Here is a 65,004-nt window from a genome sequence, read left to right as displayed (position 1 = left end):
AAAACAGAGTAAAACCAATCAATACAAAACAGCAGGGCCATAAAAAGAAACTAAGACAGGAGGGCAGCTTCAGGCAGAATTAAAAGCAATGGATAAAGAGAGAGACTTTAATTTTACCTTGAAATTTCCAATGGTAGGGCAGGATTTAATGAGCCAAGCCATGATAACTGGAAAAATCCTGTCACTTTTGGGTTTGACTGTAAGACTGAGAGGAGTAATTGTGATGATGACCTGTACTAGTTAGGTTCTGATCTAAGTGTAGTCCAGTAAGCTTGGACTGTGTCAACCCCATACAGAGAGTTACGGTAGTTCAGCCACAAGCTAGTAAAAGCATAATTAACAGTTTGCTGGTCCTAATGAGATAAAATTCGTTTTAATTTGACAGTGATTCTGCACTGACAAATGTTGCCCCTCATTCTGCTGCTGACTTGTTTATTAAAACTGAGACACATTGTGCACATTTTCAGACAAAAGGCCAAGCACATTGCAAAGGCTATTAGCAGAGCCAGGTGTACCACTTGTAATTGCTTAGTTTTACTTTCCCATTTGTTGAAAGTAATTTCTTGCCATCCAGTATTTTGTTGTCCTCAAGACTTTTAGAAAGGCTTGCAATAGTACAATGCTGGTCAAGTGTGATTAATGGGTAAAACTGTGTGTCGTCAGCATAACAGTGACATGAGATATTGTGTTCTTTGAAAAATGTTGCCAAGTTGCAGCACGTACAAAGTAATTAAAGGGAGCTCTAAAACAGAGCCTTGAGGGATGCCACATTTAAGATAAGGAGCTGGTTATTGCCAGACCCTGTATGATTGAGCTGTTGCGCCAGACTTGAATTTGTCATTGATGTCGAAGGTATTCACCTGAGTGAAAACAACTTTTCCAAGATCTTAGAAATAAATAGTATTTAATGGTGGCATAATTACCTGCTTGAAGCTGAAGGAAATTGTTTATTTTGTTTGAAAATGATCAGTTATATTAAAAAATGTCCAGAATTATATGAGAGATAGATTTTAGTCAGCTGCAAGGACAACACTGGTTGAAATTTCTGGAGGCGGCTGACTAGATGATGTGTCTCTGAGGAATAGTGGTCTATTGGTGAGATAAAAGATGCAGCAATGTTGACTTATTTGATAAAGAAATTTAGAAACCTCTCACAAGTTTCTGTAGTAGGAGCTGAGTTAGCCACAGTTATAGCAGGATTCAAGAAAATTGGTGGCGTTAACAAGTAGGTCTGTGGGAATTTTTGATTGGTTCTGCATAGTGGTGTCTTAACAGAGCTTTGATATGGCCTTAAGCAATCTTGTATAAAATTCATATGAGATGCTGGGCTTTTCTTTTTTTCCCATTTGCGCTCAGTCATGCTACAAACTTGTCTAATGGCACGAGTGGAGCCCTATAGCCAGGGGGTATATGCAGTGTTAGCTTTGTGTCTTTTGAATTTTTGGGGAGCTATGCAGTCAGAGCAAGGAGAGTTAGAAAGTAACTAGCTCCTCACTCCTGATGCAGGAGAGAAAATATCTGAGATACAAGATAAGTGCATAGTCAAAAATGTGTGAGGATCATGACATAATCCTCACAGACAGTTGCGTCCCACCTGGCTCGACTCTGTGACTCTGTGACTCTGTATTGTACTACTCATAATCAGCAACGCGATTAATTGTAGACCACAGTGTGCCATTTAGCAACTGTCACACGCAAACTCTCATGAAGAAAAAGTTACTTTTTAATAAAATTTGAAAGGATAAGAGTGCTGACGTTGCCCACAAACCCCATGAAATGACCAAAAATATTCGTGTGTTTGTTTATTTCTCAACATCTCATGACCTTCTAACTCTCTCTGGCTTGCACCTGCAGCTCATCGGTTCCAACTGACAACATGACTCTTTAAACCTGTTTTAATTTATAAAAATATATCAAATGAAAATGTGAAGACAATGTAAAAAAAAAGGGTCAGTTGTAGAAAGCAGAAAATCCTCACCTGGATCTACAGCTCGCCTCACCTCTACAGCTTTACGTTGAGCTGTTCAGCCTGAAACGTCAGTCTTTTCGCTCACTCTCGTTGCTCACACGGCAATGTTTCAGGCAGCCCAGTCCCAAACAGCAGACAGACAAAGGTAAACAAAGTGGAGCATTCTGCCGTTAAACAGCTGGATATTTCCCTCTGGAGTTGCTGAAGAAACAAAGAGTGAATATTGGACTTACATTTGCGAGGTGGATACAAACACAACTTCAAATGAATGGTTTTGTTGCTCCATGCTGGCCGCATGGATAAATAGGTGACTAACCAGCTGGACAAGTCAACCTAAAGGCATTTGATGTGGCAATGTAGGCTTCACAATTTGTTCTTGATTCTGTGGCTCAAATATACAGTTAAATGTAGTCAAACCAGTAAGCACTGCAAATCTAGCAAAAAATCTAGAACATCAACATCCTCATTCTTGAGCCACCACCTGTTACAATATTTTCTACCGGGCATCACAAGTTGCTGCTACAAAACTGTGTAGCATTTAATTTCATGTGAGAAAAACAAAGTGAAGATGAAAGCTTTACCACAGTGTTACGTGTGTGCTCGTGCCCATGTTTCAAAGCCCTGCCAGATGACTCTTATTACCATCACTGTGTGGCACTCAGGGCTGAGCGCATCACTTCATTTGGAGCAGACACACAAACATTCATGCACATGCGCAAAGACAGCACACATTGTCTTCCACGTTGCATTGGCAGGCAGTAATACCAACATTAGCATATGAAAGACAGCAGCTGGAAGGTGTACCTGTCACTGTTGTTCTTACATGTTGTGTTATTCATTTTGATGGCAGTTTCTCTGTTCTCGCTATTCCTCGCCTCGCTAATGTTTGCTGCTGCTCTCTCTTCCATCTTGCTGTGTCTCCTTCAGTCTGTCTGTCATGCTCTTTTTTCCTCCATGTATGACTTAACACGTCCCTCAAGAGATGTAATTGGCACACAGTATTATATGCATTAAAAGCTCCGACAAATATGATGTCATGGAGTTTTTTCTCCTTCATAATATGTACATGATAAGATCAGATGCTGACTATTAGGAAATCCTGCAGGCAATTTCCTAAAAGTTTCAAAATCTAGAAAATCTGTGCATTCATTTATCAAACTGCTGAAGTAGTCCGTTTTTACTTGAGCAGTGCTTCTCAGAATAATGTGAGTTACAGTGTAAAAAAAAAGTTCCAGTAGATCACTTATCACAGGCTGTAAGTTGAGTTGAAAGACAGAGCTGCCCTCAGCAGAGAACACTTTATCTCAGATAGCAGCAGGGTGCAACCTACCAACTCAATTCTCTCTCCTCTTGTCTATTCCTCTCTCTCTCATTCAAAGATGTAAATGTTCAAACGGACTAATTCCTTCAAAGCTACGATGAGCATGAAAGACTAGTCTCCACCCTCATTCCTAATTGATGCACTTGCATCGCAGCATGAAGGCTAGATGAGTCTTGCTTGAGACTCTCATTAGCGGTAACTACACTACAGTTAGCTCCATTAAAATTACATTACAGACATTCTAGAGACACCTTATACAGATCCCCTTTCAGCCTAATTCATTCATTTTAAATGTCATTTAGAGTACATGTAAGTGCACTCGATGCGTTCATTTCACAAGAAGTGCAAGGATAGCCCTATTGTTATGTATATGGTCAGACGGGTTCTGCATTTCAGTAAAACATACAGTATTGGGCACTCCAAAACAAGAATGTTGTAATTCAAATGTAAAAGAAATAAATTCAGATGATAAATTGAGGGTGAAATAATTCTTTAGAAAGGGCTTCTAAATTAAAATCACTGTGTGATATTTACACTTAATTATCACCTCTAGCTCTTTTCACGCCTGCTCTTTTTCCAGTAGGCACTTCACCATCTTGTGACCGGTCACACAGAACTCTTTCAGAATGTGCCCTTCTCCTGGGAAAAAGCCGGTAGGATCTAGCATTGTAAGCATAGCCAACTGCTGAACCTCAGCCTCCACAGCAACATGACATAATGACTGACAACCTTTCTCAGATGTTCTGGCAGCACCAGGTGATCCTCCAGGGAGAGCTGCAGGGTGCTGCTTTAGAAAAGGACACCTGTGATGTTCTCTTTGCCCTGTTGCCTCTGTGCTCTTAAGGTAGACGAACTGCAAGGATGTGGTAAATAAAAGTGCTGTAACTGATCCTGTATGACATGCAACAAATTGTAAACACAACGTTGGTGTTTTATGGCAAAATTGGAAGCAAGCAGTTGTTTATTTACACATTCAGTGTATGTAGAGCAACTGGGTCTTGTTTTTGCTCACTTGATGAATAGTAGTGTATTGCTCACTCCCCTTTTTACTCTGTTTTTGATCTCTGCCAGTTCCTGTAAATTCAACCATCGGCCTCTTTAGCGGTGAAATCTCCATTTTGTTCACACCTCATCGAACATTTTACTGAAAAAAGCTGCATACTGCTGCTGAAAACTGCACCATGAAGGCAGTGGAAGTTCAAAAATACAGTAAAGGTGTAGGCCGCAAAACCAAATCAGTATGATTTGATCATTTTCTGTTGTATTAGCAGCACAAATGGCGATTCACCGATTACAATACATTCAGACCATTGCTACAATAAGTATATTGGTTAATCAGGCTTTTAATACATGCTGAGTTTCTGTGCTGTGGCCCGGAGGTTAGCCGAACTGATTCAGAAAACAAAAACCAAATCATACTTTCCAGAATTTGTATGTTGATGTGATGATAGTACTTCATCTTATTTTCTCCCAATTCTCCATTACTAGTGATGCCGAAGGAGTAAATAGCTGCAATCGACATGACAAATCCAGTTTTCAAATACAAACTCAGTGATTTAGTACACAAGAGGCTCAAGGATATTCTGGACAGCAGCTTCCTCACATCCAAGTGACTTTGATAAACACAGTAAATGGGCCACGCATCGCATCTCTAAGGAGGAAACGAGAAGCACGGCGTCACTACTTGATGTTGTGTTCTCCTCTGTTCTCAGAATGACACTTCGTTATGCCACCTTGTCAGGCTGCACACGATCGTAGACACAACAGGAGTGCCAGAGGGACACCTCTGCAGGAACACACTGTCCTCTGCAGAAATAAAACAACGCTGCTTTTTGGGTCCTTATAGAGAAGGCAGTTCCACCAGTTTTTAGTCTGAAGGCCAAATCTGGAGATAGCGTGATGTTTTTAAAACATTTCACAGCATTTAAGACAAAGTTTTGCTCAGTCATTGTTCGCTTTCTTCTACTATTCTTTCTCTTAGCTTTAACTGTGTATGTTATTTGACCAAATTAACCCTTTCTGCTCAAAAATGACAGTTTGCATTGGCCTTTTTGAGTTATGCCAACTTCTAATGAAATTATGTTCAAGCAACAAACTATTAAAAATAAGTTCAATTTGCTTTTCATTTATAATCAGTTAATTTTGAATTGCCACTTTTAATTGTCTAAATTTGTCCATGCTTTCTAAGATAGAGGAGGGAAATAGAAATCACAAAGTCAAGGTAAAGAAAAAATGAAGTTATGAAGCCATTTTCATTAAGTTACCTCAACTTGAATTGGGTTTTAATTCGACTAACAGACAAATGAGTTGAAATTGCACACAATATTGAGTTGATGCAACTAACAACATTACTAATTTAACCCAAACCATCAAAACACGGTTTGCTACTTAAAGGCATTATGGAGGATGGGGTTTTTTTGTTTAATTTGTCTGATTCACATAAAATGAATATACTGACCTTTAGTGGACTTGTATGTATGGTTTCTAAAAAAATAAAAAAGAATAACTGTGGACATGGCAGGACCTGAAAAACATCAGCCAATCAACGCGCTCGGACCGAGGCGCTTGGTTTGCTCCTTTTCCTGTCAATCAAAAATCTTCCGGCTCAGGCCTAGTTACATAGATTACGTACGCCTTGGACTTACGTGTTTTCTGTATGTGTTGCTTTGGTATAGCTTCGTAGTTAGCAGGCGACTTGTTTTGCTCATCTTTTTATTTACATCATGGCAGATAAAGATCCAGGGGGACCCGGCCGTAAAAGACAACTTCATGAGTGCTACGCAAGTTTCTGGAGAGGGGCGTTTCTTCGTCAATGTTAAGACGGGGGAGGTTAGAGGGGGGTGCGCATGCTACGTTCAAAGTCGTAGGAAATTAAATCTCCTCTAATGCCTTTAAGTAGCTTATAGAAATTTTATCTTTATCTGTGACTAAGTGGTGGGAATAGGTTCCTTAAATGACTTCTTAGAATTTTATGACTATCAGTCAATGTTTTTGGTCATTGAAGATAGGTGGAAACAGATTGCGGTCACGGCGGCTTATTTTGACACTGAGCAATTATAGAGCAGCATCTTCCTTATGTTTCTGACTTGGTGAAAGTAAGTGCAATGTTCACCTAAAAAATATCTAACTTTTTCGTTTCCAAACTGTTTCACTGTCTTTATTAGCTGCCTGCTGTCTGTGTCACTCTGTCATTTATAGCTGAGCTGGAAGATGGTTTGCTGTCTGCTGCATCAGAAAAGAATAGCATGAGAGGGCTGCTGGACAGACAGCTAGCAGAAACTCAATGTGAAGCTCTTTGAAGCCACAGAGAACTGCAGATTTGAAAGCTCAATCTAAGTTGTTGTTTTTCACATTTTCACATTGTTTTGGCGTTGTCATTTCATACACTGTTATTCCAAAAATACACATGGATCTCTCAGGACCCACAGTGATGATCCTTTAGCTTATCAGACATCTCTGTGTGGATGGGAGTCAGTTATCCTATACGTGGAGGATGGTATGCACATCAACTGGAAAGCTCTACAATAAGAGAGGGAGACTTGTTCCCATGGCTTTTTAATATATTCAGTGGTGACGGTGAAGATTACTGCACAGGTTTACGAGGTATTCTGGCCTGGGGAGTGCAAATAAGAGCACATTTTTTATGTCGCATTATGACACCCAAAGGCTTTTACAATTTTCCAAGGACTAATAAAGAAGAAGCGAGAAAATGCCTGGATATATCAGAGAAAAGAGTTTTCTTCACTGGTTGTATTCAGTCATAGAAAGCATCTTATCTTTATTTTTAAACCTATTTTCTTTGCTGTCAGTCTTTCTCCCCATCCACCTTCCTCGTATCTTGACCTGGAAGCTCCACTCATCTGAGCAGCTGGGCTATGAGGTCATGTTTATAAACTGCTGCGCACAATGAGATACAGGCATTATAATGCAACAGCCACTCATAATCCGAAAGCTTTTCAGGAAAAACAACGCTCCAAAAAAATCTGGGATTATGTTGTTCCATGCTACCGGTTCAGGGACAGGAATATCTCTCACTCCTTCTCTCAGTCTTTTTTAATCCTCTCTTATTCTCAGTTTTCCTGTCTCTCTCTCACACAGCCTTATTCTCTCCCTCTTTCCTCCTCTAAATCTCGTAAACAGCTTTAGTTCTTATCAGGATGGGATCAGACAGAAAGGGCTTCATTTGGAAGCCGGAGAGGAAACTTTTCTGCAGCTTCGTTTGACAGTTTTATGCTGTACTGTGATACAGTTCGGAGAGAGTTAGGAGAGCAGAGACTGACAGGGAGAGAGAAAGGCAGAGACAATATAGTTTCCGAGGGTTCAGAGCCTGCTCTTCAACTTGCGTTGAAAAGTATTAGCAGACACTGTGCCCTTAACCCATCCCTGCATCCAACATCCTGCTACACTGTGGCTCAGTGTACATAAGCTGGATTAGAAGGTCTGACACAAACACAGGCATGGATGTACGCTTTTAGCTTTACATATTTGAGCAGCACAGCTGGATATCTAGCCCAAGTGAAATAGGATAAAACTTTTACTGTCTCCTCAATCCCACATTTTTATGTTTGCGTGGCTCTCTCATCCCTGTAAAGTCTTACGGAAGGGTGGCGATTGTTTTAGAAAACCTTGTGAACATGGTCTGCTAAACTAAAGTCTATCTGGGCTGAATTCATACAGGTTTAAATTGCCTGATAGTCACACAGCATCCCATCCATACAGATGTGTGTCTATAGAGGCATCACTGTGCAGAGCACGGCCACTGAAACCAATTCAGTCTGTTTGTGTACGCTGCCGGTGGGACTACACTGCATTCATTCATCCGTCTCAACCCTCCCTCACCCTCGATCTCCCAGCTGCTCACCCCTCTCCTCTCACTCTTTTTCCTCCGACCTCCTCATTTTCACCCCGGATGGCAACACCTACTAATGATTAATGATAATCCATGCTTCCCATTGGCTGCAATTTGGGAGCATTTTATGTGAGAGGCAGCGGGAGGAATTTTCACTCACTCTCTGTTCCCAGTAGTGTCTTTAACTCAACTGACTTCAGCTTACTGAGGAAAAAGACACCAGAGGGAGCCAAGATAAAAGACACTTTGGAGAGGAGAGAACCAGTGAGCCCACATTCCCTGCTACTAATAGCACTATTTTGAAGAAAAATCAGCTCCGAGCATGAGTAGGAGGAGGCAGACGAGGTCGGTGGTTATAAATGTCATCTTGTGGAGAAATGTGATTCTTTTTATTTGAATTTGGCCTAGTTTAAAAATCCTAAACTTATCTTCTGAACAATAGGCAGCGGAGGTTCATGGAGTGTCGGTGCTGGTAAAATTAGTCCTCATAAAACACCTCACTTGTATAAAAAAAAAAGAATTATGCAATCATAAAGAAAAGAAAAGCATGCAGAGAAGTGTTCTGTGTGGTTTGAGGGCCATCTAGTGGTCAGATCTGGATGTTATATAAAGAAATCTCAGGAAGATGTGAGAGATGTGAGGGAAGGCGGTTTAATTTTCATGCATTAAGTTTAATTGTAGAAGCGTCACTCAGGCATCACACTGATAATATGGAACAGTTCATCTTCTGTAATCAGAAAATCAAGTCAGTTCTCAAACACAGGACATTTTTCCGGTTTTTACTGGTACAATAGTAATATACATTAATATACATTTCTTTAAAAAATTAATCCAATTTAAGAATACTTTTGTCAATTTTGTGTTAATTATCTCATATGTTTTCTTTGGAGCTTGTGGCTTCAATATAAACATGGCTCGTTTCAAATTGTGATTTATAGAGAGCATACACGATCTGTTCACAGTATGAAAAATAGCCTACATGCCGACTTTTTTCTCTGTCAGATGGTTCTCTTATAATTTGACTTGCAGCTGAACAAAACTATGAAAGCAGCATCAAACTGAGGCTTATGCTCCCTGTCCCTGTTCTTCAAGATTTCCCAGTTCGATGCATCTTGGCTGTACTATGTATGCAGCACCACTAAGTGTCACTGTGTCCTCACCTTTCATAGTGTTTGTGGCGTAGAGGTGAAGTGAGGACACCGAGTTCAACTCCACTCTTATGAGTAAACTTCCTCGCAGACATGATGGTGACTCAGTAGTTCACAGCAGCCTCCAGCTTGTTCCTTTATTTACTGTGTTCACTGATCCATACTGGCCAGCGTGGGAAAAAGATGAGAAATGCCAAATCTGGGTTATACAAAGACTTTATTGATATTTTTTGATGTTGTGTCCTGAGTGTGAAGGTGCTTTATGACCGCAATACTGGAAGCTTTGATAAAGTGATGAAAGGCTTTGGTCACTGTATGCACAACTTCTGAGTTATCCATCATCTGTAAAGAACAAATGTGGTCGGTCGTGCGGTTTGATGAGTCAAGATTTACCCTGTTCCAAAGTGATGGGTGCATCAGGGTAAGAAGAGAGGAGGATGAAGTGATGCACTCATCATGGCTAGTGCCTACCAGCCTGTGGGGGTTAGGATTATGATCTGGGGTTGGTCAGGTTCAGCAATGCTTTGTTCCCAAACAATAAGGTCAACTGACTACCTGATTTTACTGAATGGCCAAGTCTTTACATCACTGGAGTTTATCTTCCCTGATGGCATGGGCATGTCCCAAGCTGATGATGCCATTCTCCCCGAACCTCACATTGTGAATGAATGGTTCAGAGAGTATGAGACATCATTTTCACACATGGATTGGTCTCCACAGAGTCCAGACCTCAGCTCCACTTTGAAAACTTTGCACAGCAGTCCGACTCTCGCTTCATCAATACAAGATATTAGTGACAAATGTATGTATCTCTGGACAGAAATAAATGCTGTGACATTGCAGAAGCTTTTCGAAATGATGCCACAGTGAATGAGTGTCATATTCAGAGCTAAAGGCAGTTCAACAGAATATTAGAGTGTGTGACTTTCTTTTGGCTGGGCGGTGTATTTTGCTTTTATACAGCAGTTTTAGTCAACACAAAAATTAGAGTTAAAATTCCATCAGAAGCCCTCAAGTTGTTTCTCACTTTAAATGAGAAACAAGACAAAATGTTCACCATCCAGACACGAACAGCTTTTACGGAGCATGCTTATGTAGCTGAGGGTAACAGCTGATGCAATACTACATCATCACCTACATGTGTGCATATTACTCAGTGCAATCTGTGAAAAATAATGTGACATACTCAGATTATTTGGACAACAGAATGACATGTCGATTCATCGTGTTCACAACTTGTTCCTGCTGCCGGTTATTGCAGGTCTAAAAATAAAACTGCTGCCTTTAAATTTGGCAGTACACTATATAATGATGACATTTTAACTCTTTTATACAGCATCTGCACAAAACAAATAAGCCACAATGTGCCAAATATTCCACACATTGCTTATTTGTACATACAGCTCTGTAATTCATTTGTACAATGTAGAATTCTTTTTTGTTTTCTAAGATGTGACATCTGTACTAATGTACGTTTAATTTTTTTATTTGACATTACACGTTTAGATTTACCCAAACTTCAGAACAATTTTACTCCTTGAGGTATAAATAGGAAGATTGTTAATGGTATAGTTCTGGTTGGTGTTTTAGAGTGTGCAGCCAGATACTGTAATATCATTTTGTCTTTATTATAACTTTATAGTGGCGTGTGATGGTGGCACCACAATCCCAAAGGGTCACATGAATGGATAAGCAACTGTAAGGATAGTTCAAAAGACTTCAGTATCAGTTTCATGATGCCACTCCCAAGCTTTCAGGTTCCAGTCATAAAGTATATAAAAAGTGATACTGGACACGGCAAACAGAGCTAACTTCAGAGGTTGCTGTTTTACTGAATGGTTATTTTGACAGTAGTTGTACTTTGACTTCTCTTTCGTTCACAGTGTCCGTATTGTCAGTTGTCTCAAAAGTGGTCTGGCCGGCTCCAACATCAGGTTCTTCATGTATTTATTCTACAATTTTGTCATCTCAAGCTTCTATATTGTCTGTATGCTATATTTCTATGCTAAGGGTCCTTCCTTGGTTGATCTTCCTGAGATTTGTGATACTGGGCGATATAAAGGTCAATATATAATTGCGGGGCTTTTTGTAGCATTAGTTGACATTTTTGCTGTTTTCAGGGCTAAAATCAACATGGCCGCCTATAACCAAACACCACATGGCATTTTTAGAGAAAGATTATTCTAAAATATTATTAAGTAAAACTGGAATTGAAAGTTATTTGTCTAGCTATTGTAGTAAACCTGTTGACATGCCATAAATCCACACTTGACTCACACCCTACTTTACCATATATTAAATAACCTTAAAAAGCCTTGGAATCTTGCCAGTCTTTAGGAGGAAATGACATCATACGGCGCAGGGTCTTAACTTAAAAAACGAACACAATCAAAACAATTTTGAATGAGCTCATTTTATTATTGTTTAGCTAATTAGAAGGTGGTTGTTATTGAATTTGGACAGTTATTTAGTTGACATTTTAGTGATATCCAGTCATTTTTTTATTAATAAATGATTGTTTCCATAATAAATAATTACGGTATTTGTAAATACATGGTCATAATGAACATAAAACATATTGTTTTTTTTACTTTTAATAAAAATGTATGCAAGATATATCCCATGGACTTCAAAAATCCCTCAATTATATATTGAACCATAAAGTGAATAAATTGATTGCACTTGACTTGACCCCTGTTTTGAACTTCTATCAGTAGTGCTAAATACTAGAAATACCACTCCTTTCGGTCCAAGCAGCTGTTTAGTGATTACATCAGGGGTATCACCATATACTCAATTCATATTTCATTGCAGCTAGCAGATAGTGCAGAGAGAGAGGCTTTTAAAGCCTTGTTAATTTTAATGTTACCGTGTTGTGCATATTGGTGAAAATAAAACTTCAATTTTTCTTATGCTACTGCTACAATAAAAAAAAGATTCAGAAAGTAGCACACTGAAATTCATCCACACCTCCTTGTAAATCTGGTGCTGGAAGCCCGTTAATGCAGCGACCTTGGTCCTCAGTTGCTGAGCAAGCAGCAAGTTATCAAAGTTATCTCAAGGAAATGCATGTGCACCTTTCACTGCTGCAAACCATGACACTTTTTTTTGTGTGGAGCGGTTTATAGTCTGGCAGGACAGGTTATTTTAAGGTGGATGGTGTGACACAGTTAATGTGACCGCTTCCTCTCTGCATTAAACTCTCCAGCTCCTTTAGACTTTAGCACTAACGATGGGAATTATGGCTCTTTGAAAGGAGCTTATGGCTCTGTTCCTTTCCAAGAGCTATTCAGAATAACAGCTCATAGTTCTTTTGTGTGTGTATTTTCACAGCGGAACAAGCCCTGTAAATGTAAATATCTGTCACTGTCTGACTGACTGAGTGATGAAATTATGCCACTTGCTGGCAAGCTATTAGAGTTTTGCAAGCGGCTTTTACTCTGCTAAAATAAATGAGAGTAAACAAAGCAGCTCATCATTGCACATTTATTTTTTTAATGGCCGGGGGTTAGAGTTACTCCTGGAATACACTCTCTTCCCTCAAAACTGCATGAGACTCTGTGTGCACGACACTAATACACTGCTCCATTCACCACCACAAGCAGATAAACAACCTGTGGGAAATGCTGCAGTGAAATTTGGGCACAGTGAGGAAAAGAACAGCTCTCACTATGACTCAGTTCCTTTTGTTCGATGCAAGGAAAATGTCACGTCACCAGCTAAAACTGTGAAAATTAATTACCATTAGGTGAGGACATAAATGTCAGAGTTGAACTCTGAGCAAAATGTCTGAGCAAGTTTCTTCAATGTCTGTGAGCGTTCATTTAGACTCAAACCCAACACTGATTCCAGAACAAGATTTTAGGTTCACAGCTGTAGATGGGTGTTTTTGGAGTGTCGACCCAAAATGACAGATTATACAGTCACAGCAGGAGACTGACAGACTTGTAACTGTGGCTGCACATCAAAAGCTTCTTCCCCATTAAACACAGAGCATCAGACAGAAAGTGCCTCTTCCAAACAACTTACAGAAATAGCATCAGCACCTCTGTGTCACTGGGAGGCCCCAGCGTGCATCGTTTTATCTGAAACTACAGTATGCGGGTATTAACCATGGATTACTGTCAAAAACACAGAATGCAGAGAAGTTTAGCATGTAGCAAAAGCTTGTGGTTCTAGTCCTTTAACAACTCAGTCTGTGTTTTGGCAGTAATGGACCAGAAATATGTGGGGTGCACTAAAACTTTCTGATTTGACTTTAAGTAAACTATGTCTTGATATGATTATGAGTTCTTATTGGAGGCTACTTGTATCTGTTATCTAATGATATGCATCCTGATGGTAGGAAAATATTCTTTCAACCCCAGAGCTGCTACTGCTGCTGTGTTTTTACAGCGTACCGCACCCTGGAGTGAGTGAACTTACGACCTCATTCATGGAATGGCATGTTAAAAAGCTTAAATCCTGTTGTGTGATTTCCTGTTGAACTGTGGGAGAAAAGCACTTCGGTCAAAGTCCACATCCTTACACAACAAAGAGTAGCAAAAACAGCAATAACAATGTTCAATTAATAGTATTATTAACAGTAAGAATAACCTAATCTAATAGATACAAGGCTGCCAACTCTAATGCTTTGGCCGTGAGACACACGCAACTCAGTCCCTTCATACGCTCTCAGGCCACACTCCAAATATCACACCGGCAAAAAACAAAACAAAAATAAAAACAAACAAAAAAATGTTGCTGTTATGGGAAGGGCTGCACAGTGGTGTAGTGTAGTGGTTAGCACTTTCGCCTTGCTGCAAGAATATCCCCAGTTCAAATCCCGGCCTGGGCCTGGGATCTTTCTGCATGGAGTTTGCATGTTCTCCCTGTGCATGCATGGGTTTTCCCCGGGCACTCTGGCTTCCTCTGACAGTCCAAAAATACGCTGAGGTTAATTGGTTACTCTAAATTGCCCGTAGGTGTGAGTGTGATTGTTTTTCTGTATATGTAGCCCTGCGACAGACTGGCGACCTGTCCAGGGTGTCCCCTGCCTTTTCCCGAGTCAGCTGGGATAGGCTCCAGCACCCCCCCATGACCCTAGTGAGGATAAAGCGGTGTATAGAGAATGGATGGATGTTATGGGAATATGTAACCTTTGGGGAAATCCAGTTCGCGTTTTTACTCCAGAGAACGCCAGGTTTGTAAAAATCCGGTCCGCATTTTCCGTCCTACTCGCTCCCCAGTCATTGTGCAGCTGTCAGACTGGCTGTCTCTGAGTGACGTACCAAGGCCTGTTTGTAGCGCTGCCCGGGCAGTGTTGGATCACACCAGCCGTGAACTAACCGTGACGTCGCCCGTTGGTTTAAACGCCGAGAAAATGAAGCCCGGATTTTGCTACTTCCTGTTCGCCATTTTGGATTTTTTGGAGCCAGTGACGTAAAAAGCGTCATCAAACAGGCTGGACCAGAGAGCAACTAGGGGCAGGACCAGTCTATGGGCGGGCCAGACTGAAGCCAGACTGCTGAAAGCCCTAAAGGATCTGTCAATCATTCCAGACAAGACTGTCTATCAAGTATAGCCACGCCCCCTGGCTCCGCCAACTTTACCGATTTATTTAAAATTCGGTATTGATTTATTTTAAGAGCGGCCACCTGATCTCTCATTTTGACCATGAAAACTAACAGAAAAAAAATCCTGAGCTGTAAAAAATCAGTCTATCAAATTTTATTTTTTCCGGTGATGAATTGGGCTCTATGGAGCAAAAGCTTTTTGGAGCCAACCCTAGCGGACAGCGTGATATTGCAAGTTTTTGACACTTCCAGGTGGGCTTCATTTTTGGAGCCAGATGCTATGTCCATCTTTATATACAGTCTATGGACCACACACACACACACACACACACACACACACACACATACACACACACACACACACACACACACATGTTTGTTTTTCTATACCAGTGGGGACTTACCATTGACTCCCATTCATATCTAACTCCTAACCCATACCCTAACCCGAACCTTAACCATCACCAAATCAATGCCTAACCCTAAACAAACGTTTTTGCACTTACATTTTTTATTCACAACAATATGGCCAAGAAAACGGTGTTGCCACCACCCGTGGGGACCTCATTTTAGGTCCCCACCGTAAGACAAGTCCCCACCTTTATAGCAAATAGTCAGGTCAAAGTCCCCACCTGTATAGCAGAAACAAGTACACACACACACACACACACACACACACACACACACACACACACACACACACACACACACACACACATCTGGTTTGCCATTCCCGTGGGGACTTACCATTGACTCCTATTCATATCTAACCCCTAACCCTTACCCTAACCCGAACCTTAACCAACACCAAAACAATGCCTAACCCTAAAGAAACTTTTTTGCACTTTTACTTTTTTCAGTAACAATAACATAGCCAAGAAAACACTCTTTTCCCCCCGTGGGGACCTCATTTTTGGTCCTCACCGTGACACGAGTTCACACCGAGATAGCATGGAGTCAGGTCAAAGTCCCCACCAAGTCCCCACCGGTATAGATAAACACGTACACACACACACACACACACACACACACACACACACACACACACACACACACACACACTATGATCTGAAAAATTTTATCTTATTAATTTCCAAAGTTTTGGTTGGTAATTTATATTACTGATACTCCGATTTCCGACGCTCCTGAACGCAACTGCAACTGAATGCACCAATGATGTTAGTTTGATCTTTTGATTGTATTTTGTTTGGATTTGAAGAAGCTTTGAAGATGTTTCCTGATGCCAGAGGAGAAAACAAGCAGCTTTGTACCTTTGCGGTAAGAAGACTCTGGCCGTTTCTGTCCGTACTTGCGTTCTCATGTACTCGTGAAACGTCATCATCGAGACTGCATCGGACCAGACTAGTGTGCATAGATATGAATCGGTAGATAGGACCGTAGATATGAATCAGTAGATAGAACACCATCCTTTGAGCTGTGTGCTACGGCGAGGCTAAGCTCGGGTGGGCAAAGTTTCAGAGCATTCTGTGGATGAAGACGGCGTCAAAATGGAAAGAAGTATGCTGTCTCACTGTACTGCATACAATTGCACACTATTTCGTACGATTGAGACAAGGAAACTTGGACTGACTCTGTTTTCATTATTAAATCTTGTTGAGAGCTTCCAGTCTATGAGAGCTAACTAGTTAGCCACTAGCAAAACACTAATGCGAGCTAGCAGCTTGACAACCAAATGCCAGACAATTAATAGCAGCTTTAGCATAGCTGTACAAGCAGTAGTAGTAATACTAAAAGTACAAGCAGCAGTATTAGTATAAATAGCTGTTAGACTCGTAGATAGGGTTGCCACCTTTCAAAAATGAAAATAAAGGACGCCCACCACGGCTCCTCAGGGCCACAATTCAGTAAAGTTGGAAAGATATTCACAGATTCAGATTTCTGGCATCAGTAACTTATTAGATATAGGTTGTCAAAACATAAACGATGCCTCTTTCCCATCATTGAAAGGTAGACAATGTGCTACAAGCCCAGTTTTATCAAAAGTAGCTGTCTTTCAAGTTGCAGGAATAACCAGGGCCGGCCCTGAGCATAGGCGAACCAGGTGGTCGCCTAGGGCGCCATCTGCTGGAGGGGGCGCCCATAGACATTAATGTCTATGGGGACGCCAAGTTGCTGTTAAATAAATGCTCGCTATTTACGCTTATTTAATATGCCATGTGTTTTCTCATAATGATAAACAAATAATGTGAAATGTAAATATATGTGTATTTATATATATTCGCAAAACTCTGTGATAATGACCTCCTGGCGCCCCCTCATCACCTCTTCCTAACCTGACCAGCGGCTGCTGCTGTTGTTTACATTGAAAGGTGAGTGGGGCATCACAGGTAGCACATCTCAGACGTTTTATTGGAGACAAATGGTCGTCGTTGTGGTTCTATTGACATTGTCAAGAAATTTTTATTATGAAAAGGTATCCCAAGCCGTCAGGTGCTGCTTTCAGAAAGCGCAAAAAAGAAGAGGAGGAAAAACGGGCCCAAAGTAGAGGTATGCATTTAAGATATAGCGTGCTTTTTGACTTTTTATTCGGACACGGCATCTCGTTGGCTAACGCTAGCTAAGTAAATGCAGTAAATAACATGCAAAGCGAAGTTTAGTACACCACAATGCAAAATATACATGCAATGGCATGTTTATTGTAAAGGTACTGCAATGTACTGTTACAACTTAATGTATATTTTTTATTTGTATTTGTCCAGATGCACTGAGAAAATATTTGCAGCCACGACAGGCACCTGTAGATGCTGCCACAGAGAAAGCCTCAGTCTCTTCTGCACCTGAGGTTCTCAGTGATAGTGAAGACTATAGGTTTATTCAATAAAGGATTATGTCTGGAGTACTAATACTTCATATGATAATTATTGGATGTAATAATTATTATACAGACTAAATAATATTTTTATCAGTGTCAAGCTATAAATAAAGACCTCAAACTGATTGATTTTGTGTTGTACACAGCAGCTGCTTGTCAAGCAGCAAGCAGCAGTACAGCAGCAAGTGAGACACAGCTTCAAAATGTAGATCCAGGTGTTACAGTAGTAGTCATTTTTGTTAACAATGTGCAAATATTATGTAAACAGAAGCAAATCCATACTATAATATTTTTTGGCATATTTATATGAATAATCACTCAGAAGTTGTAACAAAAAAAAAAAAAAACAAAAACCCACAAAAGACACAATTCAGATGCCATTCTTAAAGGTGGATGTTTTTTGTGTTTTACACAGCAGCTTCAAGTCAAACACAAAGCAGCAACACAGCAGCAACTGAGACACAGCTTCAAGATGTAAATCCAGGTGAGTATTACAGTACTGGATTTTGTGTTGTAAAAAGTTAAAACTAAAAATAGAAAATCTGAAAACTTTTGTCTTCTGATTGAACTAAAACCATTGTATTAATGCCTCTATAGATGCCTAAATGACTTTTTGTGTATGTTTGAGTCTCTTTCAGAAGAAGGACCCAGCACCACCAGCAGACTACATGTTTCAATCCACCAGCCTGAAGACACATCATCAACATCAACAGGTGTATGTGAGTCTGTCACAGCACCCCCCATTGATCCAGCTGATTGGCCCCCTCACCTGTCTAATCCAAAGAGGACCGAGTTAGTCAGTCAAGGGCCTTCTCTGATAAAATCAGACTTCACATTCCCAAAAAAAACAAGATGGAAGATGTTGCCATCACCACTACTTCTATAGACGGTTAGTGAATGGGGAGAAAATCAAAAGAATGTGGCTGATGTATTCCAAAAAGAATGAAACTAAGCAGTGATGGTGTTAATGACTGAAAAAATTGCAGTGACACACTCAAAACACATGAGAACAGTCCTGAACATACAAAGAACATGGGATCTTGGAAAGAACTGGAGTCTCGGATTAAAAAGGGCCAAAGAATAGACAAAGTTGAACTTGCACTAATAAATTCTGAAAGGAGAAGGTGGCGAGAAGTCCTCACTAGGTTGGTGGCAATCATTCAGTCACTGGCAGAGCGAAATATTGCTCTCAGGGGGTCCACAGACACTCTGAACCAACCCAGCAATGGGAATTTTCTAAAGGAAGTGGAGCTTATGGCTCAGTTTAAATTGTGTGTGTGTGTGTGTGTGTGTGTAACATATTGTTGAAAATAATAATATTGTAAGAAATAAACAAAAAAGACAAGAAATTTTAAATGTGTTGAGATGTGTTAACCCATTTAAGAGAGGGACGGGGGGCGTCATTGAACATTTTCGCCTAGGGCACCTGATGGTTTAGGGCCGGCCCTGCAACAACACAACATGTAAGCAGAAGTCTGTCTTTAGTTCAGCTGAAAATATTAGTTTTTGTCTTTTTTATTGACCAAACTTTTCAGGAAGTAGATGAAAAATAATTAAAGCTCTCATGTAGAAATCCAACTTAATTTGGATCCGTGTGGAGAGTTTAATCTTAGAGTTTGTAAAGCTGTTGAGTTTTTAGAATCACGTGTATTGTTATGCCGTTTAATGGAGAGTTTGGTGTCTGATTGTAATTCTGTTCACTGAATGGATAATTTAAGTTATGAAGATACGTTTTGTTTTTGCTTAAGCACTTTTTATTGTTCAGTTGGCTGATATGGTCTGCTTGAAGCTTTTGAGTGTGTGCATTAAAACCTCCAAGACAAATGTTACAAAGTGGTTGCTGGATTTATTTCAATTATGCATATATTTATGGAAAATACTTAAATGTGTTGTGCTCATCCAGCCACAGAACTTTCATCCATATTTTACATGAAGAACCATTTTCAATGCTGCCTGCCCTTGCTCTGTTTTTTTTTCTGCTTTTTTTAAGCTCATTGTTTTTTTTATTATTATTATCCCTTAATGTTATCTCTATAATAAGATTTTAAAAGGTCAAAATGTTCTTAATTTACACCAGAATGCAGGAAATAGGATCTGGTAGCAAACACTGGTGCAGTTACTTTTAATTGTGCACTTCCCTGCAAAACATGAAGAATAAATAAAAATAAATTACCATTAATGATTACATTAGCAATAGTTATAACAACATTAAGACTAAAAATAAAAGATGAAGAAGGAGAAGAGATTCATGAAACGTAGACGAGCAACAGAACAACATCTTTAGATAAATGATGTCATTAGTGTTTAACCGTAAAGGGGCGGGGACGTTTAACAGTTAAATCGTTTAAGCCAATAGTGTGCAGGCATCGGAATCTCAAAAGAGCAAGACTTTGTGCTGCGTTCATATTCAGTTGGAAATTGTATGTCTCACCAGTTGAGTGACCTAAATGAGCAGCGTCGCATGTCCCACTCTCTGCCCTGAATATCCACTTTTGATAAGTCCTGTTTATTTTAAGAAATGTATGAAACTTGAAAAATGACAAAATATGTCAGTCATTTTCATTATAATGGACCATTTTTGTCCTAGAGTTCTAGACAGAACAAGAATGCAAAAACTTTTAAACAGCTAAAAGAAAAGATGATTGCTTGGGGAACATGTCGCAAAAAAAAAAAGATCATTATAACTTGCAGTTTTTATAAAGTCAAAATTCTGATTTATTTCATTAGAAAATGTGCAACATTCTGAACACAGAGATTAGAAACCTTCTCCTTTTCAGTGCAAACAAGAAGATGCAAGATAAAAGTCTTAAAAATTGCTAAAGGTAGTGCAAATAGTCTCTATTTACAAATATACAATATAAATAACATAGAGTGAATATTGAGGTAGTATTGAGCAGCAGCAGCGGAGACATTTTACATGATATTGTTGGCTGGGGTGTTACATGTGAGAGTTCAGGGAGAGTTCAGGGTGGTGAAGAAGCTGTTTTTTAGTCTGTTTGTCCCCGCTTTAATAGACCTGTAACGCCTCCCAGAGGGCAACAGATCGAAAAGCTGAGAACTGGGATGTGAACTGTCCTTGGTGATGTTATGAGCTCTGCTGAGGCAGATTTCTCATAAATTTCTAATACTTTAAACACAAATCGATTAATTAATGGATCTAGACATAAATAGGCAGATTAATCGGCCATATAAATAAAACTTTATCTCAGTTACTGTTGAACATATCAAATCAAATCAAATCAACTTTATTTATATGGCACTTTTCATACAAAACAGTAACACAAAGTGCCTCACAGAGGATAAAAACAAGAACACCACAATATAAAACACTATGAAAAACCCGAAACCTCCCACCCCCCACAAATATACACACAGATACACAATCACATATACATTCACACACATACATAGACATACGAACAGACATACAGACCCACACACACAAACATACCAACATACACACACCCACATACACCATCTATACACCATATATACACTGACAGTCATTAAAAACTTTGAGACCATATTTTTCAACATAATTTTTATTTTGAAGCCCGAAACTGGATTTTCTTCATATGAATCATTTGTGTAGCATATTGGCATACAGAAACAAAAATCTAAAGTTTCAAGAATGATTTCAAAATAAAGAATTTCACAAAAGAAAACAGCACCTGCCAAACACAAAGTCACAACAGTCAATACCGAGTATGGCCTCCATTTGCTTCGATGAAGGCAGCAATCCGTCGGCGCGTGCTTTGGACCAGGCTTCTGATTGTGGGTTGGGAACAGCCCATACGCCTGGCTACATCACTGTAGCTCAAACCGACCTCCACCATACCCGGTGCCCGGAGACATTGTTCATGTGATAGACGCGGCATGATGCTGTTCACTGGACTAACAATGGTGGCCTTTTTTGGGCCTTTATATAGGCCTTCAAAACCCATTCTCAAATTTTGCAGATACTCACTGAGTATTGCTTGGTGTGTATTTGGTTCACTTTTGCAAAGTGACCAACCCATGTGCAATGAATCATGACAAAATGACAACTCATCATTATCTCAACTACCAGGGCACTAGATCATCAGTAAATCCACAATGAATAATTACAACCCCCCTACAAGTAGAATTCTGCATACATTTCTACCTCAAAGTTTCTATTGACTGTCAGTATACATATTTTAAAAACAGTACTGAATACTGAGTTTCCCAGGGCGTCATGAATGCAACGCATGGGGCGGGGCGTATCCTTTTCGGGTTTTTTTAAGTGCTGCTCGGCAGTTCACTCTGCTAACAGCCGCTTCAGGGGAAGGACGAGGACAGGAGGGAAACACGGAGCCCGTTCGTGATTAGAAAGCTCACTCTTCGGACGGAGGTAGGCGAATAAATGTTAAATTTATTTGTTTTATTAACCTGAAGCTTTGACAGTTTCCCTGTAGTTAAAATGGCGAGTTTTGACGGTAAAGTAGTTGGTTAAAGCGACGACTTAGTGAGTCGAGAAACGAGCAGCTCGGCGAGTAGAAACCTGTTACTTGTTTAAAAGTTTTCCGGCTAAGTTGCGAGGTTTGGTCGACGAACATGTTCAAGGAATGAGCTATAAACCGGCGGACACACCTGTTTGTTATCTCCTTGCTGAAAATATGGTTCTTATCGGCTTTTCCGACCACACAAACCCAGCCCTGTATCCTCGCATAATATACTTAATTTCATGTTTTAGTCATGTTTTGGAGTCCGGGTTGTGGAGACTAACAGAGCCGAGCTGGACAAACTTTTGTCTTCGCTTTCTCTTTGGAAACCTGTTTGACTAGTAAGCGGCAATAGAAAGTATCGTGTGTTTTTCCTTCCAAACGGGAATTCTTGGAAAGCAGAATAAAATACCGAAAACACTTTGAGGTTATCGAGTGAGTGACCTTATTTTTCCCCCCTAAAATGTGGCTATGTGGTTAAACCAAGTCTTTCCTCCTCGCTTGTGCTGAATAACTGTTAAAACATTTGTCTCTCCGAAGGAAATTCCTTTCTCCGAGTCACCACACCCTTGTTGTGCTGCTCGGCTACTGTAGCGCAGACCCTTATATCTCACACAGACTTGTTCCCTTGTCTTGGCATGTTCACTGTAACCAAACTGCGCTGCTGCCTGTGTCTGGGAAACCTGCAGCACTCAGCTTCTCCTGCTCCCATCTGTGTTACTGTGCACACTTAGAGGATGTTGCGGAGGGGGGACACATATGTGCAGGCATAAAATATGACCATGCATCCTCCTGGTTCCTCCTCCTGTGCGATTGCGAGCAGAAAATGTGTCTGAGTTTGTGAGAGTATGATGTCATTGTAGCGCGAACAGCTGACTGCTGACCCAGCAGGTAGCAGACAGATGTGGAAGTGACAACCAGCGGTGTACAACACGCGAAACTCAAAGCTGTGACGGGAAATACAATGGAAATCCCCACTTTTAACTGCACAATACAAAAGCTGCTGGTGTCCTCATAGAGTGGCTTTTACTCTTAAGTGATGCAATCCATACATACAGTGTAGATAGTGGAGCGAATATACTAGTTTGTAGAAAAGAAAGAGCCCCCACCCACTCCAACACATAGGAATCCTTGTAAAAAAAGAAAAATATTATCAGGAGAACTTCCAAAGTTGGATTATTGACATTAAATCATTCTCGAGGCTTTCTGACCACGTGGCGCATAGCTAAATTGCTTGAATTCAGTGTACGTCTTACAGAACACCTTGTTGAGTAATGCTACGGTAAGAGTATTAAATCCAAACAAAAATGCAGATAGAACTTAAGCAGTGCAAATCGGTTTTGGAATTGGGGGCATTTCCAAGGTCGATTAATCTGATTGTTTTGATTAACTGTTTGGTCTATAAAATGTTAGAAAATAGTGTAAAATGACCATCACACTTGTTTTTTTTTCTTCTTTGCTTTAAATGGATTTACAGCACAGTTGTAAATTAATTTTCTGTTGATTAATGGATTGCTCACCAATTGTTTCAGCTTTGAAGCGCAGGTCGTTTCACTCAGCAAGGAGTGTAATTTATCAGCGATGCTATGGCATTGTGGTTTCCTGCAGGGGTTTTTTAGGTGGGCCGACTTATGAATACGCTTTGTTTATTTTTACTATTAACCTTTAGTGGGGAAAGAACGGTTACACACACATATACACATGTTTAGTGTGGATATTGTTACGGCTAGCATCTCCTAACTAAACTTTATAATATAGCGTTTAAAATATAATTCCAAATAGCCAAAATATTGCAGTTTGACAGTGAAAATGACAAAATGTTGTGTGCCGTCGATGGAATTGATATAACGATGTGTCTAATATTTAGCATGTGAGCTTGTATTCTTCTTGCTATATTGAGGTCAGACAGACGAATAGATCAGTAGGTCAGTGTAAAAGCCTTTATGTAGGACTATTACGGATCAAAACGTGCATGTACTGTATGCATTTATAGCCTGAGGTCGTTTCACTCTGACGTTGTACCTCATTTTGTTCCCCTTGATGTACGACTGACCTACAATGAATGCTTTCCACAGACTGTACGTGCGAACCTGAGCTTTAGTGATGGCTAACATGGGAAGTATGTTACTTGTCCTAAATACAAGCCCACAAGCAAAATATTTAGGAAGTAGTGCAAGGACAGAAGAGGGATTGCTTACATGGCAGTTTTTCCATCCGTCCTGCTCACCGTCATTCTGTGAAGAGCTGCGGGGTTTGTTCATTGTCAAGCTATAGGTGCTTATCAGCTGAGGTGTTCAAACACAATGCTCCACAGTGTCCTGTCTCAGATTAATATGGGCGGCTTTCCAGCTGCAATGTTTCCTAGTGTCCTTCTGAAAACTAATTTGACTGTCGCTTGTTTTACACAGTGAGCACAGGAAAATTCTCGGCATAGGCTCTTGACTGTTTTCCAGTCATTTGTCGGTGACTGACAAACATGTCTGAATGGAAAACTGTGTCTGCAGGATGTCGGGTGTATCATTCACAGGCAGCATGCAGGCAAGAAAATCCTCTGGGTAAAAATAAATAGTCTTTGGGGGAGTTTCCTGTTTGGATCTTGGGACCAACAGTTTCAGGAAGCCTTAAAAGGGACCCAAACATGATTTTCTCAGTTACTGTAACAATGGGCTCTGATAGCGCGTTTTGAATTTAGCTTCTGACTGGAAAAATACCTGGTTTTGTTAAACTCTCAAGTGGGGCTGCCTGATTATGGCCCAAAATTGCAATCGTTATTAATTTTAAGGGCAAAATTGTGTGTGTGTGTGTATATATATATATATATATATATATATATATATTTTGCGTTTTTGTATTTAAATGAACAGAACACAGCTTTCACTTTGTCGCTGTGTTACATTCCTGCTAACGTACAAATCTTTGCATTTAAATAAGATTTTTCACCTGATTTCAATGTGTCTGCTAAAGGCAAAATACAAATATAATCTTACCCAAAAAAGTCTCTTTTGTTTAACATCTGCTTATTGTTAGGCACTACAGTTTATCAGTGCTTTCTATGGCTTCATATACATTCCAATGTTAATTGCTGGATAGGTAACTGTGCACAGAGAAGCCTCTAATCACCTCACTCAGTCCTGCTGTCAAAATACAAAATTTGGACTACTTAAAGAGGGAAATATGACATTCTAGTATTATATTTACTTTGGTTCGAACTAAGTGATTTTTTTTTCTACATGGCCTGTTTGCTATTAGCAGAATTTTTTTTGTGAGCAGAGCACACATTTTCTGCAAGTTCAATCACAGTTGATCATGATCATTTTATTGTGGGTAGCCAAAATTGTAATCATGATGAATATTTAATTAGCTGTACTGTCCTACTCTTTTCTTTATTATTAAAGCTGTTATCTTGTCATTGCTTTATTAGACTTATAATTTATAAGACTAATGAAAAACGTATCAGTAGCTGTTTTTCATTATTATTTTTTAGAATCAGGATCTTCAGTATTTGGAGTATTGAGGTTACAGCTGTAAACCAAATGTGTTATTAAACTGAAATGATATATCCTTTATACAACAGAAGTAAGTATACCCCAGCGCAATATGACTTAAATGTCAAATGATTTAACATTGACATAACGATAGTTGAATTGCTTCTGAAGAGTAAAGTATTTGTTCTTATGGTGAATTAAAAACGAAGAGTGCACATTTACTCTATTAAAAATTCAGGCCTCACAGTAGGAACCCAATACAGCTAAAGTTGGTTTCATTACTGAGATTCTTATCTTTTATTTTGTTAATATGTTGCATGTCCAACTATTTTTTTACAGTCAGTGTTCGTCTGCATGGAGAACATCACATTTATTGAGAGACTTTTTTTCCCTGCTGTTTCTTGCCAGAAGGGTTTTGCTGTTCTTTGTTTCTGTTTAAAATACCTCAGAGGTCAAGCATCATAAGTCATTGTCTTCACTTCGTTCTTCTTTAAAGTCTCTCCTGTGGTTTTTGGAGGTGGGCTTTGGATTGTCATCATGTAGAATAATTTTTGTTCCATTAAGTTTCCGGAGACTCTGAGTCATCTCAGATGGCATTTCTCATGTTATCAGTAAATGTCATCTCCTCAGACACCTTTTGCATTCATACAACCCCATATTGTCACACTTCCACCTCTGTACTTCACTGTCAGGACTGTGCGGTCACTCTGACAGTTCAAACATGCTGGACCCCATGCTATCTAAACAGATTTCACTTGGTCTCCACTGACCAAAGAATGTGCTACAAATAGCCATCAAGCTTCTTTTTTTTGTCATTTAGCCAAATTTAATCTTGACATTTTGTGCCAAATGGATATGACCACATTCAATATCTTTTATAGAAAGACAGTGGGTTGGTCACAGAACTTTCTGTGTCCTTTCCCGTCAGTGTAAAGTCTCCCAATCATTTTCTTATTTTCCTTTGGCAGTCCTTCTCCGTTTGAAGCCATGCCATACAGGTAGACACAGTCCATAGGTCACAAGTTGAGAAAGTGTTCACAGGTCATTTTACAATCTTGTCAATGCAGTAAGGTTGGGAATCACAAATGGGTTTGATTTTATTTCAGGTTTTGGAAGTTGTACATCACCGTATTTGCTTTTGTTGCATTGAATAAGTATTTTGATCTGTATTTTCAATAGTCTTTAGAATTTAGTTTTGATTGTTCATAAGAGAAAATACTTGCCAATGCTTGTAATTATCGTAATTATTTTTCAGTAATTTGACATAAATGATACTGCACAGATGTGTCCTTCTGTAGTGCATTGTATGAAATGGCTCCTCTGATGTACAGATTGAAACTTACTTTCACTGTGACTAAAACTGTACACACGTGGACAAAATTGTTGGTACCTCTCAGTTAAAGAAGGAAAAACCCACAATTCTCACTGAAATCACTTGAAACTCACAAAAGTAACAATAAATAAAAATTTATTGAAAATTAAACAATCAAAAACAGCCATTACTTTTGAATTGTTGATTAACATAATTATTTAAAAAAACAAACTAGTGAAACAGGCCTGGACAAAAATGATGGTACCTCTATAAAAGATTGAAAACTATTTGACCAGAGTGACATGATTAACTCAGGTGTGTCATTTAATTGACATCACAGGTGTTTCCAAACTCATAATCAGTCAGTCTGCCTATTTAAAGGGAGACAAGTAGTCACCCTGCTGTTTGGTGAAAAGGTGTGTACCACACTGAACATGGACAACAGAAAGCGAAGGAGAGAATTGTCCCAGGACATCCGGAAAAAAAATATAGACAAACATCTTAAAGGTAAAGGCTATAAGACCATCTCTAAACAGCTTGAAGTTCCTGTGACAACAGTGGCTCATATTATTCAGAAGTTCAAGACCCACGGGACAGTAGCCAACCTCCCTGGACGTGGCCGCAAGAGGAAAATTGATGACAAATTGAAGAGACGGATCGTTCCAATTGTATCCAAGGAGCCCAGAGCAACCTCCAAAGAAATTAAAGGTGAACTCCAAGGCCAAGGTACATCAGTGTCAGATCGCACCATTCGTCGTTGTTTGAGCCAAAGTGGACTTCATGGGAGACGACCAAGGAGGACACCACTGCTGAAAAAAACTCATGAAAAAGCAAGACTGGAATTTGCAAAAATGCATGTTGACAAGCCACAAAGCTTCTGGGAGAATGTCCTTTGGACAGATGAGACCAAACTGGAGCTTTTTGGTAAGGCACATCAACTCTATGTTCATAGACTCAAAAACCAAGCATACGAAGAAAAGAACACTGTCCCTACGGTGAAACATGGAGGAGGCTCAGTAATGTTTTGGGGCTGCTTTGCTGTATCTGGCACAGGGTGTCTTGAAAGTGTGCAAGGTACGATGAAATCTGAAGACTATCAAGGCATTCTGGAGAGAAATGTGCTGCCTAGTGTCAGAAAGCTTGGTCTCAGTCGCAGGTCATGGGTCTTCCAACAGGACAACCATCCAAAACACACAGCCAAAAACACCCAAGAATGGCTGAGAGAAAAGCGTTGGACTATTCTAAAGTGGCCTTCTATGAGCCCAGATCTGAATCCCATTGAACATATGTGGAAGGAGCTGAAACATGCCATTTGGAGAAGACACCCATCAAACCTGAGACAACTGGAGCTGTTTGCTCATGAGGAGTGGGCCAAAATACCTGTTGACAGCTGCAGAACGCTCATTGACAAATACAGAAATCGTTTAATTGCAGTGATTGCCTCAAAAGGTTGTGCAACAAAATATTAAGTTATGGGTACCATCATTTTTGTCCAGCCCTATTTCATTAGTTTGTTTTTTTAAATAATTATGTTAATCAACAATTCAAAAGTGATGGCTGATTTTGATTATTTAATTTTCAATAAATTTTTATTTATTGTTACTTTTGTGAGTTTCAAGTGATTTCAGTGAGAATTGTGGGTTTTTCCTTCTTTAACTGAGGGGTACCAACAATTTTGTCCACGTTTGTAGTGTCTCCACATTTTTAGCCAACCAAAGGTCATTAGAAATCTTTGATTGTAGTTATTTTAGCCTTTGGTTGCTTAATAATGCCAATCGGTAAACTTAATAAGATTTGATGAGGCATTCCGTAGGATGTAGTTTCATCATTGCATTTGATGACATGCTAAAACACCCTAACAATTCACAGATAGACTGGACAGATGAGGGAGACAGTGTTTGTGTTGGAGGTGGTGACTCCATCGAGGCTGTGTACATGTGTGTCAGCTTTCATTTTCATTTGTGCTGTATGTGTGAATTGGAAAGAAGGGATGCAGCACCCTAAGGATACGCAACATTAGCTTCCTGATGGTGACATCACACTGCAACACAGGGAGAGAGAGGGAGAGAGCGAGGGAAGGGAAGAGATGAGGACACAGTGAGAACAAGAGCCTGGAGGAGGATGGGTAGAAGGGAGAGAGCTAACAGAGCAAACAGTGAGGAACGGGGTGCAATCCAGTCAGCTGCTATAGCGCGTCCTGCTGAGAGTCTGTGCATATGCACACTTTATAATCTTGTAACAGCAGCCTCTCTGAAAGATTTGGAAAGCAGAAATTTGTAACCAAGTTCTGATTTGCTGTGTTCCCAAGTCAGCCCACGACTAATTCATCCATTTATTTATTCCATGCTCATTCAGTATTAATGAAAGACCTACTTATTTCACTTTAATATTTTTTTAGTTTCTCCATATGTGTTGCGGCAACTCTCACACTCTAGATCTGACCGCCACGCCTTTCTGTCCTTCCTTCCCTCCATCTGTCTGACTTTTCAGTCTGTTTGTACTGCAACCAGGAGGCTCAGGGCCGGATGAAGGGATAATTCTGTGTGATATTTCTCTCTTTCGTCCTCTGCTCTGAGCCGAGCTGTGTGCACAGTGATAAATTGGGCTGGGGGAGTCTCAATGGCTCTGTCCTATTTTGGGCTTCAGCTTGGTTCCCTGGCTTTAGCTGCTGCTTCCCTGGCCTGGATCCTTTGCAGCCACTTCTGGTCTTGAGTTTGATTCAGCCTTGAAAATTTGAGCTAGGCTTTTTAATTTCTCTGCAGATTTTTTTTTTTTAATCCAACCTTAGGAGGAAAAAATGGGCTGTTTTGTAAGAAGACAAAAAGAAAGCCTAACCAAATTCAGCATTAATTTTCTTGCTAGAATCTCGTCATTTTTTTCATTACGCCTTCTGCAATTTAATCCTTTATGCACATATTTTAATTATATATTTAATTTGCTGTTGTTTACATTATACAGCTCCACAGTGCACACTTAGCCATAAGTAGCTCTACATTAAAATTAATATGAGTCTGAGTATGTTTGTGAATTACATTGCTCTGCTTTAAGTGCAGCCTGCATCTCCCTAAAGGGTTTCTCTTAAAGGGGAAGTCCACCATTTTTACACATCAAAATGTTCTTAGAAATCTTGATGAGTACTGCAGCTTATGTAAAAAGTTGTACAAAGACTTCTTTTGCCCCAGAGGGAGCAGCAATGTAGAGCATGCCTCACTTGATATCACTGTTGGGATTGAACACTACAAGTTTGAAAATGAAAATATCTGTAGATGAGGAGCTGGGAAGAATTGAATTTACCAGATCTCCTTAGCCCTCTCCTTATCTCTGCTAGAAGAGAGCAGCTAAAGGCCGCATTAATCACCATTACATATCTAAATGTCCGACCAAACTCTTAATAGTGAAGTTGAATTGTGGGTCATACAGACAGCAAGATGTTTCCAATAAAAAAAATTCTGCTGCTGGGATTTGAATACTTTCACTAATGCTTCAGCACCAGTGACAGCCAAGGCTGAAATCATTGTGTTTTCAAGATTTCCGTTATCTGTCCTAACCTTGTGGCCCAATATGTATTTAATGCCTGAAGGGAATTTATTGATATTTGGCACAAATGCTGATTTGGACTGTGATAAGCTTTGTAGATTTTCTTAGTCATAAGTCAAGGTTACTGTGACCTCATAAAACATGTTTTTGGCCATAGCTTAAGGATTCAAGTGCCAATTATGACCCAGTTTCACACAAATAACTATTCGGAGTGATGAAATGATGATATTTTATTTCCACAAAGTCGAGTCTGGATAGACATGGTTGTAAACTACAACTTGACAGCGTTTCAGGAATGCAGTGTCAGACTGGAGTTCTCTGTTAATACTCTTTTCATCATTTATCTGCTGATTATTTTATAGATAAATCAAAAGTCATTAATTAAAAAAATGAATCCCTATCATGACTTCCTAGAGTCCAAATTCACATATTCCAATTTAGTGTTTTGTCTTTGGCAGTAGATCATAGCCCAGATATATTTTGTTTGTGATCAGATAGATTAGAAATAACTCAAATAAAATAATTAAATCATTTTAAGTATATATTTTTGTTAGTTTAAACAAAAAAGGCTAAATATCACACAAACATTTCAGATGTAGCTTTCTGAGTGTTCAACCAAAACAAGCAATTTGATGACATCACCTTGAGTTTTGGAAATTGTGAATTTTTTTATGTATTTTTCCACATTCCCTACCATTGTGTAGATTAAACAACTGATAAGTGAAGACAATAATCCTCCGATCAATTGACAATGAAGGGAAAAAACAGAAACAATCCATCACCTCTGAGAAGATAGAACATGTGATTTCCCCCCCCCATGTAATTTTGTTTTTAAATAAAGAAGAATCAGTTACTAAAATAGTTAATTGATTAGTATTACCAGCTGTAATATATAGATTGTTTTCCATTGTGTTCAAGTATAACCAAAATTCACAAAACGCATACTTTTCAACAGGAGGAGCACGTAAAAATGTACTTGCAGCAAAACAAGCTGTTTGGAACAGTAAGCTGCTCCACCCTCATAACACTGATCGTTGAAACTGCAGGCTGAGATTATCATCAAGTTGGTTTCCAATGCTAATACTTAGTTTACCTCACCGCCTCTTTTTTTTTAACCTCCTAACGTTCAAACCTAAGAATTATACTGGTATGAAATGAGAAAACAAACATATGGTACATATTAAAAGAACAACAACTTTAATGCAACTGTGGAGAACAGTCAGCACAATGTATAGGTAGTATCCATTATCCACTGGTATCCGTGCTTTCCAAGGAGTTGCGTTATTTTATATTCCGTCAGTAAAATGAAAGTTTGAGATGTTGGAGGGGGAGGGATGTTGTGTGTTCAGAAGAAATGGGTGAGGGTTGTTGAAAGTGGGTGAGAGATTCCTCATGGCTTATGTCCTCCCACATTTTTTCATAGTCGGACAGGGCTGTGTGTGAGCACTTAGTGACCCATCATTAATCATCACATGGCATGCACTTTGCTACTTTGACCAATCAGAGAGTCAATATCTGAGCTGGTAACACTCAGTTAATATTTTTCTTTAACAACTCATTCATCACATTCAAGTGTACAGTAAGTTTACAGTTGACAAGAGCAACCCGACAGAGCTTCTTGTGTTGCTTTTCAGAGGAAAGCAAAACAGGGGAGATGTATTTATTACTATGTAATCACATGTAAGTCTGCTGAGCATGTATTTATCCCATTGGTGTTCAGGAACTTCAGACTACACGTACAGTAGGAGTCTGTGATTGTCGAAAAAGATTACTTGATACTAAGCTAACTAAGCTAAATAGCATGTTTAGACAGTTGGCGTGTGCCACATTTACCATGCACAGAACACTTTGGTATAATGTTGTCTCAGTCTGAGCCACCTTGTTTAAAGGAGAATAAGACAAAGGAACGAGCTGAATATTCGGATCGTAACATCTGATGGGGGGAGTGGGTGAATGAGAGAGACAAACGAGCCGAATACTGATCGCGCGACATCGTCCGACGGGAGTGAGGGGAGGGATCAGAATATTTGGATCTTAAAATAAATATTCGGATACCACTGTAACGACCGAATATTTGGATATTCCAAATATCCCGGTCACTGTTTTCCTTCAAGTCATTGTTGTCTGAGTTGTTTGTCCCAGTCTAAGGTGGTGTGTAGGTACTTTGGAGAACCTGCTTGTATTTCGTTCTGTTCCCCTCTTGACCTCCTTCATTTGCTTTCTAGCGTCCTGAGATTTGGATACAGACCACAACAAAGAGCGATCGCCAGGTGATGTGGAGGTTTTCGTTCACTTCTCATCTCTAGTATGTTGTGGGACACTCGTTGAGACTATCCGAGCCGGTCAGTGTGGGGGGAAAAAAACACGTTAGGGCAGACTTTAACGCGGGGGGGCAAGTTGCCCCATACTTTTCGCTAGCTGAGCTGCTAGCTGAGCTGCTAGCTGAGCTGCTAAGCTGCCTGCCTGTCTAAATACTGGAGCTATGTCGAAAATTCATTTCTCCATCACTCACATGTATGAAATGACATGAAAACAGACCCCAGGTTGAAAAAAACCGAAGTTCCCCTTTAAGTGGAAATGCAGCTGTCAATAATCAGCAGCACTTCAGAGCCGAGGTTCATCTGCAAATTTCTACTCGAGCCATTTTTTTTAATCCAAAGCAGCCGTGATTTTATTGTACTCTTATATTATTAATTGAAACAGCTGTCCGAACACAAACTAAACAGCACTTCCTCGCTTGCTTCACTCACCACGCTGTGCTGTTCCACTGCTTCAGCAGAGCACAGCGGGGCATTTTACAACAGCTGGCACACTTGGGACAAATCGAGAAAAGATTGGAAATGCGTTGTGCCTTTAAAGAGCTGGCATTAATTCATCAATAAAAGGCTGTACTGGCTCAGAGAATCCCTGGTTGTGGTCGTCAGCATGTTTAATATTATTACAATTGTATGAGTGACACTTTTACAGGAACTGTGTAGGCATCTCTTGCTTTTGGTCTTTTGAACTCCTCAGTGGCTTTATATAATTCTGACGTGCGAGTTGTGCTCTGTGATGGGTATGATAGGAGATAAGGAGGTGTGTTTGTCGGCATGGTGATCAGTGATGTAAACTTGATTGGCTGGAGCCTATGCTGCTGCTTGAAAAGCGGAACTTTTCGCAACTTTTCACTTCAAGCAAAGCAACGGACAAACAATTCACTTCCATCATGTTACCTTGCTCAAAATGAACAAGAAATAAGTCTGTTAAAGCTTAAAATTTTTTATGCGAGTCCTGCCTAACATCACAAAAGAATCAGATTAGATCAGAACAAAACTTTATGACTCTTCGACTTGCTATTCTCTGTCAACTCTGCTCCTATTTTATTGGCTGATAAATGTTGCTCTGTGAGTGAGGTAGAACTGCAATAACAGAAATGTAGTTTGTGCTTTTTTTGTTCGTAAGTTAGATTGGTACAGATCTACACAACATTTAAGGGTAGGGATTTTATGGCCTGTGTACACTGGCAATCAAATAGGTCATTAAGTGCAGAGTTGGTGTAAATACCTCGACTTTGCTGATCCATGTTGGCTCACTAAGCCATTTTGTGTTATTTCTACCCCCTACTACTTCTAATGAACAAGGCTGGCTAATGTGTTACCCCAGCAGGTGTGGTTAAACCCGTCAGATAGGAAAATTGTTGGGGAAAGGCATCTGTGCTGCATATGCTGGGAGGGAGAACTTTGTCCTTTGCTACTCCACACAGGTACAAACATTATGCAAGACAGGATCATTCATTCTAAGACACGTGTGGACATGCAGCCTACTGCACAGTTATGACCTCTCGCTTTAAGGCTGGTTGCTTTAAGTGTATTTACTACATGTAGTACATGCATAAGTAAGTGTGCTTTGGTTTGCTTGTGCAGCTTTGGTTTTATGAGTGATTATAATACCACACACAGTTAGCTTTCTGCGTTTCAGTTATTTATGAGTGCCTTTCAACTTATTTTTTTCTTAAATTTATTTTTTCCCATGCGCTGACACATGACAACTTACCACAGCATAAAATCCAGGGCACACCTACTTAGTTATGGCTGATTATAACACAGTAAATCCAGTATTTCCCTGACTTTTATGCAATAAATGTTTTAAGGATCTTGAGATGCAGCCATATTCGTTCAAAAACCATGCACAAGAATTGTTGTAGGTGGTATTTACTCGAGATCCTATAATATTTACGCAAAATCACACACACGCCACCCATGTCAAGTGTATCTGTTCTCCACAAATGTAACTGTCTGATAGCACACCCTTATGTGAACAAAAATGAAAACCACAAACTGAATCCAGAACTGTTGACTTCAGGGAAAAGAGGAGGAGGGACTGGTTGTTTTGGAATGCTCCTTGTGCAAATAAGGCTTATTTGAACTGAACCAAGGGGAGAAACTCAAAGAAGGAGATAAGTTAAAATGACAAAACTGGTTAAGTCCAGCAGTCATTCCTCTTTTCCTGCTCCCTTGCTGTCATTAACGTGTTACAAGGAAGTCACTTGAACAACCAAGAAAAGAAGTAGGAAGCCAAATGAGGGACAGAAAATTCATTAAACACACCTTCAGCTAGCATTTTTTAGCTGTTAGGTGATGTACAGTTAGTAGACTCAAAGTTTTGCAGCTTTGCTTAAAAAAAAAAAAAAAAAAAAAAAATTTGTTCTCTTTGCTTGTAGACTTTCGCAATGAGTAGAGCAGGACATCTGCACTCATGACGCCAGTTTCATTTTGAGGCACAAAATAACTGAGCTGATTTGTTTCGAATCTCGATGGTGATCTACCGGCAATTTGCAAGGCTCACGGCAGTTCTATTATATTGTAGCCCATTGTGTAGTGTGTAGCCTGACTATCATTGAAATAAGTTTCTCTGATATATTGCTTTGATTTGATCGTCACAAAGTAGACTTCAGTTATAAATTGACGAATAAGCTGAATATTCATGAGTGAAATTCATTTTATTTCATTTCCTTTAAATTAAATGAAAGGTTTTCAACATCCCCTACTTTTGTGGTACACAGAAGTTGTGTGTTTTTGAAGTAGACTCTTGTGTTTGTCATCAGGTCTGCTACTTTTTGTCATACCAACGTGTCAAAGCAAAGATAGTTATTTATTCATTAAAAAAAGCTGCTAGTCATTTTATAGATTAGATGACTCAGTGTTTGAACTCTCCTTGCTTTACCTCCTGAATCACACCTCATCTGACTACTAATGTAATTTAGCATGCTGTTCAAATCTTTGGGGAATCACTTTATCAAAGATGTAAATAAAGCATGGTCACAGTAAGGTTCTCTGTATTTTATTCTATTTTTTTAACGTATCTGTGATATAGCGTAATAAAGCTGATTCTGATATTGCACCAGTGTTAAAATGAGTTGTTTCATGACATAAATGGAAGGTAGCTGAGCACACACATTGATTGACTCTTATTTGGGAAAGAAGTCCTTAGAGTCTTTTCCTGTCCTTGTCCTGGCACAGTGCGCACACACAGACACATTAATGCAAAGTGAAGGAGCCATTATCCCCGCTAAGCGCCGTGTGCTGCCGCTGTCACAGTAGGGAGCCTGCTGTGAGAGCCATTGTCATCAATAAGCTGCATTATTTTATCACGGCACAACATCTGCAGGACTATCCCCGTTTTCTGAAGCTTTGTGTGGTGTCGCTGTAGCTGCTAGGCGTGTGTGTATGTGCATGTGTGTTCCTGTATGTGTGCGTTTGTGTGTATCTTCCTTCTGGCAGTGACAGTATGATGTATGGAGTAACGGCAGCCTGCTATCACAGAGAACAGGTGGCTCTCTCCAGAGACAAACTGACAACACACTGCCTGATTTAATGTGTGGGAGAAAGAAAGCAAACTGAACAATTGTCTTTTTATTCTTGTGGTGAAAATGGTAGCTGTTGTGGCACTGAGGGAGGGCGAACGTCTGAGGCCTGCTCGAGATTCGGGAATAAAATAAAGGGTCATGTAGAGATGTGAATTTCATTCTTTGCCATATACGAAAACCTTTTCTCTCTTTTGGGGTCATTAGCATTTGCTTGAGAAAAGGAATGCATTATGCTTTCTAAATATCAGAATAATACAAGGAGTCACCATGCTTCCTGTGAGCATTTATTTCGCTGTAATTTCTGTGAAGATTTTGCATCCACAGGTTCTTCACAGCTCATTTTGTAGCAAAATGCAGCAATTTACCACTTAGCATCCGACAGCACAAATCAATGTGAAATGACTTGTTTTGAAATGTGTGTTTGACAGGTTTGTTGATGCGCACTGAGTCAGGGTGTACTTAAACAGATTTCTTGTTTTTCCAAGACTGCTTTCTGCTTGTTATTCAACAGGAGGTGTCATATTTTTACTCACTTGTTACTATAAGGTGCAGTGTTCAAGTTTTGAACATGAAGTGCAGCAATGGCATTCTTAGCTGTGTATTGGAATGTGAGCTTCTCTGTTCAAAGTCTTAATAGCAGGTTTGGCGGCGCATGCATGTAAGTGCAAGTGAGTCCGTCCCTATTTGCATACAGATAGTAATGATGATGATAATGATAGTTTTCTGTAGGTTCATCACTACTGTGATTGCTTTAACTAATTTGGTTTTATTTCTTTATCCTTCAGCAGTTATGACTTGGACACTGAGTTGGTGTGTGAGTGATGGCAGAGGTTTGGATCTTTTTGTTGGTCCAGGTAGTTCTGTGGAAGCTGATGCTACTGGCAGCCAGCCAGTGTGTTGTCTCATCTCCTACTGCCTTCTCTCCATTATTGTCAGCCTGTGGGAGATGGCTATTGATCTGTGTGTGTGTGTGTGTGGCCGTCTCCCTCTCCAGCAAGCCACATTTCACTCACATGTACACACCTTTCAGGGATACAAGCAAAGTGATGCGGAGAGAAATGTGTGCAATATAGAGGTGTCAGACCAAACCAGTAAGAGCTGTAAATCACTTGGGCCACGGGAATGTACAAGTGACATATTAAAGATCATTATTAATGTGATTGTGAGACCGAGGTCATGCATGTGCAGCAGTGTGTGGAGCACCGAGGCTGCTGCATTCGGAGGTCTCTGGCTCTCCTTCTGCTCCCTTTCCTCCTCCTGCTTTTCTAGAGCAGTGCTGAACTCTCTGCCTGGATCTGTTTTTCACCTCACACAGAGGACACAGCCCAGGAAAGGGAAAAGGGTGCGGCTCTAAAACAGACTTCGATCATCTCTTCTTTTTTTTTCCTCACTCGTTCTATTTATGGTTTCATTCTTTCACCTCCCTCTCTTGTTTGAAAAGACTTGACTCTTCCCAGTGTACTGACTGTCTCAAACCTTAACATGTAGACTAACAATGTATATTCTGTTTACAGATGGCTGCAATCAGGAAGAAGTTGGTGATAGTTGGTGATGGTGCCTGTGGGAAGACCTGCCTGCTCATCGTCTTCAGTAAGGACCAGTTCCCGGAGGTCTACGTCCCCACTGTGTTTGAGAACTACATCGCCGACATTGAAGTTGATGGCAAGCAGGTATGCTATATTTAAAGCTTTTTGTTTTGGTCATGTGACTGTCAGTCATTAGAAATGATCAAGTCACTTGAACCTTACTCGAGGACATCCATTATGTGAAACTTTACACTATCACTCAATTACAAATCAAAGGGAAATAACATACTTTCAATTGCACTACATGTAGTATAACAGTTATAGTTACTGGTTACTTTACCGTTGGAGATTTAAGATGGAATTGCATGAAGTACATGGCATTTTTACATACAGGAGCCCGCTAACATTTGTTGTCCTTACAGCACAGCAATATATAGTTTATGCTTCTTGTCACAATTCAAATATTTGTGTGTTGTTAACGTTCCACCAAAGACATTCCCTTTTGTAACTTCTCAAATGGTTTCAGTTAAATAAAGAAAAGAGCTAAAATTCTCCATTATCTGACAAAAACAGCAAAAACCTCAGAGTGTAAAGACTGAAAGCAGATTTGGGGTCTGAAAACTTCATATTTTTTCTTTGTCTTGTTACCTCCTGACTTGACTCCTAGGTTGTGAATTACCGGACTACAATAATTAGAAAGTAGCTCCACCACTACCAACTATAACCAGAAAATGCAATTTACACTTTAGATTACAATTTAAAAACTGCTTCTTGTATATTAGTGCATCAGTATTAACAATCTAATAATGTCGTATGCTTTTATGTAAGATTATAGTTTCAGGGCTTTGACTAGTAATGGAATCTAACGCTGCTGTGCTCCAATACTTAAATCATTAAGAATTTAAATGTATCTTTCACCACTGAAAATTAGAAATGTTCCTCAGAACAGGCAGGCTTTTGTGACACCGTTGACCTCATTGGTTGTGAACCACGTGCCATTAAGATTGATGGGGATAAGTGCGTATTGTGAGCAAATCCTTGGCCCGTTTTATTGTTACAAGGCAGCAGACCTCCAGCCAACAACAGGAAATGGATCAGTGCCACCTTCCTGTGCGGGGTTGGAACCTCTCTCCCCCGCACATCATGACTACTGTCCCATTTCCTGTTCCTGTTTCCTGTGCTGTAAAATCTGGGATCAGCTGGTTGAGGTTTTGCCTGTCTTATACAAACTGCAGTTTTCTCAGCTGTGGTATACAGACCTTTAAAAACTGAATTTGATGCAGTGAAGTATTTCAGAACAAGTCGGCATCGCTGTTAAATCTACTGCCGACTTGTTAATCATTTATTGTACTTAGTTGTGGCCACAGCAACTAAGGAAGAGAGGAGTCTCTTAGAAGGCTGACTCCTGAGAGACATCTAGTGGTAAAAGAATCAAAAGCAGCAGATGAAGGTTTGTCGATGTGTGGAGTTGCTTATTTTCAATCAGAAGTTGTGCTATAGTTCATATACCATGGAAAATGCCCTTCCTGCGGTGGACTGTGCCAGAAGGTTCTGTGTCCAGTCAGTCTTGCCAGGACAAGTAGTCTGTAAGCCAGCAAGAAAGACATGAGTGTAGTGAGATGTCAGAAGTACAGATGAACTGCTAAGTTACTGTAGCTACTCTCTGGGGGACGATTAAGACGGTTTGTTTTGTACTCAGTTCTTAGCAGTAGCAGGCGCAGTTTTCCAGCTGTGACTGTAGTCGTGGGGAAGGTCCGGCTAGAATCAAAAGATTGCAGTTGATTTCTAGACACGTTATTACTTTAAAAAAAAGGTGTGATTTATTCTGAAATGACACTTCCAGGCTACTATGTACTAACCACTGTAACAAGTGCTACAACACTTGCTTAGCTCCAGCAAATGTTTTTTGCTGGCCATTTGTTTTATCTGGAGCAGGTCAGACACACTGGGACTGCTTACAGTTTGATTAACAGCCTAAAGCCTGTGGGAACCGCCTCCCCCTCCAGGGAGTTGCTTTTTAAGTCTAATCGTGGAGGAATGAATCATTCTAAATCTTCCTTTATCCAGCATTTTTTGACTTTTTGCTCATGTCCATATTCTATTTTTGTTTGTTGTCTTACTCCTTCCTCATCCCGTTGGCAGTGATGTCCGTCTTATTTTAGTAATGTCAATGAATTTATGCTCTGTGGTTGTAGTCATTTCCATCCATTGTTTGTTCTTTTTCCTCCTCTCTCCCAGGTGGAGTTAGCATTGTGGGATACAGCAGGCCAGGAAGACTATGACAGACTGAGACCACTTTCCTACCCTGACACAGATGTTATCCTCATGTGCTTCTCCATAGACAGCCCCGACAGTTTAGGTGAGGCTTCACACACTTGCCCGCTGACTTAACGAGAATGGAAGTTAGATTTTAGCTACCTACTGTTCTTCAGTTGAGTCATTTTACTGAAATTAAGAAGCAAAACTATAATACTACTTGAGTTATTGATGTGTTGTTTTTCTAGGATCATTTTCTGGCATTTTTGCCTCTTTGACATTTGACAGTGCAAAGAAATAAAAAAGATATGACATGAACCAGGATCCTTTGGATGGGAGTTGAACTGTTGATATTCCAGTCATTACATGTTCTATAATTATCTTTTATTGGTTTTTCCATTCTGCTGTATTATTTCCATAAAAGTACCATATAATATATTTTCCTGTCTGCAGACCTCATAAAAGCAATGATCTAGTTTATGAAGACTTACTACTTCTTCCAAAGATGTGTCTTGTAAATGTTTTGAATGCATAAACTGTTGGTATTGTAATAAAGCTTGTTGATGACTGTTAGGCAAAGAATAATCTAGGCTGGCTGGATCAATGCATCCCTAATAGACTTTTACGGACTGAAATGTAGTAGTTTTCACATAAAGACGGACACATTTCCAGAACATAATGTCGCTGTTGTTGTCGCCCAGTCCTCAGGATTAGGATTACAAAATATGTCCCATGTATTTCAGCTTTGGATCAGCTCTTGGCTTCCAAATAACCACATCAGACATCTTAATATGTCTTTTTTTTTATAAAACTTCAGTTTTTCTCCCACAGCCTTCTCATATGTGCAGTGACACCGATGACATTCCTCCTGTAGCCCAACATGGCATCTCCTTCCAGAGAAAAGTGCTGATTTTGGCCAGCAAGCTCAGAACCATTTATTAGTCAGGGGTCGGTGACCTCTTGATGTTTGTCTGTGCACTCACAAGGGAAACTCTTTTACTGTCCTTGTAAGGGAAAAAGTCTGGCATGTACTGCGCTGGGACTCTTTTCATTTCATATTTTAAATTCTTTCAGAGAACATTCCCGAGAAATGGACACCTGAAGTGAAACACTTTTGCCCCAATGTCCCGATCATCCTGGTGGGCAACAAGAAGGACCTTAGGAACGATGAACACACACGCAGGGAGCTGGTCAAGATGAAACAGGTGTGTGTTTCTGCATACTGCTGTGTTACAGGCAACAGATTATCCTAAAATAAATCTCCGTTTCTCGTCCACACACCTGGTGAAATTTTAACCCTCTGTCTGAACATGAAACCTCCAGGAGCCGGTGAAGTCTGAGGAGGGCAGAGACATGGCCAACCGCATCAGTGCCTTTGGCTACCTGGAGTGCTCAGCCAAGACCAAGGACGGTGTGCGGGATGTGTTTGAGATGGCCACCAGAGCAGCACTGCAGGTCCGCAAGCGCAAGAAGAGGGGCGTCTGCCAGCTACTGTGAAGGGGCTGAGTGTGTCGGCCAATCAGAAGCTGAAGGAGGATTCCCCCCGACCCACGGAGCAAACTTGGAGAAACTTTAAATCAATGGCTTCCATGGACTACACTTAACTTCACAGACGCAGATAAGTCATAGGCAAGTATGAAAGACTGACACACCTGTTTAAAAGCAAAACAAATCAGCCTTTTTTAGAACGGTTTCCTCTGCAACTCACATTCTGTTATTGCTTATTTCCTGTTTGGTTTTCCTCCACCAGCACACCCGTCAGTTTGTGTGAAGGATTGCCTCCTTCCTTCTATATGTATGGATGTTTGTTTGTATTTATATGTGCATATACTTTACAGATATGTCTGCTTCTGTATTATGATTGTTTACAGAGAAGAGCCTGTGGCCTACATGGCCCCTGACTGTCTTTCTCTCAGCTCTGGCTAGCAGACAATTTTAAAAGTGCTGCTTCCCCTGCTTCTCTTGGTCTCTTTTTTATACATCAGCTTCAGTCCCAATCTGTCATCTGTTTCTTATACCACTATTAATTTTACACCCTGAAATTTCTATTTCACCAAGTGCTGTGTCAGCAAAGCTCTGTTTTCCACAGCTTTCTCTTCTGACACAAAGGACTAAATTTAGAGTCTGTTCGCACTGCATTAATCCACTGAAACCTACATAAACTGAAGCACCAGTGACTATTTGCATGGAGAGGTTCTGGACTGTACCTCGATCTGTCTCTTCCATGGCGATGGCTTAAACTGGCACTGGAGACAGTGGTCTATTGTCTTAGACACAATACTGGTAGTCACGCTCACACAGGCTCTGGCAGACGTCACCAATGCCTTCCCCCAGTGAGTTCTGTCTCCTGTCTGAACTCTGTACTGTTTCACATCCAGTATACAGTGTTCACGCAACACTGTGTACTGGATTTACCGAGGACGAATGCACACTGTAATCTACCAGTTTCTGGATGCACACTGTATACAATCATATTTATATGACATAATATGGGATTATCATGCACAAAAATTCTAACTAAATACCCAAATGTCAACTAGATCTGCAGCTGAGCTTAGCCACTACCGGTGTACCATCTCTTCAGTTTAGCTCATCAACATTAGAAGTGTTGGCCGTTTGAAATTAGAGCTTTGTTGGTGTGTCGTAGCCCTTTATGACACTAAAGTGACATTCCTAAAAATGTGAGTGAACAAAGAAAGGATATGACTGTGTAGCTAATGTCTGGTTAAAATGTTGTTCTTGAGTTGACTTTATCAATTAGTGAAATGGGTCCAAATAGTATGAAGAGAGGGCGTGTCTGTCTGGGAATAACCGAAGATTGCCTGTAATTTGAATTGGTAAATTTTGAAGTGTTTACACCAATGCATCATTTGTGACATTTTACAGCAGATTTTGAAGAAAAAAAGCAGAATTGTTATTAAAAAGCCAGAGAGCCTACTTTGTGAGTTTCTCCAGACATGTGTTGTCATAACTGACAGGATCATAAAACCACCTCCTCTCCAAACATGCAGCCCTCTGAGTGTGTACTTGGTGTGTACTTTTCTATCACAGTTAAAGCAAAGAGATGCAGTGTAGTCTGTGTCCAGTCCTGTCCAGAGAGCGCCCTGAACACTCTGTATGCGAGTGTTTTTAGCGGCCCCTACATTGATTTCACCACCGTCACAACGTGCAACTGTGGTGATCTTAATTTTATCCAGTACCTTCAGATCAGCAGGTCAGAATGTAGTCGGCCTGGGCTGATATCTGGACAGTGCCTCTGTATTAAATGTCAAACCTCATAATTGAAGAGAAAATGTTGATTGTGACGATGCTTTACAAACAGGGGTGGGATGTGTTGAATGTCTGGATGAGACAAACATGTTAATAAAGTATTTTTGAAATACTACACAAACTTGACTAGTTTTGCTTTGTTTTGCAGGTGGTACCTGAATTCAAAATCTTTAATGCATTTATACAAATATTCAGTTAATTTATGACACATTGCTAATATTCTTCTTCTGTTGTCATTTAAGTAAATTACAGGATACCAAAATCAAAACCGGATTTAATGGAAATCCAGAATGAACACATGATCCCAGCTGGATGTTCGGACAGGGAAAAAAAAGCTTGAAACATTTACTGCTGCTGAATTTAATCTTTTACAGCATTTCTTTTATTTCATTCATTCAGAAAATACAATCTTGTTTTAAAAATGGTCACAAACATTTTTCACATGGTGTACATGAATAAAAAGGCATTCATGAGCAATCCTGAGACTGGCAAATGTGGTTGGTAAAATTCATTTTCAAAAGAGTATAATTTATGATTGAAGATTTGTGTCATTTTGACAGGATAAAAGCAGCATTTGCAGTAGTTTGTAAAGACACAGGCAGTGATGTTAGTGCAGCTGGCTGAGGTAAACATGAATCAGCTCCCTGTTCTTCATGGTCTTTGGTTCAGCTCCTACTGCTACATTAAAGTTGTACTCTGGTATGTGATTGTCTGATGAACACTGACTGTGTTCCATACCCTAAATGCAGAAGGTACCAATGAGCCTTTATAGGCAAATTTGTTATTAGATCTATCGAAAAGTTGACTTAAACAAATCCCTTCAAGTTCTCACAGCGGAGGTCTGGGTTCACATGTCGGCCCTCCACTCGGGGTCCACGTGTTGCTGCATGGCACTCTCTGCAGTCTCAACTACTGTGGAAAGATGTACAGGAAGAAAGTAAGATGGACAGCTTATACATCAATTTCAAATTTACACTTTAGGGAGATAAAACAGAAATGCAGTCGTTACCTTCAATCTCAATGCTGAGTGCAGCGAGTCTGGCTACCACGTCCTCATCTTCCTCCACATGAGTAAAGCCAGTGTAGCCTCCTTCGTCTTTGCAGTACTTGATGAAGCTGCAAACAGGCACGGAACGATAACAAGGACCGTTAATTTTCTTCAACTGAAAACTACATGTACAGTCTATATGCTATAAGAAAAGCTAAACATGAAACATACTGGCCCCAAGTAGGATCCGTGTTCAACACAACGGGGTTTCCCACCACAATCAGCAAGGCTTTAGCCCGAGTCACAGCCACGTTGAATCTCTGGAACAGAAAAGAGATTGTTAAAATAATGTGTGGATGCATACACTGTGTGTGTGTGTGTGTGTGTGTGTGTGTGTGTGTACGTATATAGGGTGTTTACCTTTTCATTCTTGACAAAGCCCAGGTTGAACATTTTGTCATACTCTGTGTAGTTGGGGCTGCTCCGAACTGTAGACACCATGATCACTTTCCGCTCCTGGCCTTGGAACTCCTCCACTGAGCCAACCTGTCCACACATAAATGTGTGCATTCAAGGCACAGTGGCTACTCTGTGCTTCCTATTATTTCAGTGTAAAATATTTAGTTACCTTAAGGGTGTCCATGTTCTTAAATTTGAAGTCTTTCCCAACTTTTTCCAAGGCCTTGCGGATTTTCTGCACCTATGAACGAAAAAGCAGCAGTTTTTAATCTATGTATAATTAGAAACTAGTTCAGATACTTGTATTGGACTGACTTTAATTCAGACCTGCTTCCTGTAGGGGGCGATGATGCCTATGTCTCTGGGTGCAATGGTTGACAGGCCCCTCTTGCCATGTGACTGCAGCAGTTTCCTCACATAGTCCATCAACACCTCCACTTCAGCTACGTTGAAGAATGAGGGACTGGTTTTTTCACGCTCGTCAATACCAGCCACCCCGTGGAAGATTACTGGGAAGCCCTGAAATATATGTATACTGTAGATAGACTGTACCATTCTAGACATCCTGGTGCAGAAACTGTACACCTCTAGCCTAGCCGTGCTAGACCCATGTTCTGAAGGCACAAGGGCCGCTGGACAGGGAGGGAGGCGGGCTAAAAGGTTCTGCAGCAATTGGGTAGGTATACAACTAATCAACGAATAGGCTGACGTAGTTCCTATAGCGCCGGCGGATTGTGGCTAAGTCCCATTAGCTTCCCAACCAGCGGAACCAACTGGTATATTAAGGATTTGCCATATCCCGTCGGCATAAGTCCAAATACGTCTTTCTTCTCAATGAAACACTTCAGTGCCGTCCTTTGTTTATCTTTCAAGTTGAATTTTAGCTTCAAATCTTTAAGGGCTGTGGCCAAAGCCGAGTCGAAAGATAACTGTTTATTGTGCTGTCAGAATCGTCGCACCTCTGTCGTCACTTCCTTACGCCCGCCTTCTGACTCTACACTTCATGGTGATTCGTCCGGCCAGTTTTAGGAGAATCCAGCCTCGAGCCTTATGGAGGGTAACTAGACCCACCCTGGCAGAGAATTAAATTCGTTGCCGTGGGTTGTCTAGCGCGGCTAGGCTAGTAAACATCCAGATAGAAAGAAAAAATAAACAAGAAGCATGCTGTACAAATGCTTACTCGAAAGGGAAAAAGTTCTGCTTAGGTCATAATAGAGGGAGCTAGTTCTAGTGCTGTTTTTTAGGTCTTCAATAAGAAGCTTGTTTGGGCTGAAGCACAGGCATGTGAGTATGTAACTATCTGTATTTTACTGAATTGACTATTAAATTGGTTTGCTGTAATTGCAATTTAAGTGAAGAAATGTAAACAAAAACGTATTTGTGCATGAGATAAAGTCAGTAAATTAAGACGTCAGAAGCGTTGTTATAAATGAAAATTCTCTGTCAACATGGAGAAAGTTAGGTTTTGCCAGTTAAATTTCTGCTGTTAATCAAGTACTTGTTTTATCTCTAAAATGGATACATTATATTTTAAATAACAAAAATGAAACAGAAGTCTTGAGTTGCAGCCATATTTGTTTCTACTAAAAGAAGCATCATTACCATCTTTGGGAGGTATTCCCATCCGCAGTAGGAGTTGCGTAAAATTTCATCCGCACAGACCTGCAGCTCTCCATCATAGAAGAGCTCATTGGGAACCTTCAGAATGGCAGGATGGGACCTGAAAACGGAGATAAAAATGGCGCGTTCTACAAAAAACAAGAACATGATTTCTGTATGTGAATGACCTAAAACCACGTCTTCTGTCACACCTGTAGTTGCACAGCAGTTTGGTGACAAAGCAGTTGTTGAACACGCCATCTTCTTTGCAGTACACGGGGAAGTTAGTCATCAAACGCTCCAAGAGGGACATTCCTAAAGACACCACAACCTTTTAGCTCATCAAACAGCAGCACATCATCCAAACAGAAGTAAGGTAAGATGATGGTTTTAAGTCTTCTACACCTTCCTTTAGTTATCCTACAGTGAAGGCAACAGAACTGTGTAAATGGTTGTTTACATACCCATGTCAAATTTCAGTGCAAAAGGAGATCTGAGAATGGGCCCAAGCTGCTTGGGGTCTCCGGCTAGAACAACTTGACCAGACTCTGCATTGAGCAACCCTTTGCACCACAGACAACAAAAATCAGCCACTGTATAAATGTAGTTCATTGCAGTTAGCGAGCACAATACAGTTAGTTTTCTCTACCTGCCAGTGGAATCACACATTCAGTCTCCACAGCGTGTCCAGCCTCGTCCACAAACACATGAGTGAAATGTCCACTAGGAATGCCTCCTGTGACCAGCCTGGAGAAATCAAAGAGTACATACACTGTAGCAAACTTGCATCCCACTAGTTTATCTGATCTGTAGTGCTAATTGTTAGTCATTTGGATGTAAATAATGTGTTTGCATGCAGGTGAGAAAACTGCAGTCGGAGTCATTCACTACCTTCCAGCAGTTAACAGGGTGGTGACCATGATCCTATACTTCATCAGCTCCTCTTTAGCAGGATAGATGTAAGAGTCCCCTACCAGGTTAGAGCATGCCTGTGAAGTGCCACACAAACCTCAGTGACGCTAGAAAAAGGTTATGGAATACTGCCGTATCAAACGTGTAAAGCACCAGGATACACACAGTAGCAAGACAGCGAGTGAATAGTCCTGATTCACTGTTGTCTTTAGACGGTGTGATGCATCATAGTGTCCACCAGGGGCTAGGAAATCTAACCGTCATCAACTAAATCAGGGGAGTCAAACATGCGGCCCACCAGTTTGTAAAATAATTTCTGGACAATTTGTTTTGATCATAAAGTAAAATAATATATTGCTCATTGTTCTTCTGTAGCTTTGTGTCTCATTTTTGTAATATTTTTGTTGTTTTTTTGTCTGAGTTTCGTCGTTTTTCTCATGTCTTTGTTGTTTTGTGTCTTGCTTTTGTCGTTTTGTTTCCTTTTTGTCACGCTTGCATTTTTTGTCTTATTTTCTCATTTTGTGTTTCGCTTTATTCATTGCTGTGTTTTTGGTCTCACTTGTGTCTATTTTTTGATGCTTTGTAACTTCTTTGCTTAATTTTTTTAATATCTTTTCAGTTTTGTTTCATGTCTCATTTTTTGTCATTTTGTTCTCGTTATCATTTTGTGTCTCATTTGTGTAATATTTTGTCTTGTTTTTTTGTTGATTTTTTTTTTCTTGTCCGACTGTTGTTTCGATCATGGCTGAAATTGAATTTATTTTTCTGAAAACAATTTCAGGTCGTTCGTGATGTTTTGTTCAATAAATGCGAACATTTGAAGAACATACTTTCTTGCACAGAAACCAAAAGAAAAAATTTGGAGTTTTATGGGTTTTTAACCCTTTAAGCTTCAGTCAATTCCAGCCGTTTTCAGTACAAAAAAAATCGCTAATATTCTATTTTTAAATAAAAAAAAATTACGAAAAATACGGGGAATATTGGACGGGCATCGCGAGGTGCATTTCCTTGAAAACGACCGATTCGGGGATTTTATACCGACTTCAGGACATGTTTTGGACAAAATAGTTTACTGGCTTGTGTCATCTGGATGTAAAAGGTTGGATTATGGCCGTTTTTTGTGGAATCTTTTTTTTATGTGTAACAATGAACCCGGAAATGTGAGTCGCGCTGTGTGCGTTGAAGCCGTGTATAGAGAACGGATGGATGAATATTCGTTTTTGTCGGACAAATGTGTTTTTCTCACCCGCTGTAGTAATCGCATCTGAAAGTGGTTTATACCGGCGGATTCATGAGAATCTAAGCTTTCCATCGGCGTATAGTGTTTGTATAATTGTGTTTGCAGCCGTCGGACATTCTTGAAATTCCTTTGCAAATTAGTAGGTGTACCGCCGGCGGTACACTGAAGCTTGCTGTAATTTAACTGGTCGGGGTCTCTTATGATCTAATTGGGCTGAATGTGGTCCTTGAACTAAAATCAGTTTGACACTCCTGAACTAAATAAATGGGTTAATGACACAATTAGTGAATAAATTGTCTAGGAGTTACTCTCTGCACAAAAAAAAAAATCTTTCACACCTCAAACCAACATTATGCACTGAAAACGGAAACACAACCGCTTGGAATACAAAAGCATCTGACACTGACCTTCAGTTCTTCAGGGACCATTTTTGGGTCTCGGCTGGTGGCATACATGCGGTACACTTTATGCTCATCCACATGCTCCAGAATCTTCCTGCAGAGCAGATCAGCAGCGCTGTTGGAGGGAGCACAGGCCAGAATGTGGCAGGACTGCTCGGTCTTCTCTATCTGCTTGATGGCTTCCACCATAGTGACAGTTTTGCCTGAACAGACAAAGGAATATCAGAATGAGGTCAAGTATTTTACATTTCTCGATTTGTGTGAAGTTGACTAAGGAAGCAACATGCTGGAACTTGCATTACCTGTCCCAGGTGGACCAAACACCAGGTATGGGGCAGGCTTGGATGAGCCAGCTACAATGTGTTGTACTGCTTGATACTGCTCTGGGTTTCTCTCCAGTTTCCAGTCAAACAGCCTTTCGATTGAAGAGCAGAGGAACGGAGGAATGATGATAGAGTTGAATCACAAATAGAAATGTTAATTACATACTCTTATCAGGTGAATGAAGTATCTGGTTTAGTCCAGTGTTGTTAGGATAACAGGTTGTGTTTGTCATCGCTCCTCAAAATGCATCTATTCATCTAAATGTTTTTGTCATTTGGTTTTGATTGTGAATAAAATCAGTAGGACAAAAGCAGCATCTACCAATACTATTGTTGGGATCCTCATTCTGCTCTGCAGTTAATGTAGTACATTTGCACAGGATCATTTGGAAATGTTTGTTTCAGTTTTGTATGGCATGGAGTTGAGAAATCCAGTTTGTTTGGAAATCTTTTCTTAAGTTATGAAAGTAGTTTGCTGAAATGTGTTTCTGAAAATGTGAGGCGAGAAATATACCATGCAATTGCTTAATCTGTCCTCATTTTAGATAGACAACAGTTAGATTAAATATGTCTTTTCAGAGGATGCTAATTAGCATGAAGCAACCTAAGCTTTAACTTCATGCAAATGAGGAGTAGCCAACATGATGCCTCATCTCTTGAAATGCAACGCAGTGCCACCAAAATACATTAGATGGCTGCTTGCACAGACAATGTAGAAATGGTGGATCCTGAGAACACATGAGTTGACAAACATCTAGTTTGTCAATATTTTCATATGTACAGACATGCCATCTAGCATATAAATTAACCTCGGGTAAGGGCCTTACTTGAGTCCAGGAAGCTTGGTTTGCTGAGAGGCGAAGGGGGGTGCAGCAGGAAACAACACCTGTCCCAGTCTGTACGTAGCTGCCAGTTCTGCTGCTCTGTGCTGAAGACGCACAGTCAAACGGTTGATGGTGAACTCAACGCTGAACTGCATGCCTTCTATGAAGCGATCCAGCAGCCTGCAAGGAAAATCAGAAAAATTCTATACTCTTTCTTTAAAATTCGATATCAGTATATCTTTAACTTCTATCATTGTATGTTACTTTACAGTCTTGTTCTTACTCTGAGCTGAAGCCCAGTTTGACCTGGTCCAGCTGCACACTGTGCACGTAGCCACGGTATTTCACCTTCGTTTCTCCAACAGGACACACCAGCAGCTGATCTCCTCGTAGCACAGATGGACGGTTCTCAGACACACCAGGGACCTGGCAGGCGAATAAGAAAGTAAAAACTTATTTTTAGCGGTGAGTATTCAGGAGAAGCCCATACACAGAGGCTATAGTCCCCAACACATAGACTGCTTCCGCTGATCCTTATAAAAGAAAAATGTTTCTGCTGGTACCTGTTCAGAAAAAAATAAGAATACAGATTAATGAATGTTAACTTGCTGTAGCTGGGAAGGTTCCGGTTATAATGTTATGATTGTGGCTCTGGACTCTGAAGGTAACTTGTTTTTCTATACCAAACCAGATAAAATGTGAATGCCCTTGCAGTGGCAAATACCTGTGGTTTGATTTGATCACATTGATATTTAAGGTGAAATTTACAAGAAATCTTTTAACTGCTGCTGTGTAAAGGGAAGACTGCTGTTAAAAAGCACTTTATTTCTTTAAAGTGTTTGCAAACCAAATGGTACTGTATTTTTGTTCCTATAGCAGCACTTTATAATATAAGTGCGGAATACACTACTTTTAAATTCATTATTTAATTTTATGTATAACAAGGCGATGAATTGCAATTAAAATTTTGAATCATTGCCCAGCACTAAATGCAACATTTGTAAGCATTTGAAAAATGACGTGTTTATACCGTCTTACACCCTCTGTGACTTCTCAAAGAGTGATGCCTCGCAACGCAAAATTAGCCAGAACACGGTAATCGCTTCTCACGGTCACATGCCCATGTTTAACGCTGGTCCACCTTTTGGGGCTTTTTTGGGGCGAGGGGGGGTTCCAGCTTAAATATAACAGATTCTAGACAAAAACACTTTATCTTTGGTTTTGGAATTCGGAGGCCACTGCTTCCTCTAATTGTGGCCATGTAGCAGGTAGCATGCAGTGAAGCTATAAACATTAAATATGAGCTGAATGAGGGGGTGAGAGCCACAAAGGTTTACCTCCAGAACAAGAAGTTTCTTATTGTGTGGGTCTTTGTACATGACAGCATAGTCTTTCTCATCGTTGGGGATGTTGTATCTCTTGATGTCCACCTCCATCTGAAGCTCCTCTAGATACAGCAGCAGCTGGAACTTCTCTGTGTAGTTCTCCCAGCTCAGGGGACTCTCCAGCAAAGCTCTTCTAAACAGGACACAAACGTATGGCAGTGAATGCTTCATGTTGTAGCATAGAAGCTGGGTTGTTTTACCAGACAGTGGCTACATGATCAGTGAGGTTAATGTTTTCCATAGTCACTAGCCTAGTGTTAAACTTCAATTAAACATGTAAATCTACCTTTTATCAGGGAAGGAAGCAGGCCGCTTCAGTGACTGGATGAGCTGGTTCATGTATGCTGGTATTTGATACTTTTTTAGCACAACCTCATATTGTAGACGCATCACTGACAGCCTGGAATGAGGAGACAAAATGGAAAGGGTTTTACATAGCACTGCAAGACAACTTATGAAACAGACAGCAGTGAATTTTATACATTAACTGTCTGTATTAAAAGCATACTGAGAAAAGGGTGGTACCCTTCAGGTGGCTGTCCGTCCACAATCTCGCAAGGAACGTCAGCCTTCCAGGCAGGAAGGGAGCGAGGTTTGTAAGGGGCTTCAGGGGCCAACTCTAGTCCTAGTGAAGTTATACAGTGAGCCTCAATAAAGCGCACAATGTAAAACGCAGTAGAGACTTGCAGGTCTGGTTTGAATTCGAAGGCCAGAGTAGCTGGGTAGAGACCGACCAGACTGCAGTTGAAGAGAACCTGGATTTCATAGCTGTCACCTGAGGAAAGAACAGATAATATTGATTGAAGAGTGTACTCTTGTGCCCACAATTCTCTAAAAAAAAAAAAAAATCAAAACAAACATCTGTTGCATTTGCACTACCTGGTTTCAGTAACAGGGGTTTCAACTTGGTCACTTTGTGCTCATCCATCAGAGTGAAGTATTTGAGCCAGTGCAGTGGTGTGTAGTAAGTAAAATACACAGGTTCTGTTCCAGTGTTTTCTACCTTCAGCTTTATCACACACTGTTGGAAAGAGTAAAACTTAAAAATTCATGTTTGTACAAACAATGACCAGCAATGAGTTTTTGGTTTGTTTTGGCAGATTGCTGTCAGAGAAGGGCTTTAAATTCAGAGCATGAATACCTCATATGTGTCTTGCACAGGCAAGCGGAGTTTTCCATTCTCAAACGGCTGGTCGCAGCTTATGCTGATACCATGTTTGTCAGCGATAAACTGAGCCCTGTGGGTGCAGAAAGAGCAAAGGTTATGATTCATAGGCAGCAGAGTGGCCTGCATTAAATAAGAGCTGAGCTTCAAGTACATTCTTCTTTTAGCTGCATGAAGAAATAGTACAGGCAGCAGAGAGGGATGCCTGCTGTGAGTGAACAGACAGTAACAGGGGATGATAACATTGTGTAATTTAGAAAACTGTAGACTGCTGTAGCCGTGCTTGCTCTTGCAGTGAAACCCCTGTCACCACGCTTTCTTACTTTGTTTCCTTTTAGCTACAGTACACGAGAAAAACATCTTGATTCTTTGATTGTGACTTTTACCTAATAGCTATAAACCAAAAATGCAGCTTGCTTTTTTATCAACTTGCATGCAAAATATAAAATATGTTTGACTTGGAGGAATGTCGTGTAGAAAGGAATAATAGAAAAACCACGCATGAGTCACCAACACTTCAAAACAGAACAGACTTGTAGTGTTAAGCAAAGTAAAAACGACACAGAAAAGGAGCCTAAATAGGAGTCTGTGCTCCTTACCTGTCCTTCCTGAGTCTCTGCATCAGTTTACTGGCCAGTTTTCTCCGGGCTCTAACTCCTGTCTCTGCTTCATCTGCGGAGACGGAGGCCAATACAACCCCAGGACTGGCTGCTCCATTCTGGACCGGCTGAGGCTGACGGGTTCTGGGTGTGTGCCACTGGTCCACATAAAGAGCTCTGACCTGTGCAGATTATCACTTCATATCAGTTTTTGTTTAGATAAAAAAAATTCCATTGTCAAGTTGAGCATTTCTTCTTCTTGCTATTTTTTCAATGGAACTGGTGAACATAGTTGATGTTTCGACTGTTTTTAAGAGCTCTTTATTTTTTGTCTCTTCCTATAAATGCAGAAAACTGTAGGAGCAAGCTTTGTCTTAAGGTATTTAGAAGTGAATTTTTTCAGTAGTAGATTTTGATTTTAAAGAAATGGCACCATCCTGGCATTGCAATAAACACTGACTCTGTGAGCCAGTGGGGCTCATTGCTGTTGAGAGTTTAAAATGATAGATGTTAATGTCTAGTACCAACATGAGCAACAGAACTTTTCAAAAATTTGTCTTTCTTCTTTGGGTTCAATAAAAGTTTTTCAGCTCAGGAAACAAACTCCACACATGAAAAACGAAAGAGAATCTGCTTCTGTATCCCTTCCTCTGCTGGCCTTTTGTAACTTTTGTCCTATTTTGTAACTGCAGTTAGAACCTCAGAGCTGTCCTCTCTGTGAGTGACAAAGTGCAGTAAGAGCAGTGTACCCTAAGCATATCTCTGTTACTTTGATCTTCTTTCACATCAAGGTTACAGTGCCCCTTATGAGTCATTCAACAGCTGATTTAACAATTTCACATATTCTTTAATAACTATGTGACATTATGTGATGATTGGCGTATGTTTGTCTCTGAAAAGTTCAGGGAAGGTCAGAAATGATACAAGGACCACCTGATTAGATTTTGGCAGTGATGTGGCTTGTAGTCTGGATCCATGGATTTGTTGAAGATTTCTGTATCGTTGCAAGATAAGTGGCACGACGTCACTGTAACTATGACAACAAGTGAACACTACGTCACATGCCTGCTGATGATCACCTGATTGCGATCCGACTACAAATCCACCGCTGCTGACTTATCAGGATTTATCCGTTGGAAATCATACAATGACTGAGAAGCCATAGTACTGTGTTCTCTGAGTGCTTTTCTTGTTTAAACCGGAGAAAGAATTCGATGTCAGTAACTACATAAGGCAGATGATTTTGAGGTGGAAGGTCAAATCAAGCACTCTGAGCCAAGCAGAGTAACGATTCATATAAAGATAAAAAATAACAGGTTAAGAACTTTTACATCTTTTTGCTTTATGTAGAAACTGACCAAACCTGTGCACTCTTTGACCTCCTTTGTGATAGAAGTTTGTTGCTTAACCTGTAAATTTGCATGACTGTGGAATTTAGCTAATTAAATTTGACAATTATACAGCACAGTGCAATACATGTTCCTAGTGGTTCCAGAAAAGTCACTGAAGGGAATAACTGAACAGTCTCATGGGAACTATGACAGAAATTACAATTTACTTCAATGTCTACCTTGATATTTAAAAAAAAAAAAAAAAAAAAAAAAAAAAATCTCAACTGGGTGATGACTCTGAATAAGCTTTAAAGAAACTTTTGATTAGGCAAGAACTTTTTTGATGTATCCAAAAACAAATCTGGCATGAGATTACATATGGTGGCAATGTTCTATTACATCAACACTACAGGGACGTAAAAACAATGAAACAAAACCTAAACATTTCTTTCTTTGGAGGTAAGTGCACTGGCATAAGAGAAGTTAACAACAGATAATCAACCCCTGATTACTGCTTAAATGGTATACATGCACCAGAATCACTGAACTAAGCACTTTATCATAATAAAAATGTAGTAGCGAGAAGCCTCTGAATACAACCAGAATAAATAGCATTATAGTATAAAAGGACATCCCTGATGCATAAGATAACCAGTCCAACAGGCTCCTCAACACACCCACAACTTAATTATGATGTGGTCAAATGTGCATTTTATTTGGACTTTAAACTACAACTCAAAACAGCTAAACTCTAAGATTACATTTGTGAATCGGAGTTCTTCATAAAGAGACATTGTGGCTCCAGTCATCCTGCAGTAAATGTTTTTTTTTTATTTATTTACTGAGGTTCTCAACAGGGATTTTAAATTTTATTACAAATATCCTCTACATTACCTGAGAGTTTTTAACTTAAACTAAATTATTAAAACCAGAGAATGACTCCAAACATATCAAATATGAGTTTCCAGTATATTAAGAAACGATGACCAGAAAGATGCTATTACAATCTGAAAAATATATATAATCCTAGGGAAAAATCCATGTCGTAAAGAGGAAAAATACTGCAAATGTTGCTGAAGCAGGTAATCGACGCTGATGATTTTACCTATTCTGCATTGTTTCTACTTATATAAACAGGCATATATACCTAAAACACTATGTAGAAGTGCTTACCGTGGCGTTGAAGCGAATAGTGTTGTGTCGTCTTGTTATTTTGTTTGTCACTTTCAGGGAATAGAGGACGGAACCAAAGCTTGGATCTTTGTTCTCTGTAGTCCTGAAATAAACACATAATCAATCAATTACAGATACATTAATGAAATATATCGTGTTTTATCAAAAACCTACCTGCTTCTGAACTCAGTATTGTAAATGTATTTCAGCTGATCTTTGTCTGTGATGGATGTTCGATTAGTTTCCTTCAAAAACTCAAAAAAGTCGAGTCCAATTTTGCAGAGTGAGCCTAAAGACTTCTTAACCATGATGAAAAGTCACAGACACCACTTTTTTTTCCAAAATCATGGGGTTGTCCTCATCGAAATGCGGATGTAAAGCTCATCAACGTACTGCTCTTCTTTTCTTCCGATGGTTTTCGTGAGAGGTCGAGCGCTTTCGATTCTCGTGCAGTCAAGATGGGCGGTGACTCTGTGCTTCCTATGAAACAGCTGCAGCACCCGGTCAACAAGGAGATTTAAAGCAGGCGCACCCATCTAGAGTCTGCTCCGAGAAACGAAACTTAACGCGTCGAAGCTGTAAAAGCATACCAGCAGGGAGGCACAGAGAGCCCGAAACATCTGATCATGAGTCAGTCAGTAAACACGTCAGCATTAATAGCTTTGTGTTTAATATTGTGTGGATAATTAAGTCATCATAACAACCACGTAACAGGCAGAGACAGGTACAGTTTGATGACTAAGTGTGTTTCCATATTCACCTGAAGGGAAAATGTCAGATGTGAACAGAAACTGAACTTGATCAATTCAGACTTGTTCAAAACATGAATGTGGAGCTGACACTGCAGTTTCAGGACCCTTGTTTGTCTCACCTGCACCATCAATGAAACTGACAGAACAGTAAAGTTTACTCAACCTAAAATACAACTCACAATAATCAAACTTTTTACTCAACGTTTCAAAAAAAATTATAATTAGGGTTAGTTAATACTGGGCGTGAACTACTGAAAAACACAAGCATTTGGAAATGTTCCATGTGCGTCACACCCTAAATCAAGCAGCAAATGGACCATGTCTACAGCCGGATCATTTTAAATTCTGAATTGCAGCACAAGTTTTTGTTCTCCAAACAATGACAGAGAAATAAAATACCTCATTTGTCATTCATGCTACTGTGGGGAAGTTAAACCTCCACCTCCATGGAAACAATTTATGTAAGTGCAACTGTGCAAAATTCAGCCTACTCTATATTTCTTTAGTAAGATGATAAATGTGTCAGACAAAGTGATATAAAGTCACATATTCCTGTGTCTGGAAACCCGAGTACAGACACAAAGAGCAAGCTGTGACGGGCCAAGTTTTCAATAAGGGTTTATTTGTGCAAGGATAGAACTCAGGGTCAGAAAGGGGCATTATCTTGTTGAAACAGTTTGACCTTGATGGAACAGTGCACGTGCAGAAGGGAGCATGTGGGTATGGAGGATGGCACAATACTTGGCAGACTTCAATATGCCATCACAGACAGTGAAATGACCAACACCAGCAGCACTCATGCATCCCCAAATCAATGATACTGCCTCCACCATGCCTGACAATAGGTACTGTACATGCTGGAGATAATGCTTCACCTGGCCTTCTGCGTACCCTCACATTAGCAGGAGGAAGATAAAGCTGGAAACTGGACTCATCTGACCACAGAATCTTCTTCTAATTCCTGGCAATCCAGTTCTTGTGTTCTTGGGCCAAACGACGCTGGGCTAACCTCTGTTTCTCATTGATCAGGGACTTCTTGACAGCCTTGTAGGACCTTAAGCCATGATCTAAAAGTCAGCCACATACAGTGTGGGTGAAACACTGGACATCAATTTGGTTGGACCACTGCTGCCGAAGCTCCTGGGGTGTCATTTGGCAGTTTTCCTGCACATGTGGCTCAGGATGCAGTCCTTTCTAAAGAAACCCTTGGATGCCCAGATCTTGGTTTGTCTTCCAAGCTGTTGGTTCTGCATCTGCACTTCCTGGCTACCTGGCTGTAGCTGTACTCTTCCTGGCTGAGAATCTGCATCTCCAGTTATGTTTCCTGTGTTAGGTTCCTTGTTTTAGCTATTTTTGTCTCTGAAGAACTTCCAAATGTGCTGGCTTTATATAGACATGAAGCACGGCAACAAAAATTGTGTCTTTTAATAAAAGGCACGACCTTCATTATTGGATCACTGCGACCAAAATGACCCAATACTCAAAATTTCTTATGTATTTTTATAGAACTGATCAATTTTAAGTTTTTAATGGCTTTTTTTTAAGGATTTTAGTATTTTGCCTGTGACTGTACAAAAAGAAATTGCACTTGAAGACCTAAGTGATTCTTAATACAATATTTCACAAATGCGTGGGGTGTCCAAAAACTTTTCCACCACTGTATAGTTTGACTTAGGTAAATGTGATTTAATGCTTAGGATTTCTTCACACAAGTATGAATACATGTTGTAGCTACATGAAGACCTCCAGTAGAACGAGGCTCAGGGAAGGCAGCAATCTGCCTCGACTGGTTTGGGTGACAATAAACGCAAGAGAGAAAAGGGAAGCAGAGACAACCAGACGACATACAAAGGAACATATGACTAGTTGTGACAGATCAGATTCAGGTCAGCCCAGTGCTCTCTTTTCAGTTTCCTCTTAAAAGCACACTTTTATCAACAGCCTTTTCTTATTTTATTTGGGCTTTCAATGCCTCTGAGGGACTTTTATTTCCTGTATGCAGTATTTTTTTGTCATAATGAACCCAGAGTTTGGTTTTCCACCACTTATATTCAGCCTGTCTGCACATTCTTTTTTGAGCTTTAACAAGTGTGGTGTTTATCCAAAGTGACTTCTTCCTTCCTGATAAGAGAGTCAATGATAGTCATCACTTTGTTCCTAAAACTATTTACGAGGTCATCAACAGAGACTGTGGACAGGGCTGGTGATTAGTAAAGCTATTTGATCACCTCTGCTTCCCCTTTGTTAAGATTGGTAGTGGTGGTCATTTTAAACGAAACACAGTAATGATCAGAAAGAGCAACGTCAGCCACCACAACCTCAGAAACATTTAAATCCTTGAAAATAATTAGATAAGTGTAAGTTATGTGTTGGATATGGTACAAGCTGAGAGAGCCCAGAGTTATCCAGAATGTGAAGAAGTTCTTTAGCATTTCTGTCTTGAAGATTATCAATATGAATGTCAATGCACAAAATAGACAGCAGTTTGACACGCTCACTAAAAACACTTTGCATTGTATTTTGGGAGTCTGTGGATATTTTCATATATGGTGTTGGCTGTCCTCCGTGTACTGATAATGAGTCCTGTTTAGACTCTCCTTGTGTCATGTCCTTGGGAAAAGGAACAGTGTTACGTAGGAGGGAAGAAATATTTGAGGGGAAAAGTTTTACTTCTGGCTTGTTCAAGTAAATTCCATGTCTTTAAAAATATGCCTGCAGTTCCACAAAAAGTTAAAATAGTCAATAAAATGCACTGAATGGACATTACATGCAGTTGAAAGCCACGTGCTCAGTGCCAGCAACCTGCTGAAACTCTCAACTCCTCTTCTGAAAGGTGGTACAGGCACACGGATAAAAAGTTCAGCATTCACCGAGCTCAATGTGTTTAGCTGGTTATTAAAGTCCTGTTTCAGTCCCTCAGAGTGCTACTTCACAATGTCATTAGCACCCGCGTGCAGCACGATGCATTTCGATGATGGATTTCCTGCCACAATACCCAGAACCCTGCCAGTCATGTCACAGACCGTGTCGTTGAGGAAGCACAGCACTTTCATGTTTTTACTGTACGAACTTCTCACATCTTTTAAGATAAGATAATCCTTTATTACTCCCACACCAGGGGAAATTCACATTGATACAGTAGCTATCATATTTACAACAGCAAATAAACATAATAATAGTAATATTTACAATATGTACAGGGATGAAAAATGAAAATGAATAAATGCAGTATTGACACACTGTAGACAACTGCAATATAAAGTGGCTTTAAAATGAATGTAAAAGTACAATGATGCAGCAGTGTCGGAATTGCAGTGCAAATTTTATGGTTTGAGATTCTGATGTAAGTCCAGTTTATGATAACATCAGCCAGTGATGCTGATGTTGCACAGTCTTACAGCAGATTATATGAAGGGTTGATGTCTTAATCTGCTGCGGAAGGAGCTGCTAAAAGCCCCCACAGTCACATGCGGTGGGTGAGAGGGATTTCCTATGATGGATGTAAACTTGGCCAACATCCTCCTCTCACCCATCTCCTCTATGGAGTCCAGGAAGCAGTCCAGGACAGAACCGGCCCTCCTGACCAGTCTGTTCAGTCTCTTTCTGTCCTTGTCTGTGCTCCCCGTTCCCGAGCAGATGCCACCACAGTGTCATAAAATGTCAGAGCAGAGTCCTGCACACTCCAAAGGACCTCAGTCTCCTCAGGAAGTGGAGACGAAGGAGCTGGCTGGTTGGTACTTTGATGATTTGGGGGAGGGGTGGGAGCAGAGTGAAATTTGTTGAACAGATCCACTCCTGATCTCCTGCTGCAGCTCCCCTCTCATGGCCTCTGCTGTAACCAGAGATGGCTCTCAGGTCTCTCCAGAGTCTCCATAGTTTCCATTTTAGTCCTGTAGCTGGCCTTATCCTCTCAGATCTTCTTCGTTATCTCCTTCTGCACCCTCCTCAGCTCCTCTTTGTCCCCAGATCCAAAAACCCTTCTCTTCTCCTTCAGCAGGGCTTTCAGTTCCAGGGTCACCCAGGGTTTGGTGCTGGAGAAACACTCCAAGTCGATATACAGTGTTCTCTACACAGAAGTTGATATAGTCAGTAACACAGTCCATCACTGAGCCAGTGTTCTCACCGTGTGGGCCATCGTGTGTTACAGCAGTCTCCCACAATCACAGTACCTTAACATACTATAGAAAATTATAGTATAGTTTAGAATAGTATAGTAGAATATAGTAGAGTTATCCTAGAAGTTGTTGCATTGGTAATATAATAAAGTAAATATTTATGCTTGCCTAAAATAATCAACACATTTGTATTATTATGGACATAGGTGACAGAAACACAGATATGCACAAGCAACAATCAATGTGCATGTTTTTTAAGTCAAGGAGTTGCCCAGTTAGTTGCCAGTGTCTCTCCACCAGGTGGCAGTGAATGAACATTCAGTTAGCTGGTTAACTCTAAAAGGAGCCACTTGAATTAGTCAGTAATAAGGGACGACGAGTGGAAGTAGCATCAATTTACCTACCTTGACACAACAAAAATACCCGGATGTACCCGCATGTAAGTTTGGCTCTATCTGCTCGGAGTATTATGTGATTTAGCAACTTCTAACAGTAGCCTATGAGTAAGTTGTCAGACATTTGGCAAACTATTAGAGATAGTATTTATATATGGATAGCATAGCAACTACCATAAACGTGAAACAAGCCAAGCTAGCCAAACGCAACGTAGCAACAGTGATGTACTAGGCCTTTGTAGCAAACAGTTTTTACTTTATGAGTAGAGGACGGCAAGTTAGCAGCATGAGAAACTCGCTTTAAAGTGCTTTGAAGTATTTAAACTTCCGTAGATACAGGTTGTTATTTTGACGGTGCTTCAACACTACAGCTGGAGCTTTAACTAATTGGAGCGAATTGGAGGCTAATAGTTCCGCACATGCGCAGAAGAGTGAATCAACGGCTGGACGCACGATCAGAGATTATACTGCCTGAATATTTAGATGTGCATTTAACTCTTCTATCTCTGCATTATAGACGCGATCATATATGCTATTTAATGTCACTCTAATAAGTGTATCAAAGCTAATATATTCATGTCATCCACGTCTATAATTTGTATTGGTTTCTGCACACGAATATCAGCAACAATTTTAATATTTGACTTGTCACAGAGTATTTTTTACTTTGACGTAAAGTGCAATTAATTAAGTAGAACATCTCAATACTTTGGGGCACATACAGGATGTGTTTTCAGATGTGCATGTATATCACTTGATGTGCAATATAAATATCTGTACATATAATGAACGAAAACCAACAGTTGCCATTTAGAAATAGTTTGTTTAAGTGAATACTGCATGAATTGTTAATCCAACTCTTCCTCTGTGATTGCCTTTCAGAAAATTACATTCTCCGTTTTGCTTACGTTAAATTGCAATACGAGTCATGCTACCACAGTTGAGCATTCAACCTGTAAAGTCACATGAAAAAGGAGTCAAGTTTGCTTATTTTTTTTTGAGGCGTTAACTTCAAACAAGTGAGTGAAGAAGCTCACAGCTGGGATCACAGAAATTAGAAGAGCAAACAGCAGATTCATTCATTTAAAAACTGTTTCTGATGGCTCCTGTTTAACACTTGTTATTTTACTTTCAAACTCTGGCCACTAGGAGGAAACGCAGACTAATTTTTGCTCAGTATGTATAACTGACCCTGTTGTCTGTCTTGACTGCATACTCTCTGTCTTTCTGGTCAATATAAATAGGTCTATAATTTTAGCTGAGTGTACAACATTTGTCATTTATTTGTGAGGTCTTTGGGCATTATATTTATTCATACTAGCTTGTACTGTATGTTTGCAGAACTGGTGAGACCCGAGGGAATAATTCTTTTGCTACAGCTCCAATATTTCTTTAAGTTTTTTAATTTATCTGGGTATATTGATATGTTTATTATAACTCTGAAGAATTTACTGTTTGCAAAGAGTAAGTGTGCCGATCGAATTGCTGTACAATCTGTAGTAAAATCAGGCTCATCATGAAACTGCCAGAAAAAAAACAAACAAAAAACAGAGGACATGCAACCTGGCAAATCAGGTCATCTTTTTTATGTTCGGTTTAGTTCAGGCTTAAACATACAAATATAATTTGCTGTAATCTGTAAGAGTGAGCCCATAAATTTATATTTTTGTTTGTTTTCTTTAAGAGCAAAAACAGCAAAGCAGAACTAAATTAGGTTAAACTGTGCTGGTCAATGTGTGCAATACTTCCTCGAAGCAGCACTGAACAGTTTGCTAAGTCTTTATGCCGGCTGTGAGGTTCGGGGGATCAGAAGGGGTTAGTTTACATGTGTTTGTATCTGAGCGTAGGAGGTGTCTACTGATGACTCTGAACAAAGTCTGGAAGTGGCCAAATGAGGACTAGAAGGACAGGGGGTCGGGTTTGTTTGACACAAAATCTTCAGAACAACCAGGGGTGTTTGTTTGTTCTGATCTGTGTTTGTGCCGTGCATGCGTCTGTTTGTGTTTCTGTCAGCCTCCCTATCTGTCTGCTCCACCATATCTGTGTTTGAAGCTAAATTCTGTCAGACCGCACAGTGACACAGCCGTCCGGGTTGCCTCACTGTACCGTCTGTCACCTCTCTCGGTCCTGCCGTGACTCGGTCGCCATCACGCTGTCCGGGCTGCCATGAGCCAGACAGCAAAGCTTGTGTGTGCATGTGCGTAGCAGTGTGCATGTGTAAAAGTTTATCAAACGGCATGTCAATGCATTGTGTGTTTGTGCCCAGAGAGACAGCAGGGCCAAGAAATGACTTAAACGGCCGCAGCTGCATTTCCATGGCAACGGTGTGTTTTAATGGAGGGACATTATGGACTAGAGCACAGGGTAATGACCGCTTTGGCTGTCGGAATGCCTTGATCTTATCACCATGGCAAGAGGGGATGCTCCCACTTTCTGATGGTCTGTAATAGCCCCCTGCTCTAATAGACAGGCAGCCTGGGCCACCGAGGTCACCCGGAAACACAGACCTTTTCGTACACACAAACCTGTAGCGCTGCTGTGTCTGGTCCTCTGGTGATGTACTGTATGCGTGGCTAAATGCTTACTTATTATAACACTGTCTCTCTGACAAATTGGCTGCACGTTGCGAGTATATTTGTGATGGTAATGTAATCAAACGGCATTTGCTCCAGGACAGGAGAGGAAGAAACAAGGGAATGAATGAGGAGCGAGCAGAAGATAAGAGCTTGTTGAAAACCTGTTTGCAGAGGAATGGCCTGTCACTGTTTTGGCAACCTCGCACACAGTCGTACTCGCAAATCTCACACAGCACGGCAGAATGTATACACGGACAAATCCTATAAGTCCATTTGAAGACCACAACAGTCTTCTTCTAATCTGTTTGTTTGAAATTTGTGATGAATCTGCAATTTTCGGCAGACCTGATGCAGGCCTTATCCACACCTGTTTGTCCATGTTAATGGTTGTGTTATTTCTCAACACAATTGGTTGGATGCCAACGGTGGAGTGTGTGCGTTAATGTTGCTTTTTATCTCACTCAGTGAGTGAGTGGAGGTTGGTTGTAAGGCCATCCGTCCCTCTCAGACACCTAATCTGTCTCTGTCACTGTTTGTGCAGTATGCACACACCAACACTCAAATATGTTAATGAATATGGTCTTAGTGACATTTCTGTTGCTAGATGCCATGTCATAGACTAATCGAATGATTTAAATTTTTAAAAGTCTTGTTAACATGGTCATATAATGTTTGGTTTTTTTTCTTTTATACTAGAAAGCAAATCTTGAAATGAGCAGTCGTCTCCATCCTAAAACCTCAGTGTACAGAATTCAGATTTCAGTGTTTCAGATATAGCAAACCTGATGATTGAATCCCGTCAATTTGTTGACTTCACATATCAGTTTTCTTCTACAGATCTGGGTTTCGATTCTAATGTATGGCTGACTTATTCCAAAACTACATCTTGTCATTGTCTAACATAGAGTATTTTACAGTTTTGCAGCAGTCTTAGGTGAGCTGGTCTGCTCCAGCTGCAGCTAATTGGAGCCATGGATAAAGAGAGAGGTGCAGACTTCGTAGATCTGTGTATTTGAAAGGAACCAATGGTGTAGAGCAGGGGTGTCAAACTCCGTTCCTGGAGGTCCACTATCCTGCATGTTTTAGATGTTTCCCTCTTCCAACACACCTGATTCAAATGATCAGCTTATCATCAAGCTCAGCAGAAGCCTGATAACGAGCCTGATCATTTGAATCAGGTGTGTTGGAAGAGGGAAACATCTAAAACATGCAGGATAGTGGCCCTCCAGGAATGGAGTTTGACACCCCTGGTGTAGAGGTACATCTAAGCCATTGTTAGACAGAAAGAGATTGTTTTCACTAAGAAAAAACTTGTGACGTTGCCACACAGATCCATTTTTCAGGATTTAACTCTCCTGTTGTCCTCAGTTACGGGCACCAAAAATATTATTTCTTTGT

General features: G+C 40.2%; 2 protein-coding genes across 3 annotated transcripts; one reads left to right on the top strand and one right to left on the bottom strand.

Moving 5' to 3' along the window:
• The first annotated feature begins 21,934 nt into the window (after positions 1–21,934).
• Positions 21,935–43,490, top strand: LOC110958145 (rho-related GTP-binding protein RhoA-D-like). The gene is made up of 5 exons (XM_022204522.2): positions 21,935–22,047; positions 37,832–37,987; positions 40,082–40,202; positions 41,174–41,304; positions 41,423–43,490. Exons 2-5 carry the CDS (start codon positions 37,832–37,834, stop codon positions 41,594–41,596), a joined length of 582 nt encoding a protein of 193 aa, XP_022060214.1. The 5' UTR covers positions 21,935–22,047; the 3' UTR covers positions 41,597–43,490.
• Positions 43,491–43,724: 234 nt separating this feature from the next.
• LOC110958147 (putative helicase mov-10-B.2) lies at positions 43,725–56,242 on the bottom strand. 2 transcript variants are annotated; one of them, XM_051949045.1, is made up of 23 exons: positions 55,943–56,242; positions 55,769–55,871; positions 53,265–53,446; positions 52,642–52,738; positions 52,380–52,521; positions 52,026–52,275; positions 51,787–51,900; positions 51,453–51,633; positions 50,399–50,541; positions 50,119–50,295; positions 49,271–49,383; positions 48,975–49,171; positions 47,307–47,404; positions 47,065–47,162; positions 46,880–46,978; positions 46,628–46,730; positions 46,419–46,536; positions 45,144–45,335; positions 44,986–45,057; positions 44,778–44,903; positions 44,589–44,677; positions 44,379–44,485; positions 43,725–44,278 (listed from the first exon to the last, which is right to left on the bottom strand). In XM_051949045.1, exons 1-23 carry the CDS (start codon positions 56,074–56,076, stop codon positions 44,217–44,219), a joined length of 2,997 nt encoding a protein of 998 aa, XP_051805005.1. In that variant the 5' UTR covers positions 56,077–56,242; the 3' UTR covers positions 43,725–44,216. The 2 variants fall into 2 exon arrangements, with proteins under 2 accessions (XP_051805005.1, XP_051805004.1); XM_051949044.1 differs by having other exon boundaries at positions 43,725–44,281; positions 55,943–56,239.
• Between the last annotated feature and the right edge of the window lie 8,762 nt (positions 56,243–65,004).

Source organism: Acanthochromis polyacanthus, chromosome 6 (genome assembly GCF_021347895.1).
Source record: "Acanthochromis polyacanthus isolate Apoly-LR-REF ecotype Palm Island chromosome 6, KAUST_Apoly_ChrSc, whole genome shotgun sequence".
NCBI lineage: Eukaryota > Metazoa > Chordata > Actinopteri > Pomacentridae > Acanthochromis > Acanthochromis polyacanthus.
This window is presented reverse-complemented; position numbering and strand designations above follow the sequence as displayed.

Coding starts and splice junctions, on each gene's coding strand:
- LOC110958147 (XM_051949044.1), bottom strand. CDS start 56,076: ATGGTTAAGAAGTCTTTAGGCTCACTCTGCAAAATTGGACTCGACTTT. Junction 49,384..50,118: donor ACCAAGCTTCCTGGACTCAA/GTAAGGCCCTTA, acceptor TTCAATCGAAAG/GCTGTTTGACTGGAAACTGG. Junction 44,904..44,985: donor AGAACATGGACACCCTTAAG/GTAACTAAATAT, acceptor ATGTGTGGACAG/GTTGGCTCAGTGGAGGAGTT.
- LOC110958145 (XM_022204522.2), top strand. CDS start 37,832: ATGGCTGCAATCAGGAAGAAGTTGGTGATAGTTGGTGATGGTGCCTGT. Junction 37,988..40,081: donor TTGAAGTTGATGGCAAGCAG/GTATGCTATATT, acceptor CCTCTCTCCCAG/GTGGAGTTAGCATTGTGGGA. Junction 41,305..41,422: donor AGCTGGTCAAGATGAAACAG/GTGTGTGTTTCT, acceptor TGAAACCTCCAG/GAGCCGGTGAAGTCTGAGGA.